Raw genomic sequence first — 72,089 nt, forward strand, 5'->3', positions numbered from 1 at the left:
TAATGAGCACACTCGCACCTTAAAGAGAACAGCCCGGAAAATGGAGCGCAGCTGGAGGAAAACAACACTAGAGGTATTTCATATAGCCTGGCGGGAAAATACCCTATCCTACAGAAAAGCATTAAAAACTGCTAGATCTGATTACTTTTCGTCTCTTCTAGAAGAAAACAAACATAACCCCCGGTATTTATTCATTACAGTCACTAAATCAACGAAAAACAAAGTATCAACAAGTGTTGGCATTCCCCAAGAGCACAGCAGTAATGACTTTATGAACTACTTTACTTCCAAGATTGATTCTATCAGAGATAAAATTGTAACCATGGAGCCAGTCAGCTACAGTATCGCATCAGATAGAGCACTATAGATCCCCTGAGGAACAATTCCACTCATTCTCTACTATAGGAGAGGAAGAATTGTATAAATTTGTTAAATGTTCTAAACCAACAACATGTATGTTAGACCCTATTCCATCTAAACTACTAAAAGAGCTGCTTCCAGAAGTCATAGATCCTCTTTTGGCTATTATTAATTCATCATTGTCATTAGTATATGTCCCCAAAACCTTCAAATTGGCTGTTATTAAGCCTCTCATTAAAAAACCACAACTTGACCCCAAAGATCTAGTTAATTACAGACTGATCTCAAATCTCCCTTTTCTGTCAAAGATACTAGAAAAGGTAGTATCCTCACAATTATATTCCTTCTTAGAGAAAAATAGTATTTGTGAGGAATTCCAGTCAGGATTTAGACCATATCATAGTACTGAGACTGCTCTCATTAGAGTTACAAATGACCTGCTTCTATCATCTGATCGTGGTTGTATCTCTTTATTAGTTCTACTGGATCTTAGCGCTGCGTTCGACACTATCGACCACAACATTCTTTTGAATAGACTAGAACACTTTGTTGGCATTAGTGGAAGTGCCTTAACATGGTTCAAATCATACTTATCTGAACGCCATCAGTTCGTAGCAGTGAATGAAGAGGTATCATATCAGTCACAAGTGCAGTACGGAGTACCTCAAGGCTCAGTACAAGGGCCGTTACTTTTCACGCTTTGCATGTTACCCTTGTGAGATATTATCAGGAGATATGGTGTTAGCTTTCACTGTTATGCTGATGATACTCAGCTCTATATTTCTTCATGGCCCAGTGAAACACACCAAATTGAGAAACTAATGGAATGCATAGTCGATGCATGACGAATAACTTCTTACTGCTAAATTCTGAAAAAACAGAAGTGTTAATTATCAGACCTAAAAACCCCACATGTAATAACCTAGAACACTATCTAACACTTGACGTTTTTCTTCATCAGTTAGGAACCTTGGTGTGCTGTTTGATAGCAATTTTTCATTTAAAAGCCATGTTTCTAGCATCTGTAAAACGTCTTAGGTTACTTATGTAAACCCAGTTCCTCGAGGGAACGAGACGCTGCGTCGACGACGCTTTGGGGAACGCCTACAGCGTAACCGGCTCTGAATACCAATAAAATCTGTCCAGAAAATGGGAGGGACGTCACGGCGAGGTGACATAATGACCAGCTGGTATAAAAGCACGTGCGGTGAAACCGGCATCAGCTTCTAGAATGAAGCAAGCGCTGGCAGGGATGCCGGAAGTGTGGCCCCGTGACGCAGCGTCTCGGTTCCTCGAGGATCTGGGGTTACATAAGTAACCTAAGACGTTCCTCTTCAGGAACTCGAGCTGTGTCGACGACGCTTTGGGGAACGAGATACCCACGGCACCAGATTTCCACACCCCTGCCCTGTGTGTCCAAAAGAGGAGCACAGATAGGGCAAGAGAACGGAAGAGCCTGGAGTGGCTCGCATGTCCAGGCCATAAAACCTGACGAAGGTCAGAGGCGTGGACCAACCTGCAGCGTTGCAGATGTCCTGGATAGGGACACCTGTGAGAAAGGAAACACGGTCTTCAGAGTGAGATGGCGATCTGAGATCTCCTCGATAGGCTCGAAGGGAGGCCTACGGAGAGCGTTCAGCACCACAGCCAAGTCCCAAGGTGGGACCCGGGACCGTACCGGAGGCCTTAGCCTCAGTGCACCACGGAGGAAACGTGTAACTAGGGGTTGTGCGCCCACTGTCAATCCACCAAGAGGGGTGTGATAAGCAGAAATTGCCGCCACATAGACCTTCAAGGTGGAGTGGGCTAACGCTGTGGAGAGTCGAGCCTGCAGGAACTCCAGCACTGTACCTACCTAGAGGGGACATTGCGCTGTCTCCTGAGTAGCGAAGAGGTCTGAGATCTGGCAAACACTCGCCAGATCTGCTCCACCACCTCGGTGTGAAGCATCCATTCCCCGGATAACAGCCCCTGCCTCGACAGGGTGTCTGCTCCCACATTGAGATGCCCAGGGATGTAAACAGCTCTCAATGAGAGGAGTTTGCCCTGGGCCCACACAAGGATCTGGTGTGCCAACCTGTACAGGGGGCGTGACCGCAGACCTCCTTGGTGGTTGATGTAAGAGACCACTGATGTGTTGTCGGTGTGAACTAACACATGGTGACCTTTCAGGTCTGGGAGAAAGTGTTTCAGAGCCTGAAACACGGCCAACATCTCGAGCCTGTTGATGTGCCAGGCGAGATGACGACCTCTCCACCGACCGTGGGCAGGGTGGCCACTCATGACCGCTCCCCAACCAGTGAGGGATGCGTCCGTCGCTAGCGTTACGCGGCGACAAGGAGCTCCCAACACCAGGTCCTGGGACAAGAACCAAGGTTGTCTCCACATGTCCAAGGCACGTAGGCACCGCCGCGTGACCTTGATCATGCGAAGCGGGTTTCCCCTCGGGGAGAACCCCTTGGTCTTGAGCCACCACTGTAGGGGTCTCATGTACAGCAGGCCAATAGGTAAAACGTTGGACGCAGCCGCCATCAGACCCAGCAGTCTCTGAAACTGCTTTACAGTGAATGACTGGCCTTCTCTCACTCTCCCGACTTCTGTGAGGATCGACTCGATCCGAGCAGGAGACATACGTGGCTGCATTGTGGTCGAATCCCACACCACCCCAAGATAAGTGGTTCTCTGTACTGGAGAAAGAACACTTTTCTTGGCGTTTTGTATTAACCCCAACATTTTCATGTGGGCGAGAACAGCATCTCGACGCTGAGCCGCCCTCTGCTCTGACTGAGCGAGAATTAACCAATCGTCGATGTAATTGAGTATGCGGACACCCCGTAGCCTCATTGGAGCTAACGCGGCGTCCACACACTTCGTGAAAGTGCGGGGTGAGAGTGCTAGGCCGAAAGGAAGTACCCGATACTGGTAAGCTTTGCCCCCGAAAGCAAACCTCAAGAACCTCCTGTGAGAGGGAAGAATGGAGACGTGGAAGTATGCGTCCTTCAGATCGATCGCGACAAACCAGTCCTCGGACTTGATTTGAGAGGCGACCTGCCTGAGGGTGAGCATCTTGAACTTCAGTCTGCTGACTGAGCGGTTCAGATGCCTCAGATCTAAAATAGGACGCAACCCTCCATCCTTCTTCAGAACTATGAAGTACCGGCTGTAGAACCCAGACTCTCTCGAGAGATGAGGAACCACCTCGATGGCCTCCTTTCTTAAGAGAGTATGTACCTCCTGTTCCATTACCAGAGCCTGCTCGGGGCTCACTAACGTGGGAATCACCCCGTGAAATTGAGGCGGACGAGAACCAAAATGGATTCTGTAGCCTCTTTCTACAGTGCGCAGGACCCATTGAGACACATTTGGCAGTAGTTTCCACGCTGCTAAATGGTCTACTAAGGGAACCAGTCTCTCTTTTGTTATCAACATTTTTTATTTTTATTTTTCATACATAACACAACATAAAAAAACAATATATATAAAAAATAAAATAATAATATAAAACAACAGACATATACTCAACATCTCAAAGTCCAGTCAAAAGGAGGGAGAAAAGGAAGGACAGAAAAAGAAACCCACAGAAGTCACTCCTCCATACAGTCACGTATTTCAAAGAGAAAGCACTGCCAAGCATCAATGGTAGAAGGCTTGGCTCCATTGATTCGTGCTGTTGTACATTCACAAGACACTATTTGCAGGAGGCTACGGATCCAATATGTTTTCCCACACATATGCGGTGTAAACCAGTTCTGTATTATGGTCTTCTTCGCAGCTGTAAAGCCAGCAAACAACATTCTCTTTTGCATCGAACTTATACAAAGACCAGAATCATCATTAAGAAGACACAAACTTGGGTTAACTGACCAATCAATTTGCAGTAAGGATGATAAAACCAGGTTTACATGTGTCCATAGACTGCTAGTGATAGGACATTCCCAAAACATATGCAGAAAAGTACCTGATGATGTAGTATTACATATATGGCAGTTGAAATTTGATTGTAGTTTCATTTTGAATCTTTTGTAAGGAGTTATGTATGCTCTATGAATGACTTTGAAGTGAATAAGACGATGCGCCAGATTTTTAGATGTTAAACTGAGATTAGACCACACCCTCTCCCAGTCGACAGATAAATTAAGGTCAGATAATTCCCTATTCCAAATAGTTTTAATAGAGAGAGGTTTTATAATGCAATCAAAAATCTTATTATATATTAAGGAAGCAGATGGCCGACCAGCAGATGGTGCAATCCAGTCCCGCATAGAAGACCAAGGAACGCCATACGCTTTGAGAGCGGAACGTAATTGAAGAAAGACAAAATATGGAGATCACGTGACCCACCGATGGCAATGGCAGTGTAGTTCGACAGCTCTCTGACTCGGTACCCTTAATCTGTTTGTTTCTCAGTAAAACTATCAGTATTTGGTTAGCTTTTGAGTGTTTTCTAAAGGAGCTACGAATGAAGATGGCAAAACGTCAATTGACACTAGCTTCGCCAGAAAAAAAGCGAGTTAAAGATCCTAATTATGTTCCTGAAGGGGAACTTCGGGCCATTGTTGCCGACGAGTTAAAGATGCACCTTAGTCTCGTCAGGGAACTGTTTAAGGAAGAATCTTCTCCGGTTAACTATGTGGCCACTAAACCTTATTTAAATACCAAATTTTGAATGTAGGTAGGGCCTGTAGGTGTGAAACAACCGAGGATGCGGCACCTTCAGTAGTCATAAACATTGGATGCTTTGATACATTCAGTGAGATTATTATCCCTTAAACAATGTTATGTTTTTATTGTGAACAACGCATTAAAATTATCTTGCTGGTAAATGCCCAGTGTTTAATAGCATTATTTTAATTTAATAATGTACAAATCAGCCAAGAACTCACATTCACATCTCCTGTAAAATGTTAATGTGTTAATTGTTCTATTATTAATCTTAAATGATTCCGAGTCCTACATGGATATTTCAAGAAATCTTTTTTTCAAAGATCCTTGTGCTGCATTCTATATTCACACACATTACCCAAAAACTTTGTTAAATGCTTAATTTAATTAAACAAACTCACATAAATATTGATGAATATGAAGCCAAGTACACGAAGAGCTCGCTAACGTTACAGCAGTTCTGTTTGCAAAAAAAATCAAACAAAAAAACAAGACAAAACTTTTACAATCACACATAACAATATAATATGAATTGTGATGTTAAAAATGAAAACCGTGGTTCAGAACAACACAAACAAAACATAGAAAGATAAAAACAACAATGTTTATACTGCTACAAGTCTCCAGCTATTTTCTTTGGTCTGGTTCCAGAGTCAGCCTACTACAGTGAAAAAACTTTGTGATTTATCCAGTACATGTCTTCAAGTAATGAGGTGTTAAACATGTGGAACAGTAACAAACAATATTCAACATAAACTAGAACCCAAAACTCTAATGTAACTGTGAGCTTGTTTCACATTCTGTAGATTATCTCAGTAATGAAATCTCAGTTCACTTGCATTTTCAGGCTAACAGCTGAAATGCGGATTTATACTAAACCTAATTTTCAGTCCTTTAGGTTTGGTGAAATATAGGTTATAAAATTCAACAACAGGCATGACAACTTTGTAAACACTTAACAACTAATATTTAAGCTAAATACATGTTTAGATATTTAGAAGAGAAAAAAAAAGATACACTACAATATTTCAAGGGACCGTGCTGTTGAATACAGTAACTTCGTGCCGCATTGTTTTAATAAAAGTGGATCAGTTCTGAAGACAATCATGACAACACACAGCTGCTGTTGTGCGTGTTTCCCCAGGATCAAACCTTTTGGTCAGATGAATACCTAAAACATGTGTCTGTGTGCCAGTGCAGACCAGGGGCGGAGCCAGACGATGTAAACATTTGGGGCTTAGCCCAAACCTAGGGGGATTTTTTCCCATTTACGTCAGCTAAATGCACTATTTTTCAGGCTGTTTGAGATAATAGAATGCCTAAAAATCTATACACTATATGGGAAAATGATGAATGTTACTCAGTAAAATAAAAAATCACCCAGTAGAGCCTATAACCTATTTTGTATTTAATTATTCTCCAGCTGTAGTGAATCCAAAACACCAAAAATGTTAAGGATGACTCATTTTCATCCAAGTATAATTATAAACGCAGGGCTCTATACACTTATATTTTTGAAGGAGCACTTACACAGCACTTACAAATTGCATAAATAATCTTATGAGGCTAATGTATCAAATATAAAATTTGGAATACAGAAATATGAAATGATGAAAAAAATTAGAATGGTACTTTGCCACTAGGTGGCGGCAAGCCACTGCCTTAATGAGTGAGTCAGTCCTTTAATCAATCGATTCGTTCGAAACAGATGATTCATTCAGAAAAAAAGTAAGCAACTGTTTTTATGAATGGGTCAGTGAATCATTTACTCACGCAAATGTATTCAGTAAACACCGCTGTGTGTTGCTGCAGAGCACAACAACATGCTTTGTTTGGAACCATTTCCTTAGCGAAATATGTCTTTTTTTATTATCTTGTTTATTGAATTGTTGCCCTGACACGAAAAGTCTGCCACAGACCATGCTAACCCAACATTATAACCGCTCTGTGTGTGTGTCTGTGTGTGTGTGTGTGTGTGTGTGTCCTAAAGACTGTGCTGCGCAACCGTTAACTGTTAGATGTTCAAAATGCAACGTTAAATCAGACCATTTAAAACCGAATAAGAAATATAATACTATGATTAAAAGTTACAGATACCTGAAGCTGTTGTATCTTGGCGTTCAAGTGTTGGCTGGGGGTGTTTTACTTCCTTTTTTTTGAAGAATTTTGAAATATCCATTTTATTTTTCAAATAAATTGATCTAGTAAAATACTACACGCCAACAAACCGCCTGGCTCCAAAAGATCTAATTTGATTGGCTGGATCGTACAGACGCTCATCGATGGTTGGCCAGTTTACATGTCAGTCAGAAGCACTAGACTCAGTGGGCGGTTTTTGTCGGGTGTGAATGACAACGCGTAAATTCACAGACACTGACGTGAGAGTCGAGAGATATTTATTTGTTTATTTATTTATTTAAATTCCAATATAAATTACTTTATTGGGCATGGAAACTCATTGATGGCATAGTAATAAAAACATTCGGGGCTTTACTGAAAACATTCGGGGCTCCAGCCCCCTTAGCCCACCCCTAACGCCGCCCCTGGTGCAGACCATCTAAAATGGTCAAAAACATGCACCTTTCATTGAATTAACTACATGACATCTGTGATTTATTTATTAAAGTCATGTTTAGAGACATGTGCAAAGAAAATAGTGTTTGGATGGAGGATGCCGCCGGTGCATTGGTGGTTTCTCGCGCCGGGGCAGGATGCTCGGGTGAGCGCTGGCCCACTCTCGGCGGTCGCTTGGCGGGGCCTGGCCCTACTGGCCTTGCTGGGCCCCGGTTGGGGGGTGGGGGGCCCTTGGATCTCCGGGCCCAGGGCTCGGTCTGCCCTGGTGTGGTCGGCTGCCGGCGGAGCCTGCGGGCTTGCCGCCACGGCACCCTGGGGTGTCTACACTGTGGCTGTCGGATGTCCCACCTTCGGGCTCTCCTCTGCCCTTTTCTGGGTGGGGGCCGCAGTTGTCCCTGCGGTGGTTCCCCTGGGGGTCCCGTGCCCTGGGGGGCCTCCGGATGTTTGGGGCCTGGGTCTCTTCCATGCCTGCTTCATGCCTTGCGGGATGGGGCTGTTGTTCCCCACACACACACTATTAAACATTTACATGGAGGAACCTTATGAACACAAGCGCGCTCACACACACAGGTGTACACTCAAGCATTCACATTGGTGTAAAAACGGGTGCTCACAGACACACATTGTTCTGATCTGCTGTTGCTTCAAAACTTATTTTGTAATATTAGTTATGCGTGTTGCTCAATAACATTTAACATTTAGAATTTATTGTGATTCATACAGATGTTGGTTGTTGCTGCAGTTTCTCTGATGTTGTGTCTTCTGTTGTGTCTTCTGTTGTTTTCTCTTTTTGTCAGCAGGTATCGAAGCAAATTGTCTGTTTTTTTTTTTTGTCTTGTTTTTTCCTCTCTCTCTCTATCCCCCATTCTCTTTTTTTTCCTCTCTCTCTCTCCCCCTTCTCTGTTGACTTTATCCACAATTTTTTTTTTTGTTTTTTTTTTTTGTTTTGTTTTCTAATTCCTTTTTTTTTTTTTTTTTTTTTTTTTTTTTTATTATTATTATTTTTATTATTATCATTATAATTATAATTATTATTTTTTTATTATTATTATTATTATTTATTTTTTTTTTATTTTTTTTTTCTCTCTCTTGTTTTCTCTGTCCCCTGGTCTTGTCGGTCATAGTATGGTTAAATAAAAGGGTATATAAAATTTAATTAATTAATTAATAAAAAAAAATACTATAAAAAAAAAAAAAAAAAAAAAAAAAAGGCTGTGAATGATGATAGCATAACTACACATACGTACTGTCATGTGTTATCTGTGTTACTGACAGGCCAAAAAAAAAAAAAAAAAAAAGAAAATAGTGTTTCCACACCATCTTCAACTTGTAATGTGCAACTTCGTGTTGAAATAGATGTGCATGTAACAGAGAAACAGTACGGGGCTTGTGTCTCGTGGCCGCTTTGTAGACAGACCAGAAACAGCTCTACAGTACATCACAATTTCAGTTTAAATAATCTCTTGTAGAAGGACTTTATAATGTTTTCCTGCAAACACTCGCGACATGATTGACCAGATTCTGAGAATAGTCTTCATCTAAAAAAAAAACAATGAAAAAGTATAGAGTGGTATCAGCTAGTGGGGTAGGCCATCAAAATCAACATTAAAACTTAAACAATATATTTAGAAGAGAGGATGTCAGTATTAGGTATTTATTATTATACTGATACACATTTCTGTTGTGCAAACATATTTCCTGTATAAACGACTATGTCTATAATCTTTTCAAAGGGAATGTAGTATAATGTTATGGTTTTCTGTATTCATATGATAATTTTCATAGTGACTTGAACTCTTGAGTTACATAGGGAGCACAAAACATTCCTGGATATTTTGTCTGTAGCCTTTTCAAGACTGTGTACAACCTTAAACTTTACTGAATGTGTAGCTTTGAGCACATTGGTTACATATGTTTCAGCTGTAAGTGTAAAACAGCAAGCCTTAAGTTTCGTAAAAAAGAAATACCGACTTTGTCAAACACTCTCAAGAAATTTTTCTTAATTTTCATTTATTCCTATTACGATGACAGCTCACAAAGAAGTGTCTTCACCTAAAACATATACAGTCCAACAAACAAAATGTGAGCTGCGTCATCCATAATCCTGATGGTCTGATTTAGTAAAATGTCAGTCACAATAGATCAAGAGGATGATTTCTGTATCCTGTATGCATTATAGCAATTTTTCTTAAATGATGTATACACTTTTGCTTTTCGTAATTCAATGATTTTTAGTCTGTTCGTTTTGTGCAAAGATAGTTCCTATGTAAAGATTATGTTTGAATTCTATAACCTTTACAAAAGCGTGGGACATCATAGTTCTCAAAATCTGTTTGCATTACATCAAATAAATATGACAGAAGTGGAGAAACAAGATGTTTAGCCCATGCACACATTGTAGATGCTTATGTACACCAGAGATGTTGCTTTATTTGAGTCAAAGAAGATGGCGATAGTGACTGATGACATTCTTTGATGTTTAATGTCGTTGTGTTGAAAAAGATTCTGTGGACAATCACCTCAAGGGAAATCATTTGAAATGGAGGTTTGGCAAAATAATAAAAAGTTCAGTCAAGTGTTCAATCATTTTCTTAAATGAATAAGTATGTGCTTGTCATGCTCTCTTTCCCATGCAAGGATTAGCATGAACTTGCAGAGGAGTCTTAAAACAAATACGGCCAAACAAAAGAAATGTGAATTGTGTAATCTGCTATCTGAGCAAGACGACCAAATCCTGTGGAGTAATAAAAAATATAGTTTACAAATCCACGTTTAATAAACTTTCACAATTGTTTATGAAAGAGCTTTTCTGAATTCTATCTGCAATATAAACATTTTCTTGTCTTGCTATACTCTCTTTCTTAGTGATTTTGTCTCTTGAATGTACGAAAGGTTATGGATGAAATTTATCAATACTCTTTGCAAGAGTGTGGAAATTTGAACATGCTCAAACTTAAATGAATGTGCAGCTTTCAGTGCAATAGTTTGATTTGTTTCAGTGTAATAGTTTTAAGAGTAAAACAGCAAGACTTAATGTGTTTGCACATCGTGGACAGACACAAAGTTACACTAAAATAAATATCTCAAAGAGAAAAGACTGTTACTTAATTTCTTGCCTAAAAGAAATTGTCTTTGCCTAAAAACATACACAGTCCAACAAACAAATCGTGAACGGCCATATGAAATCTTGATAATATGACTAAAACTGGTGTAACATGGTGTAAGAAAAATGTCATTTACCAAAGATTGTGATTCTTAGATGCGGCACATCCATAACAAAATCTGTTGACATGCAAAATTACTCATAAATGTTTTAGCACAGCTATTTACACACATACTATGAGAACTGTACATTGTATCACTTGCCGTAGAAAATTCATTACCAGTTTATTAGGGTCAAAAAGAAATGACGATAATAGTTGAAACATCCTTGTACATCTCTTTCATGTTGAAAACACAGATGCTGGCACTTTAATCTTTTAGTAAAACATTTCAAATTACATGATACCTACAAAAGAGTCAAATAGTCAAAATGTACAAGTTTTGTGTAAATAATAACTAATTTGAAACGTAGGTCTGTCAAATGAGAAAAGTTCAGTCATACATTTCAAAAACTTTTCTGAAGTAAAAAATGATGTGTTTGTCACAAACACGTCCAAAGAGTTTTCTACCCATGTGAGAAAAGCACTTGGGTGCATTAGCATCAGGCTATTTTAAAGAAATTAAAGAATAAAACAAAAGTTTCATTTAAAGGCAATAGACAGCATGATTTGCTTTAGTGACACCCAATGTGTTTAAAACTGTAGGTGTAATTATTTTACTAGTTTTAAGTGAAATGTATATTTTTCTTTTACAGTACACATATATCTACAGGCTAGATTAAAATGAAAACATTTCTTAAATAACAACAAAAAAGTAAACACAACATATACAATTTTGCTCATATTTAAAATTGAGCTTACTCAGATTTGTGTGTGTGTGTGTGTGTGGCTCAGGTATACCCTACGTTATGGGGGATAAAGATGGCAATATCCAAAATCTTTGTCCTTGTGGGGACATTTTTTATTTTTTCTGTCCTCATGAGGAAACAAGCTTACAAATGATACAGAATGTAGTTTTCTGAAAATCTTAAAACGCACAAAGTTTTCTGTAAGGGGTAGGTTTATGTGTAAGGTCGGTGTAGGGTGATGGAAAATACAGTTTGTACAGTATAAAAACCATTATGTGTGTGTGTGTGTGAGAGAGAGAGCGAGAGAGAGAGAGAGAGAGATTTTGAGAGATTTAATGCGTCTTTATTATAACAAAACTCTTAACACAATTATTCACAATTCATTTAGAAACATTTTTTTCTTCTCACACATGCATGTTTAAAAAGTCAACATCATTTCATTATTCTCATATAGAATTGTGTCACATACCTCGTTAACACCCCAAATATCTACAAACTTTGGTAAACAGTCCACCATCTTATAATAAGCAAACTCTACTTTTAATCTAGCTGCCACAAGTCCCAAAAACATAGGAACCACACTTATTGCCTCCTGCCCTAGAAGTTTATTTTTTCTTGTTTTCCAAATTACTAATTTTGCAGTGCCAGATAAAAAATTAATTAAAACCAAAGTCCTCTTCCTCTGAACTGAATACCTAGGCCCATAAATAAACAATTTAAAAGAAAAACACTCACCCAAAGATAAAAACCAATTGCTTAAAAGGGAAAACAGATCCCCTAAACGTAAGCACTGCACAAATAAATGAAACAAAGATTCTACCTCTGAACAAAAGGGACAACCCACCCCAACACTGGGATTAAGATGCACCACATGTCTGTTCGTAGCTACTGCTCCATGTACAATTCTCCACTGAAGATCACCCGTCCGCTTGTTAACTGGACTTTTGTACAGAGTACGCCAGCAGCCTTTAAGGGAAGAGTCAAGCCCAAAAAAATCCCTCCATTTTGATGAAGAAACACCAGTCAAAAACCTGGCATTCAACACTTTCACACAAGTCAAATACAAGGCCTTCTTCCCAGTTGACTCGAAACATTCCAAAACTGGGGTTTTAAACGTCAACAAATTCTCCACAGCAGCACTGACAATGAGTGATGGAAAATCATAATCAAGTCCTTCTGTCCACTCATGAATCATCTCTGTATTGTGCATAAGATCTCTGTGCTCCTTTCTTAACTCCCCATGCACTTCTGCAACAAACTGCTGTATCATTCTTGCAGATTTCACTTCAGTCCTTTGACTGATGACTTCCACACTGCTGCTCAGTACATGGCCCAACTTTGTATATCCAGCAGCCACCAGCCGTGAACAAAACCACAGAGATGATAAAAATCTTGAAGAAAAGAGAGGGTTAAAAAACAAAGGTTCTTCCAGCAGCCAAGGCCCAGCTGATGAATCAGATGATCTTGACACAGTAAAAACTATCCAAGCCTCAAACATAGATTTATAATAGGGGGTAAGGTCTACTAATTCAGACTCTTGCAAGTTCATAAGAAATAGATGCTTATCCAGTCCCATTCCACCTACCCTCCGCAAAAGGGCTGTCGCTGTGTTCATCCAAGCAAGATTGCTATTGTATAGAAGTCTTTGAGCTGTCTGTAAACGAAAAGTCATTATTCTCGCCTTTATATCCACCAGGCCTTGTCCCCCTTCTTGTATAGGAAGATATAATACAGCAGATCGGACCCAATGGTATCCTGACCAAAAAAAAGTCACCAAGTGCCTTTGAATTGCTTGACTTAGACCTGCTGGTGGTTGCAGCACATTAAATTTATGCCACAGAGTGGATGCCACCAAATTGTTGGACACCAAAACTCTTCCCCTGTAGGACAACTGGGGTAGCAACCATTTCCACCTAGACAATCGGGTGCATACTTTATCCTCTATACCCTCCCAATTTAATTTTTGAAATTCATTGGAACCAAAATACATACCTAATATCTTAATACCTTCAAATCTCCATTTAAAGTTTCCAGGCAATTGTGGAAGATTCTCTGAGAAATCTTGACCTACCCAGAAAGCTTCACTTTTATCCCAGTTCACCTTAGACGATGAAGCCTTCTCATAAACATCAAGTGCATCAGACAAAAATTTAACATCTTGTGTATTATTACACAAGATGTTATCCATTGATCCAAGATGGCGGCGCGAACACATCGCGAGGCTCAGCGTCTTACCAGATTTAGGAAAATAGTGTTAATTTACCTGGTTATTTCACTCGTGTTCGCGCGATTCAGTTATGCGAACTACAGCTATAGTAAACAGTCACTTTTGGACATCAACAAACAGTGTTCCAACATAGTTTTAGATCATCCTTTCGACTTCAGCGAACTCCCGCCGGAGCTACTGAGATCACCGCGGACAAGCGGATCACTCGTACCGACCGGAAGTGCTCGGCGTCGGCGTCGAGACCGTAAACAAAGACGGGGAAAGCGTGGAGGGCTGCGTGCTAAGCTAAGGCTAAACCCACATCGACCAGCTCTGCCCAGCATCTTCCTTGCCAATGTACGGTCTCTGATGAACAAGATGGACGAACTAAAGATCTGGACCCTCACACAGAAATGGCTTATGGACTGTAATGTTATGTTCTTCACTGAAACATGGCTCTGCAACGATGTTCCAAACAGCGTGGTGCATTTGGATGGACGCTCTCTCTTCAGGGCTGACAGAGTAGCAGCAACCTCGGGTAAAAACAAGGGTGGCGGAGTATGCATTTATGTAAATAAATCATGGTGCAAAGACTCTGTCATTGTTGATACCTACTGCTCTGCTGAGCTGGAGTTCCTGATTATCAAGTGCAGGCCTTTCTATCTACCACGTGAGTTCACTTGCATTGTTGCTGCTGCAGTTTATGTACCTCCGGACGCTAATGCTAACGTGGCTATGAAAGAACTTTGTGCTGCTATTAGCAAATTACAAACCCTGCACCCGGATGGAGCCTTTATCGTTGCTGGGGACTTCAATCACTGCACTTTTAGATCTGTTCTCCCTAAATTTCATCAAAATGTCTCCTGCACTACAAGGGGACATAAAACATTGGACCACGTTTACACTAATGTGAGTGATGCCTACAAAGTCACACCCCTCCCCCACCTGGGTCAGTCTGATCACCTCTCTTTGTTCCTGCTCCCCAAGTATACCTCAGTCATCAAACGTGTGAAACCTACAACAAGGACTGTTAAAATCTGGCTGGAAGGTGCTGACTCCACTCTTCAACATAAATTCCAGCACACAGACTGGAGTGAGTTTGCTGTCCAGGCCACCACAAACTCTCAGATTAACATTGACATTTATACCAACTCTGTCATGGAGCACATCAACAGCTGTGTGAGCAGAGTGACCACACACAAAAAAATAAAAATTTTCCCCAATCAGAAGCCCTGGATGAACAGAGAGGTTCGCCTCCTGCTCAAAGCAAGAGATGCAGCCTTCAGGTCTGGAGACCAGGAGGCTTACAGCTCAGCCAGAGCCAACCTGAGGAAGGGTATCCGCCAGGCCAAACTCACACACAAACAGAAGATTGAAGAACACTTCAATTCTTCAGACCCCCGACGTATGTGGCAAGGCATACAATCTATCACAGATTACAAACCACCTAACTCTGTGCCCCCCTCCAGCTCTGCCTCCCTCCCAGACGAGCTCAATCACTTTTATGCTCGTTTTGATCAAAATAATAAGGAGATCTCACTCAAAGCTGAGCATCAACCCAGTGAACTGCCTCTCACTCTCTCCACATCAGATGTTTACTCCACTCTGTGCAAGGTGAATGCACGGAAGGCAGCTGGCCCTGACGGAATACCTGGTCGTGTGCTTAAAGCCTGTGCGGAGCAGCTAGCTGAGGTCTTCACGGACATTTTCAATCTGTCCCTGGCCCAAACAACTGTCCCCACTATCTTCAAAACCTCCACCATCGTACCAGTACCGAAACATTCCACTGCCTCGGTCCCTAACGACTTCCGTCCTGTTGCACTCACCCCCATCATTGCCAAGTGTTTTGAGAAACTGGTTGCATCCCACTTAAAATCCTGTCTCCCTGCTACACTGGACCCATTCCAATTTGCCTATCGCCACAATAGGTCAACAGAGGACGCCATCTCAACAGCGCTTCACTCTGCCCTCACCCACCTGGACAGTCAAAACACACATGTGAGAATGCTGTTCATAGACTTCAGTTCTGCATTTAATACAGTAATCCCCTCCAAGCTGATCTCCAAGCTCAGCCAGCTTGGAATCAGCACACCCATCTGCAATTGGATTCTAGATTTTCTGACTAACAGACCTCAGTCCGTCAAGTTAGATAACCTCTCCTCCTCCATCATCACCCTGAACACCGGCGTGCCACAGGGCTGCGTACTGAGCCCTCTCCTGTACTCCCTCTTCACCCATGACTGTGTTCCTGTTTATGGCTCCAACACCATAATTAAATTTGCAGATGACACCACGGTGGTAGGTCTGATCAAGGATGACGATGAATCAGCCTACAGGGATGAGGTGCAGCACCTGGCTGTGTGGTGTGCCACCAACAATCTACAGCTAAACACCCAGAAGACAAAGGAGATCATTGTGGACTTCAGGCGGACTAGGAGTCATGCACACACACCCATCTACATCAACGGAGCTGAAGTGGAGCGTGTGTCGAGTTTCAAGTTCCTTGGCATCCACATCTCTGATGACCTCACCTGGTCCCATAACACCTCTACTCTGGTCAAAAAGGCACAGCAGCGCCTTTACTTCTTAAGGAGCCTTAAGAAAGTTCACCTGAATCCCAGGATCCTTGTGGAATTCTACCGCTGTACCATTGAGAGCATACTCACGAACTGCATCTCAGTATGGTACAGCAATTGCTCCGCATCTGACCGCAAAGCACTCCAGCGGGTGGTGAAAACTGCTCAACGGATCACCGGCACCCAGTTAACTTCCATTGAGAACATTTATTATAAGCGCTGTCTGGGCAGGGCAAGAAACATCATCAAGGATGCCTCTCACCCTAACCATGGACTTTTCACCCTCCTTCCATCCGGCAGGCGTTACAGGTGCCTACGCTCTCGCACTAGTAGGCTCAGGAAGAGCTTCTTCCCCGAGGCTGTGACACTTCTGAACGCCACACCACCAATCTAACCTGCACCTGCTTATTACTGCACTGGTCACAGTACTTTACACACATGCATTTGCACTACTCTTATTTTGCACAGACTGTACAAGTTATCACACTATAAACTGTATAAAGTTGTTACTACACAAAGCACAGTAAAATATTTCTATAAAATATTGCACTACTGCTATTTTGCATAGAATATATTGTCCTATCAATATTTTGCACACTCATCCAGCTGTATTTATTTATTACCACTGTTCTCACGTTTCTGCTGTTCATAATGTATATAATACTACATTGCTCTGTTCATAATGTACATACAATCCCTACATTGCATTCCTATTTATATTCTGTATATACTCTGCTCAATACTGTACAATACTGTATATAGCAATTCCACTGTACATTCTGTAAATCATATCTTCATTTACTCTGCACTTATATGTATATAAAACACTATATTCTTGCACTTCTGGTTAGATGCTAACTGCATTTCATTAGCTCTGTGCTTGTACTCTGCATAAATGACAATAAAGTTGAATCTAATCTAATCTAATCTAATTATTAACAAATACCGTAATATCATCTGCATAAGCACTTAAAACTGTTTTTGAATTAACACCAGATGTAATAAAACCAGACAATTTTTCACGTAATTTACAAAATAAAGGTTCTATTGCTATACTATATAGTTGCCCTGATAAAGGACACCCCTGTCTTATACCCCTTGTCACAGGAATAGGACGGCTTAAACCCCCTCCCACCTTGACAATACAAGAGGCTCCTGCATACAACAATTTGACCCAATTTAAAAAAACTGCCCTAAACCAAAAATTCCCAACACATCAAAAAGATATTTGTGATCAACACGATCAGACGCCTTTTCTTGATCTAGGGAGATCAGGCCATTTTTTTTTTTTAAACTTTGCAAATATCTAAAACATCTCGTATCAAAAATAAATTGTCCGATATTGTCCTCTCTGGAACACAATATGTTTGATCCCTGTGTACTATTAAATGAAGATACTTTTACTTTTTTTTAATCTATTAGCAAGGCATTTGGATAAAATTTTATATTCAGTAGTCAATAGAGCTACTGGTCTCCAATTTTTCAAAAGAGACAAATCCCCCTTTTTTGGCAACAATGATAAAACAGCACGTTGACAGGACACAGGCAATATATAATAAAGATATATATATCTTTGTTACATACACAAAACACTTCACAAAGATCCTTTCCAATACAATGCCAAAACTGTTTATAAAATTCAGGTTGCAACCCATCAATGCCTGGAGATTTTCCTGAATTGAGTTGACCCAAGGCAGCAGTTAGTTCTTGATAGGATATATCTGTATCCAAAGCAGTCTTTGAGTCCAAATCTATTTGTGCAGAACAATTCTCATCACAATGCTCAGCAGTATAAAGATTTGAATAATAATCCACTGCATGACAACGCATCTCTCTAATATCATGTGTCATCTTCCCATCAGGAAGACGTAAGCAGACCATCTGTTGGTGCTTCGCCACCTTACGCTCCAAAATAAAGAAAAAGGCACTTGGAGAATCCATATCTGCAACAGAAATAAAACGAGACCTTACCAAGGCCCCCTTTACTCTCTCATTTAAATAGGATCCCAACACCATTTGTTTTCTCTGTAGCTTACTACTCAACATATAGGATCATATCTTCTAATTAATTCTGCCTCTATAGATGATATCTCATTCTCAACAGACTCGATTATTTCCCTTAACATTTTTGTAGATTTGGCAGTGTACTGCAGGCAAAATGTTTTTTATGTTCACTTTTCCTATATCCCACCACTGTCTTAAGTTTTCAAAACTACTTTTTTTAGTTCTCCACTGCTGCCAGAAAATTTCAAAGTACCTACAAAATTCTTTATCTTGAAGCAGTCTAATATTAAAAGGCCAAAAAGAGGACTTGTTTGAACTCTGAGACTTACTTATCACAACAGACACCAAATTACGGTCTGTAAAACCCATTGGAATAATAGAACAATCAATAATCTGATTACTCAACTCTTTAGACACATACATTCTATCCAAACGAGCAGCAGTAACCCTATTATTATTCACCTTAACCCATGTATATTGCCTCACATTAGGGTATTTAACCCTCCATATATCCAAAAGATCAGTTACCCTTATTAACCTTGATAAACAAGATGATGACTGAATATGGGGTTCTTCAGTATTTCGATCGACTGTAAAATTTTCTGTACAGTTCCAATCCCCCCCAACTATGACATTCCCATCATTAAAACATTTTTTGAACACATTACTTAACACACCAAAAAATATTAGTCTTTCAAACCCTACATTTGGTGCATACACATTGATAAAATAATACATTTCCCCATCAATATCAGCTTTAACTACCAGGAGACGACCATTTATTGGATCTTCTGTACTCAAAGACAGTAACCCTTAAATCAGGTGAAAAAAGAATTGCCACTCCTGCACTCAAATTTGTTTTATGGCTTAACTTATACTGCACTTTCCACCACATTGCCCACTCAACTTCATTACCTACATCGCTATGTGTTTCTTGAAGATATATAACATGCAATTTTTTCTGCTCTATTATTTCAGATACTAATGCACGCTTGTGCATATCCCTCCCCCCATTTATATTAAGAGAACCTACTCTTAAAACTTCCATATGTAATTTAAAGAGGGAAAAGAGAAAAACATCACTTAAGACCTCAAAACCCACATTCTTTTGATATGCTGAAACAGACTTCTCAAACTTCTCAATATCAGGAAAGAAATCTATCACATTAACTTGCTTCCCAAAACTATCATCCAGGAAAGCATTAATCTCCTCTAAAGTATACAATGAGGAATCATCTTGTGAGAACTCCTGCGAGTTCACCTCAACACTAGGGGAAGTCGTGGCCTAATGGTTAGAGAGTCGGACATGTAATCCAAAGGTTGTGGGTTCGAGTCCCCGACCGGCAGGAATTGTAGGTGGGGGAAGTGAATGTCCAGCGCTCTCTCCACCCTCAATACCACGACTGAGGTGCCCTTGAGCAAGGCACCGAACCCCCAACTGCTCCCCGGGCGCTGCAGCATAAAAATGGCTGCCCACTGCTCCGGGTGTATGTTCACGGTGTGTGTGTGTTCACTGCTGTGTGTGTGCACGTTGGATGGGTTAAATGCAGAGCACGAATTCCGAGTATGGGTCACCATACTTGGCTGAATGTCACTTCACTTCACTTCACTTCACTTCACTACACAGAGAATCTCCTTGTGAACATATCTCAAGATCATGCATAGATGAAGTCTCCTCTGACAGGGTTTCATCCATGTCTCCCTCATTATATTCTTTATTACATTTTAACTCCATCTGTTGCTCTTTCTCCACCACGCATTCTACACTACAAAATCTAGACTTAATACCGCTAGTGCCCGGTGCAGAAATCAACCCATAGACATCAACGTTTTCAACATCCGGAGAATCAACAATTTCTCTGTTCATATCATTAACCGCAACATTTCTGAAATCAGAAACTGTCACTGTTGTTGTTTTCACTTCATTATTTATTTGAATATTTTCGAGAACAGATACACTGACTTCCGCCGCTCTTACCTCAGGAGGACCCTCAAACTCATCCCGAACTCCCTGGGTAGGCCCGAGAACAGGAATAATATCATTCTCTGCTCTCGGAATACTGCCTTCAGTTCCACGTTCTTTATGCGGGCAAGCATACCGTTTATGCCCAAGATCACCGCATTCAAAGCACTTCATACTACCGGTTGTTGCATAAATCATATATGTTTTCCCTTCATAAATGACACGAAAGGATATATCCAGCGTTCGCTCCGGAGAATCCAAAATCATGTTTACTTGCCTCCTAAAAGACATCACATGTTTTAGAGCTGGATGTTTGCATCCCAAAGAGATCATTTTAAACGGACTAACGATTTTTCCGAAATGAACCAATTCACGCTCCAACGCTTCATTAGTTATGAATGGCGGCACATTTGAAATCATGATTTTAGAAGAAGCCGTATAAAGTGGAGTAACTTGCACTAAATCGTCATTTACAATGAGGCCACTTTCAATTATTTGATTAACAAGATGCTGCGCTTTCAAAAAGACCACAACAGCCTTGTTCATACGGGAGGCAGAGGAAATATTTTCGTGACCTACCGCCTCTCCTGTTGCCACAAGCACATCCTCTACCATTACCCCATCAGCAGGTACACACCTGAAACCATTGCATAAGGACAGCGCCTCAACCTGAGACGCCATCCCTCCGCGTGAAAAACTCGCTTTAACAACAACAATTAGAAAAGAATAAACACTTACCAAACCATGCAGAATCAAGATGAAATAGAAAAAGCACAAAGAGAAGAAATAAGCAAAAAAAAAGAAAAGGATAGGTGCAAATCCACCATTCAAACTTCACCCCCCTCACCACTCTCGCACGTGCTAACACCCAGAATGCCCAGAGAGAGAGAGAGAGAGAGAGAGACCAAATAATCAGCCACAGTGTTGATTATTTGTCTAAAGCAGGGCTTATTTAAAATGCTTATTTGTTTGTCTTGTCATATCCTATAATGTACTTTGATTTCTTTTAAACTATATTATTCAGCACTATGGTCAACCATTGTTGTTATATTGTGCTTAATAAATAAATTGAACTGAACAGAACAAAAGCATGATTGTGTGCACATCTATATGAGGTGGATGTTGTAAAGCCATTAACACAAGCACATAAAGGATATCCGCTGTCAGTTAGACACCTTCACTGTTAGAAGGAAATTAATAGGGTGGGTGGCCTGAGAAGTTGGTGGTTTGAATAATTTTTAACTTAAGACTGCTTCTCATAAGTTTATCTATTCAACCTACAGATTAGGTTGTTCTGATCCTACAGAGGTGTTAGCATACACACATAGAGATGATAAAGAAAAACATGCCCGGACATAGCACCTTTTTTCAGAGGTGGATGTAGACGGGCCGGTAGGAACAAATTGGTGACTAGGCATTAACATATACCAATCAGATCAAAAACAACATTGATCCAGTTAAGGTGTCAATATGCACCCTTTGCTCCCCCCCCCCCACTATTTTTCCACAATCAGGAAGAACCCGACACCTCCAGACTGGAAGCTAGCTAAAGCTCAGGAAGGAACACCATAAAACCCCCATGGCACAGGTGAGAGATAAAAACATCATAAATCCACTCATAAATCCATCAAAAGTCAAATCTAACATCTGTTTTGATCTTTGATTTACACACCTTACTACCATGTCAGTCAGGGGTGACAGGACCCTGTGACGTGACAGTCAGGGTGACAGAGAGGGTCACATAGCTATAAATCAGGGGCCTAAAATCCACCCAGGTACACATCTGACATATGATAACCTGTCGATCAACGCTGACAGGGATCATAAATTTGATCATAATGACACAAAATGTAGGTTAGAACTACTACTATTATTGCTAGAAATTGCAACAATATAACAATAGAAATATAATACATTCATAATTTTAATTAAATTAATAATTAAACAATAAATAAACAATAATATCATGGCCAGAGGAGAACTGGCCCCCTGACTGAGTCTGGTTTCTCCCAAGGTTTTTTCTCCATTCTGTCACAGAGGGAGTTTTGGTTCCTTGCCGCTGTCACCTCTGGCTTGCTCAGTTAATTTCTAGCGATTATTGTCAATTTGATTTCACAGATACTATTTAAACTAAACTGATCTAGACAATGACATCACTGAATTCAATAATGAAATGCCTTTAACTGAAAATTGAGTGTTTAATATTATTATTATACATTACTGACACTCTATCCTCCAATCTGATACTGTTAAGTGCTTTGACAATCTGTATTGTTAAAAGCACTATATAAATAAAGCTGACTTGACTTGACTAGTTATTCACGTAGAAGTGTTTCATTAGCACTTTCTCTTGTGTTTGTGTGTTGCCATGGAGCAGATTTCAACACTGCAGCCACCAGCAACCACTTCCTGTTTTTTTTTTTCCAGATCAGTGTGATTTTGAAAAAAAAACCCCAATTCTTTCAAATCCTTTGTAAGATTCTAATAATAATTCTCGTCTTTTCAGCAGAATTCCAGCAGTTACAATACTCTACATAATACGGTATAGCTTCAGCTCTTAGAAGGCAGACTCAGGTCACAGCTGATCTACAGCCGTCTGCCAGCTTTCACATTTCAAAATCAACAGAACAAATGAGCAGATGAAAATAAGTTGTACCTATGAATTTCTTGACAAAACTGTTGACTTTACTTCATATGATTTCATACACACTTTTACATTTAGCTGACGCTTTTATCCAAAGCGACTTACAATTGCTATATATGTCAGAGGTCGCACGCCTCTGGAGCAACTAGGGGTTAAGTGTCTTGCTCAGGGACACATTGGTCTCTCACAGTGGATTCAAACCCGGGTCTCTCACACCAAAGGCTTGTGTCTTATCCACGCGCCATCACCACCCCCACTTTTTATCATGTTTTGCACCTTGTTTGTCTTAATTGTAAATTTAAATGATAGTTTTGTGTGACAGACTGTTATAAGGCATTATAAAGAGTTACAGTGAAATTATGTTTGACCAGACCGGTCTTTACTGAATCAGTTTGTGTGTACATTTGTTTGTGTGTATCACCATAGCAAAGACGGAATCATAGCAGTATTAAAAGCAGCAGCTCTACACAGGAAGTGAGAGGAGTCTTGAAGATCTCCATTTCCAGGAGATGGCTTGTTTACGCTGTTCATAACAACGTTAATGACGTTAATGATGACAACACAACATGACCAACAGTGAACACAACAGCAGTGACATAATTAAAGCATTTTTCCTGTGTTCAAAAAGCAGTTTCTATATAATGTTTGTCAGTTCTTGTTGCTTTACAAAGAAACTTTCTGTCGTGAATCTTGATCTGAAAAGTCATTTGGCTAAATTGTTTCATGAAGTCACTGATGTGGATAATGCATGCTGGTGCGGTAGATGTGAAATAAATAAAACAAATCACTGAATTATAGTATTTTTTCACCATTATCATTTAAGAATTTGTGTAAAGCAGTCATAAGAATTTGTGGGGAAATGTGTTGAAAATAGTGTCACACTGAAACAAATCTTGATCAAGCGTAAATAGGCTTTATGTATTTTCTTGATTTATGCCTGGATATTTTGTGTGATTCACTGGGTGCAGGGGATCTTTGTGCGCTGGCAGTAGCTGTCACATGTAGTTCTCGGAAACTTTGATAATCAACTTGCCAAAATTATTTTATCATCTTTGCATCTACTCACACAAAATGACCAACAAATATTTAAAAAAACAAAACAAAAAAACAATCATTTGACTGCCAATATACATGTTAACGGTGATGAGAAGCAGTAGCAGGGTGATTTGGAGATGAGGGATGATTCAGGAATAATGTCAAGCTCTTACCAAACAAACACACTCACAGTGTCAGACACACGGAGACCTGAGAGAGAGAGGGGAGATGTAGAAGGGTGTGGTTATACATGCACTTCTCTTTCCTCTGATCTTTATTAGGTCTGACGCTCAAATCTCACTTCCAATACTCCAAACTTACAGCAGACTCTAAACTCTACTGTGCTCTGTCTGGATTCACATACAGATTCCTCACCAGCCATCGGGATGTGGATTATTCTGTTGGGTCTCGCCTCTGCATTACTGGCCTCCTCGAGATCAGAAGATACCATGGGTAAGAGGAACATTATACAGCTGTCTCTGTATTCTGACTATGACTTTTACAGAGTATGAATGGAGCAGTGTGTGTCTAAGTACGGGTCAGCTGCTCACTTGTTTATTACAGAGGAAAGGGAGATTGGGCAACTGCTGGGTGTACATTTCAGCATTACAAAAACAAAGCAGTAAAGAGCCAGAGGAGTTTAAACTGTTTGAAAAGCGAGTGAAAGAAAGATTCTGGTTCCAGATTTTTCTGAATATTCAGCTTGTGTTGTAGCATCTCTGAGCTTTCATAAGCAGTTACTGTGGTAACATTTTGTTCTGAAGTTTGTCACATGTAGTTCTTGGAAACTTTGAAGGTTGACTTGCTAAAACTGAGCTGGGTGGATAAATCTGATAAATCTTGCTGCTGTGGTGAATTATGTTATATCATTGATCTCTTTTTCCCATCTTAAATCCCGGTTCTTTGTGTCTGAACTATTGATGAAAGCAATACCATTGAATCCCTAAATGGAGAACAAAATAAAACTCACTCAGTCCCACTGTTACCACCCGCTTACACACCTCTGTTTTACTTTGACATTACCCCTTTCACATTGTGTGCTACTCGACATGCTACTGGGCAGCTGTAAATTTCAGTATTTCAAAAGAAAACCAGTGAGAGTTTAAATTATATCAAAACTCAGGGAGTCGAATTCAAAAATATCATATTAAACAAACCATTTACTAGGGGTTCCAAATAAAGATGATAAATTAATAACAACAAACAAACAAATAATGAACAAAAATGAAAATAAAATAAAAGTAATGGTAAAGGTAAAGGTCCAGTTGTCCAGCAGAGCACAACTTTAGGATAATCTAACAAAGGAACCGGGCTCCTCCCCAAACCAGCACAGATCAAAACCACAGCAAAACAAAATAACCAGACCCGTAACATGAGTGAAACAGACTTGTCAAAAAGAAAGAAAGAAAATACAGGACAGAGTGCAACATTTTACAGTCACTGGAAGGTGGGAATTATGATCACATAGAGAAAAACGCATAGATAGAATAGAAAAGACATAGAGAAAGCTAGTGTTAGAGGCCTTTAAAAAAAAAGAAAACAAGCAGTTAGAAAATGAAGAGATTGCAATAGATCAAGAGAGAGTCAAGTGTTGTTGTTTTTTGTTTTTTTTCAATAAAAAAGAAAACAAATAGATAATATAGAATTAGAATAGAGAGTAGTCAAATAAAGATGGAAGAGATGTGCCTTTATTTAAGTCAGGGTTGAGCTGTTCCCCCCCAGTGTACAGGGGATTTTAAGTAGGGCGTACTGTAAGTTCCCTTCAGCCTCCTTGGGGTTGTAATATGGTGGATGTGAGTTACTGGCAAATGGCAGCCTGCCTTTCTCTCGTTTGCCTCCCTGTCTAGGAGGTTTAGGCTCTGGTTTCACAGGGATTTAATAGGTTTTTGTTTTAGAATTAGAACTAAACCTTGTCACACCTTGTCACCTTGCTCCCTCTAGGAGAACAGAGAAAGGTAGGGCAGTATATGTTCCCTCCACTTTGATTACCACTGGTGGGTCCTGAAGTAGGGATATCGCTCCATTTTGGATGATTAGAGCAACTTTACTTATGGTACAGCATGAGCTGCTCTCCCTCAGATACTTTGGAGTCTTGAAGTGATCCCCTTGGAGGAGTAGCAAGAATAAAGGGTGTAGTTTGTAGTGCTAATTACTGAGGTTTCTACCACTTTTCGTGCTTCCTTTGGTAGTCTGCTCAAGTACCACATTAGGGTAGAGCAGGGTGAATGGAATTATGATGGGCCACTCACGAGAGTCCCTCTGTTTCATTTACCACCTTCTCTAACTGTTGTTGGCTCTTGTACTAGGGATGTATGCTCCGCTTTGATAATACACTCCTTTTGGTAAGCTATGGGCTTTGTCAAGGTGAAGCATTTTCCTTTAGGGTTCTGCTCTTGGGGGCTTATTAGACTTACACCTACCCTGAAATGAAGGAAGGAAGGTTGTAAAAGCCAAAACTTCCCTTGCTATTGAGTGTAGAAGCTTAGGTATCTTTCCTTTACTATTGGAACATACTGGCTTAGGGAGTGGTTCTGCTAAATAGTCTATGACGCATATTGGGGGGTTGACGCGTCTTGACTATTCTTTGCCCACTATGGTATCTACAGTTTAGTGAGGAAGCGCTCCCTCAGTGTGGTGAGTGGGAATTGCTTCCCCATAGTGTCATAGACGCCGCGTCAAAGTTCCGCTTTGAAAAGGAACCTCTAAGTTATGAATGCAACCATGGATCCCTAAAAAAAGTGAACAAGAAGCAGCATGCCATTGCCAAGCTTTGGGTTTCCCTGCACATCTCCTTCAGACACATTTTGCTGACGTGTTTTGCAGACACACTTTTATACTCTAAAGGGGGCTTTTGGGGCTGTAACCTATACAGCTGTAACCAGGGGCACCAGAGCATATCAGGCACTGCACAAAGAGCGGTTAAAAATTGAATAGAAAGAATTATTTCACAATTAGTAATTTCAATGAACACATTATACCAGAAATAATACTTTAACGGGATAGTTCAGCAAATGAAAATTCTGTCCTTAATGTCTTAATGTCCTTAATTCTGTCCTTGTTCCAAACTCGTAAGACCTTTTGTTCATCTTCGGAACACAAATTAAGATATTTTTGATGGAATTCAAGAGGTTTATGACCCTCAATAGTAGTGATGCACGGATGGCAGTTATATCCGCGGGTCAGGTAATAAAAAATGCATTCTGATTATTTGCTGGTGGATAAGATAAATTATTAAAATGAAAAAATGAAAATATTACCTACATTTTCTAAAATATGAATGTGTTTTAAATAGGCTACAGTAATTGAACAAACTGTAAATTAACATATTAAAGTTATTCAACAAAACATTATTTAGTCAAGAGCAGTAAGGTAGTTTCTGTCTTTAGTTGTTTGATTAATGACAGAAGGCACAGCTTTATTAGGCTGCTGTCACAAGACCTATTTCACGGATCCAATACTGATACACATGTGGTTTCTTTTGCAACTGTTTACATTAACTTAAGACAATATATATATATATATATATATATATATATATATATATATTATACTATTTATTATTTTAAAATGAATTTATTCATTTTTCATATTTGTATATTATTGTTTTAATTAAAATTTTAAATGTTTAAATGTATTATATTTCTATCTTTATATTTTTGCAATTTTTAACAATAATAGTATTATGTAGTTAGGTATTTTATTATATTTTTTGTTATTTTATTTTTAGTTTTATTGTATTTTTAGTCGAGGTCTTCACTGGGGGATCTGTTTCTGGGGCTCATCTAGGTGTCCCGGTCTCCGCTGACGATCAGGGCTGTAGATATCATCTCTTGGTGCTGATCCACCATCTGATCTGCATGCAGACTGAGAAACAGAATAAGAAAGAAACAGACGAATATTAGCGTAGATGCCATTCTTCTTACGATGTAACAAGTACACCGTGTGTTATGAGGAGTGTTCCCGGTTCCGGTTGATCTAATTAATTTAGCCTAACAATCCTTTAACGGATTTGAATAATAGAAGCGTGGTAGTGTGTAATGTGTAAGCCAGGTTAAAGAAATGTGTCTTTAATCTAGATTTAAACTGACAGAGTGTGTCTGCCTCCCGAACAGTGTTAGGTAGATTGTTCCGGAGTTTGGGTGCTAAATGGGAAAAGGATCTGCCACCCACAGTTGATTTTGATATTCTAGGTATTATCAAGAGTTTTGAGAACGCAGTGGATGTGGAGGACTATAATGTGATAAGAGCTCGCTCAAGTACAGAGAAGCTAAACCATTCAGGGCTTTATAAGTAATTAACAAGATTTTAAAATCTATCCGATGTTTGATAGGGAGCCAGTGCAGTGTTAACAGAACCGGGCTAATATGGTCATATTTCCTGATTCAAGTTTTGGACTAACTGTAGTTTGTTGATCAAGCGTGCAGAACAACCACCCAGTAAAGTATTACAATAGTCTAACCTTGAGGTCATAAACGCATGAATTAGTATTTCTGCATTTTACGTTGAGAGCATAGGTCGCAATTTAGATATGTTTTTGAGATGGAAAAACGCAGTTTTACAGATACCAGAAACATGGCTTTCAAATGAAAGATTGCTATCAAACAGCACACCTAGGTTCCTAACTAGTGAAGAAGAATTGACAGAGCAGCCATCAAGTATTAGATAGTGTTCTAAATTATTACATGTGGGATGTTTAGGTCCGATAATTAACACCTCTGTTTTTTCAAAATTTTGCAGTAAGAAATTACTCGTCATCCAGTTTTTTATATCGACTATGCATTCCTTACGTTCTCAATTTGGTGTGTTTCAAGAAATATAGAGCGGAGTATCATCAGCATAACAGTGAAAGTTAACACTAGGGGCCTCGTTTATAAAATGTTGCGCAGAAACCATCCTAAATTTGATCTTACGATCATATCTCGAATATGCGTACGTTTGATTCATAGAGTGAACGTACGAGCAGAAAACGCACGTACACGTCTCTTTCAGCTGTGAAATCTATGAATCGCAAATGATCTTCAACTTTCACGCAATTGAATGGTTTCAGCTCTCTCCTTGTAAACGACTCCTAATTAATGTCATTAACATATAAAATATCACCATTCATCATAATTTAGAACAGCGAGCTGCAAGAAGAGTTTATATTGAAAAAAAACATCTCAGGTTACGTATGTAACCATGGTTCCCTGAAGGGAACGAGAGCTGCGTCCAAAGACGCTATCAGCGTGACCATGCTCTGAATATCAGGTGTAATCAGTCCAATAGAAGGCGAGGCATCACGGGCGGGGTGACGTCACGACCAGGAGGCATATAACACGTGCGGCGGACCCGGCATCAGCTTCAAGTCATGAAGCAAGCGCTGGCAGGGATGCCGGAAGTGTTGCCACGAGAAGCAGCTCTCGTTCCCTTCAGGGAACCATGGTTACATACGTAACCTGAGACGTTCCCTTCCAGGAACTTCGAGCTGCGTCCGAAGACGCTATGGGAACGATATACCAACGCCGCCAGACTGACAAGTCCCTGCCTGGTGTCAGGACGAAAGGACGGATGAGCCTGGAGAGGCTCGGATGTCAAGGTTATAGAACCTGGCGAATGTCAGGGGCTTGGACCACCCAGCAGCGTTGCAGATGTCCTGAACCGGGACACCTGCCAAGAAGGCCTTGGAGGCCGCCACACCTCGGGTCGAGTGTGCTCTGATTCCCGACAGCGGGGGAAGCTCAGAGGCCTCGTATGCCAGATGCATGGCATCCACTATCCACCTACTAGGAGTGGGCTTCGTAGCAGGAAGACCCCTCTTAGGCGGGCCAAGGCACTCGAGCAGTTGGTCCGACTTTCTCCACAGGGATGTCCTGTGGATGCACATGCCCAGTGCTCGCACTGGACAGACACAGTTGTGCTTCTCCTGGTCTGGCTCCCCGAAGGGAGGAGGACAGAAGGCCTGGAGTACGACTGGCTGTGGTACGACCGATGGGACTTTAGGTACATACCCCAAGCTGGGGTAGAGAAATACTTTCGCCATGCCGGGCGCAAAGTCAATAGAGGCCGTAGACAGGGCCTGAAGGTCACTCACCCTCCTCAGAGAGGTGATAGCCAGCAGAGCGTACCGGTGGCCTCAGCCTCAACGCACCGTGGAGGAAACGTGTAACTAGGGGGTGTCTACCCACTGACTGGCCACCAATAAGGGCGTGGTATGACGAAATAGCTGCCAAGTAGACCTTAACAGTGGAGTGGGTTAACCCTGCGGGGAAACGGGCCTGCAGGAACTCCAGAACTGCACGAATCGGGCAGTTGACTGGGTCGAGCTGGCAGTCTCCGCACCAAGAAGTGAAGAGCCTCCACTTCAAGGTGTACAGTTTCCTCGTGGAGGGAGCTTTGGATTGGAGGATGGTCTCGACAACCTCGGTTGACAGACCGGAAGCTATGAGTTGTGCCCCCTCAGAGGCCACACCCACAGCTTCCACAATTCCAGGCGAGGGTGCACAATGGTGCCCCTGGCCTGTGAGAAGAGATCCCTCCTGACGGGCATTTCCACGGAGTGCCGTCGAGGAGAGAAATCAGGTCCGAGAACCATACTCGGCCCGGCCCGGCCAGAACGGCGCTACCAACGGTAGACTGACCTCGTCCCGGCGCACTCTCGCCAGAACTCCCGGGAGCAGAGCGATCGTGGGGGAGAGACGTACAGACGAGGCCTCAGCCAGGTCTGTACCATAGCATCCAGTCCCGGAGGAGCTGGAGGGGCTACAAGAATCAGAGGGGACATTGTGCTGAATCTCGAGTCGCAAAGCGGTCTGTGCCTGGCCTCCAAATTTGCTTCACCACCTCGGGGGTGAAGTATCCATTCCCCGGGCCTCGGCCCCTGTCTCGACAGGACGTCTGCTCCCACATTGAGATACCCAGGAATATGCACAGCTCTCAGTGATAGGAGCTGAATCGCCAACCGCTCTGATTGAGCAAGGATCAACCAATCGTCGATATAATTGAGTGTGCGGATGCCCTGCAGTCGCAACGGGACCAGTGCCGCATCCACACACTTGGTGAAAGTGCGGGGTGAGAGTGCTAGGCCGAAGGGAAGAACCCGATACTGGTATGCTTTGCCCCCGAAAGCGAACCTCAGGAACTTCCTGTGAGAAGGAAGGATGGAGACATGGAAATACGTCCTTGAGGTCTATTGTGACAAACCAGTCCTCGGACCTGATTTGTGACACGACCTGCTTGACAGTGAGCATTTGAACTTCAGCTTTCTGGCTGAGTGGTTCAACAGACGCAAGTCCAGTATGGGTCTCAGCCCCCCCATCCTTCTTTGGAACAATGAAGTACCGGCTGTAGAAGCCGGTGTGAACTTCATGAGGAGGAACCAACTCGATGGCTTCCTTCCTCAGCAAAGTATCGACTTCCTGTTCCAGTACCAGAGCCTGCTCGGGGCGGACCGCAGTCACAACAACCCCGTTGAACGGCGGGGATGACCCGCCGAACTGAATGCGATATCCATTCGCTATGGTTTGCAGGACCCAAGGAGACACATTCGGCAGTCGCTGCCAGGCTGCCAAACGATCTACTAAGGGAATCAGTCTCTCGAGACTGACCTCTGGTGTCAGTGAAACGGCCAGACCGCTGCCTCGATGCGGCGCACCGGAAGGAGATGCGCGATTGGCAGCTGAGGCGAGTCTCTCAGGCCCGCTGTATTCACAGGGGGAGAAACCTGAGGAAGATACTCGCTGGGACCCGCTGCGCCCTGGAACAACGGCAGGGTTGGTAGACAGGTCCCAGGAGGGCACCGAGGGGAGCCGGTCACCGAGTACCACGGTGTAAGCCGCTCCACCCCAGCAGGGGTCGCCCTCCACGGTCCTGGGGCTCGCCCGTCAGGACCTTTTGCGCGAGGAGCTGGTATGCGGAGGAGGCTGCGCCCGCCCAGCAGCCACCTGAGTTAGAGAGCGCGCATACCCTCTGCCCATCAAAGATGTTGTAAGCAGAGCAGGAGCCTTCAAAGACGATGCCGTAGAGGGAGACAGCTCGCAAGCGTCTTCATAACCCACGGCACCGCCCCGTACCCGCGCTCATTCAGTTCCCACGGGAATGAATGGCCGGGACGAAAAGGTTTCACTCACGATCTCGACACCTCGGTGAGGAGATCAGGGAAAAATGGAAGGCTCCTGTGTAGAAGTGGCTCCTCAAACTGGGGCGAAAAAGGTGGCGAAACCTCGCCAACGCTCGTCATATCAACCTCCCCGGAGGAAGAGAAATTAAGTGTTGAGCCCTCGTCTCGGAGGGAAGAGTACCACTTCCAAACTGAGAGACGCGTCAGATCTGGCGGACACGGGAGGAGATAGGGACATGCCCGTCTGAATCTCGCCAGCCAGATCAGCCTTTTTTCCCTTTTCTGCGAGCCCCGTGAGCGCAGCCGCCGCTCTGCCTTTTTTTCTCTTTTTTTTTTACGGCAGAAGCGGGACCGGCTTTACTTTCTCTTTATGCTTGTGCAAACACTGCAGCTTGCATAGCTCATGACGTCCCTCACATCCACCTCCTCGGAGGAAGACAAGCGGGGCGTCGAGCCCTCTCTCTGGGGGAAGAAACGCGGCTTCCGAACACAGAGAGCGGGCGCTGGATCTGATTATCCATGTGCGAGCCCCACGAGTGCAGCCGCCGCTCTGCCTCGGCAAAAGCGGGACCAGCACCGCGTGGGGGCTCACAAAGGCTCCCTCCTCAAAGAAAGCCTTCCGGGTGCGGAGTGTGCGGCACCCAGGCAGACCACGCACAGATTGTGTGTGTGTCCCCACTCGTGATGTAGCGAGGGCAGGGACTAACACACAACCTGAAACGCGATCTGGGATCTTGACCTTGGATTTAGGCATCTTTTAGGACAGACAACACTAAATAAGACTCACAAGACAAAAATCGGACTGACAACACACAGAGCGCTTGCTGAATGACAAAAGGCTGACGCCGGCTCCGCCGCACGTGCTTATATGCCTCCTGGTCGTGACGTCACCCCTCCCGTGACGCCTCGTCTTCTATTGGACTGATTAAACCTGATATTCAGAGCATGGTCACGCTGATGGCGTTCCCGTAGCGTCTTCGGACGCAGCTCGAAGTTCCTGGAAGGGAACCTGCAATACTGAGACAATAAAAAGTGCGTACGTCTGCTCAGACCCTGATGTGACACTAAGCACTTTTCAACATCAAAGACCATCTTTATAAATATGAGCGCTGGCGTGGATTTAAGCGTACGCACACTCTACTATCAAACCTGAGCGTACACACACTTTATAAATGAGGTCCCATGTCTGTTGATAATATCTCCCAAGGGTAACATATAAATCGTGAAAAGTAACGGCCCTAGTACTGATCTCCATACTGCACTTGTGGCTGATATGATACCTCTTCATTCACTCCTACGAACTGATGGCGGTCAGATAAGTACGATTTGAACCATGCTAAGGCACTTCCACTAATGCCAAAAAAGTGTTCTAGTCTATTCAAGAGAATGTTGTGGTCGATAGTGTCAAACGCAGCACTAAGATCCAGTAGAACTAATAAAGAGATACAACCACGATCAGATGATAGAAGCAGGTCATTTGTAACTCTAATGAGAGCAGTCTCAGTACTATGATATGGTCTAAATCCTGACTGGAAATCCTCACAGATACCATTTTTCTCTAAGAAGGAATATAATTACGAGGATACTACCTTTTCTAGTATCTTTGACAGATAACGGAGATTTGAGATCGGTCTGTATTTAATTAGATCTTTGGAGTCAAGTTGTGTTTTTTTAATGAGAGGCTTAATAACAGCCAATTTGAAGGTTTTGTTTACATATCCTAATGACAGTGATGAATTAATAATAGCCAAAAGAGGATCTATTACTTCTGGAAGCAGCTCTTTTAGTAGTTTAGATGGAATAGTGTCTAACATACATGTTGTTGGTTTAGATGATTTAACAACTTTATACAATTCTTCCTCTCCTATAGTAGAGAATGAGTGGAATCTGATGCAATACTGTAGCTGACTGCTGCATGATTACCATTTTATCTTTGATAGTATCGATCTTTGAAGTAAAGTATTTCATAAAGTCATTACTGCTGTGCTCTTGGGAAATGCCAACACCTGTTGATGCTTTATTTTTCATTAATTTAGTCACTGTATTGAATAAATACCGGGGGTTATGTTTGTTTTCTTCTAGAAGAGACTAAAAGTAATCAGATCTAGCAGTTTTTAATGCTTTTCTGTAGGATAGGGTACTTTCCCGCCAAGCAATACGAAATACCTCTAGTTTTGTTTTCCTCCATCTGCGCTCCATTTTCCAGGCTGTTCTCTTTAGGGTGCGAGTGTACTCATTATACCACGGAGTCAGACTGTTTTCTTTGATCTTCCTTAAGCGTAAAGTTGCAACTGTATCTAAAGTGCTAGAAAAGAGAGAGTCCATAGTTTCTGTTACATCATCAAGTTTTTCTGCGCTGTTGGATATGCTGAGGAATTGAGATAAATCAGGAAGTTTACTTACAAAGCAGTCTTTTGTGGTAGAAGTGATGGTTCTACCATACTTGTAACAAGGAGTAGGTAGAATTTACAGTTTTAGTTATATGGAGTTTATACAAGACAAGACAAATGATCTGAGATATCATCGCTTTGCTGCAGAATTTCAACACCACTAATATCAATTCCATGTATGATTTCGACAATGAGTAGGTCCGGAAACGTGTTATCTAACCCCAATAGAGTTCAGAATGTCTATGTCACGGCGTGCGTGAGGAAGGACTCAGGTGCAGAGTGGAGCTGGTGAAAACTTTTATTTAGCCACCAAAACACAAAATAACATAAACAATATATAAGCGGCTCAAGGAAGCGAAGATTCCAGAGCTGGCCGGCAGCATCTGCGGACCACACAAGCTGCTGGATCTCCATGCTACGAGACCTGTAGCACAATGGAAATAAAAGTACAGAACAACGAGAAGTGAGATTCTTGAAACACACGTAACACGAGCACAGACAAAATAATCTACTCACAACGAGAAATGGAAAAACAGGGACATATATGGGAGTTGGGGAATGAGCGACAGGTGGGGGAGAGTCAGCTCGTGATCCGTGCCCTCCCGCTGCACGATCAGCGCTGATTGCCCAGACCACGAGCTGCCGCACATGACAGGACAACACAGACAGCACGAGGAGCCGAGAAGGCACCCTGAACCGTGACAGTCTATGAATGCTGATCCTAATGCATCTTTTTCATTATCGACATGGATATTAAAATTGCCAACAATTAGGACTTTATCTGCAGCCAGTACTAACTCAGAGAGAAAATCATCAGATTTTTTAATAAAGTCTGTGTGGTGCCCTGGTGGCCTGTATACAGTAGTCAGTACAAACATCAGAGGGGATTTATCACTAACACGTGTTTCTCTGGATAATGTTATACGCGGCACCATAATTTCAAATGAGTTATACTTAAAGCCTGCCCTCTGAGAAATACTGAGAATATTGCTATAAATTGTAACAACACCTCCCCATTTACCTTTTGAACGTGGATCATTTTTATAGCAGTAATCTTGGGGGCTGGACTCATTTAAAGTAATCTATTCATCTGGTTTTAGCCATGTTTCTGTCAAACAGAGCAAATCTAGATTATTATCATTGATCAAATCATTTACAAAAAGTGCTTTTGTAGAAAGGGACCTGATATTCAGTAAACCAAGTTTTATCAATTGTTTCTCTGTATTGTAAGCATTTTTTCTTTGTTGAACATCAATTAAATTGTTACTCTTAATTTGGTTTGTACGTTTTCTGTATTTTCTAGTTCGGGGAAAGTATCTCTATAGTGTGATATCTAGCTAAAGGAGACTCTATGTGCTGAGAGTTAACTGACTTCTGTGACATGAGGTGGCTAGCAGATGGTCGGTTTAGCCAGTCTGTCTGCTTCCTGACCTGGGCCCCAGTTAGTCAAGTACGGACTCTAAGACTATGTGCCATATTTCTAGAGAGAAGAGCGGCACCACCCCAGGAGGGATGAAGACCATCTCTTTTCAACAGGTCAGGTCTGCCCCAAAAACTTGTCCAATTGTCTATAAAGTCTATGTTATTCTGGGACCGCTTAGACATCCAGCCATTGAGTGACGACAGTCTGCTATGTATCTCATCACCCCGGTAAGCAGGGAGGGGACCAGAGCATATTACAGTGTCTGACATCATACTTGCAAGTTCACACACCTCTTTAACATTATTTTTAGTGATCTCCGACTGGCGAAGTTGATCATCATTAGCGCCGACGTGAATAACAATGTAGCGCCTCTCTATATTGTTTCACTATAATGAGAGGTGGCTATCCTGAGTTCTTTAAATTTCTTTTTCAATCAAATATGAGTTTCACTAATAATAAATGTATCAGTATTAAACTTGTGTGTGTGTGATTATTATCACAGTGTATGAAATACTCTTTTCCCTCTAAATCACTATTTAAGCAGTACTATTTACACTTCAAACAGAAATGCAATGTCTTTCAAGTACTTTTATCTTATAAATACTTTCACATTTAACTCAAAAATGACCCTTTTCCCCTGATCAACTGAAAATATCAGTCAGTAACCACAACTGTTTTATAAAAATATGACAGATTTAGTTAGAAAAAGTGTATCAGAAAGTAAAAAGGTATTAATAAACTCACTTGTCAAATCACAAAGGCATTTAACTTCACATTCAAACAATAGGGCCCAAGAAAATAAAATAGCCGGCAAAATTCTATTTTAAATTGAAAATACCCTTCAAATGTTCAAATGATGCAGGCCTGAATGTAAGCTTGAGTGCGTTGTAGCCTTAAAAAATGGCTGCTTTACCACACAGGCCAAACAAAAAATGGTACCTTATATACTTAAGGCCGATGTCAGCTCACACGGACAGGATCAAAGGCGTCAGTAACAGGAACCAGGATGAAGAGAGTTGAAGAGAAGAAGATTGACGAGGAAAGTCACATGGTCGACGATACAGCAAAGTCCACACTCGGTAACATTATCCGGCTCCGTCGGGGTCTTTGATTAACGTCACTCTCACAGTTCCACACAGGCTTAACTACTCGAGATCGCTGGCCGCTAGCTTGATAGCAAAATTCATGCAAAACACTAAGCACTAATTTCAGTCTTCGCGTGCGGAGTATGCCACTCACAATGACAGAAATATCACTATTAAAGTGAATAAAAGAGTCCTTGTTGAACACTTTCACTAAAACAGGTGCATTAGCTACATTAACATTAACCACATTTTTCTTCTCTCCGTACACACACACTCACGTCTCTCTCGCGTCTCTCCCTTCTCCTCCCTTGTACTTTGACCTCAACCGTGATAGGCTCATTACAAAACTTTCAGAAATACAATAAATTCGCAAAACATTTCTGTAACCCTTTCTTTCTATTCTTACCGGCATCATTAAAGCATCTTATATCATCACAAATATTATTAACCAAAAAATATTTAACCTTTTAAATGTAAAACATGAACATAACACAATATGCATTTTTCTTATTACTTATACTGGTCAAGGATTCTTAACTTTTTTTAACCTCAAATTCCATTTATCAAACTAGGAAATGATTAATCCCAATTTATATAACTTTTACTAATGATAATGATTTCAACAGGGTTACACCAATCTTACTGAATTTACGTTTAGCATTAGCCACCACTTAAATTTCCCATGATGTCAGGCGCTCTGGCTCCCGGTAAACATTGGACTATGGTGGCTGGTGTCTCTATTTTCCCATTCCGTACAATAGAATCGCCAATTACTAGAGCACTTTCATCAGGTTTCTCAGTTGCTGCCTCACTGAGTGGGGAGAACCTGTTTGAAGTTTTGATCGGAATGGAAGAGTGGTGTTTTGACCCACGACTAGGCCGCTTCACTTCAGTTGCCCTGCTGCATGGGCTCTAATGCCGGAACCAAACAATGTACAGGACTCCCTGAACTAGTCACATCCAAGGCCATATCTACAGCCCTCACATTCTTACTATCCTCAACTAAAGTGTATTAATGTTGGGACAATGCTTTATAAAGGATGAACTGACTATTTACTAATGCTAACCTAATGATTCATAGCGTGCAGTTATTATAAAGTGTTACCAAAAGTTCTTATTGAGATTAGCAGAGGTTTAGATGTTGATGGTTTATTGAAAATAATAGTTTGGTTTGAAGTCACCATTGTTGTGATCAGTAGTTGGGCAGTTGGACTCAAACTTTTCAGTGTCAATTCATATTTGTTTGTTGGAACTATGTTTGTCATGGTAAAAACCGAGAGAGGAGATCAGATAGTGTTGGCTACTTGTTTATGTTAAATATATTATAATTTAGTGATCTGAGTAACTGACCTAATCTAGTCTAATCTATGCTGCTAATTTCATTTCTATGCTTGCCTGACGGGCGGAGAGAGGCCGCCGCAGCGTCGCTCCTATGAGCGGCCGCACCGGCGAGGGGCGCGTCCCCTCGCGGAGCGAGACCCGTGTGTAGGACCCAAGCGGCGCTGCGGTCGTCCCCTCCCTCCCCCGTCACGGAGGGCCTCTACAGGGGAAGTCGTGGCCTAATGGTTAGAGAGTCGGACTCGTAATCGAAAGGTTGCGGGTTCGAGTCCCCGGCCGGCAGGGATTGTAGGTGGGGGGAGTGAATGTCCAGCGCTCTCTCCACCCTCAATACCACGACTGAGGTGCCCTTGAGCAAGGCACCGAACCCCCAATTGCCCCCCGGGCGCCGCAGCATAAATGGCTGCCCACTGCTCCGGGTGTGTGTTCACGGTGTGTGTGTGTGTGTGTGTGCGTGTGTGTGCATTTGTTCACTACTCACTGCTGTGTGTGTGCACTTGGATGGGTTAAACGCAGAGCACCAATTTCGAGTATGGGTCACCATACTTGACAATACGTCACGACTGACTATATTAGTGAGTTCAAGTTCAAGTTTATTTGTATAGCGCTATTTACGATACAAATCGTTGCAAAGCAGCTCTACAGGAAATTAAGTTTCCACAATATATTTATATATTGCAGAACTTTATTATATTTAACTTATGGCAAAATTTGGTAATTCTGTATGTTGTCAGACAAAAATTGGAGCAGTCAGGTTAATTTAAAAAAAGAGTCAGAGGCGTGCGATCAACTCAGCGTGAGTGTGTGCGGGAACTGGCTCCACTTCGCTCACTATGGCTCAGACTTGGGTCCCAAGTTCACTACTGTGCAGACTCGGGTCCCAAATAAGCACAATATGGCTGCACCCTATTGGGACGATGATCGGGTTCACTTTTCTTCAATGGAAGTGAGTGAAGGTGCATCGTCCATTTTTTTTTTACAGTCTATGGTTTCAACAGTGTAAGATCCAACAGTGTTTTAATCAGATAATCTGTATTTCTAGCTGTAATTTTTAAACCACATTGTTCATTGGATGCGACTGAGATCAAGCAGAATTTTTAATCAGATCATTTCATGAATTTAAAAGAAAAAAAAAAATTATTTGTCACACAAACATGAAGAATCCGTGAATGAATCTCAAAAATAGTGACATGCTTCATGCTGCAATGCATTCTGGGAGCCAATGATGAGTTTTGTATGATGTTTTTCTTTTAAATTCTTGAAATTATCTGATTAAAATTCTGCTTGATCTCAGTCTGTAGAATCATTGAGTTGTTATAATAAATAATGTGCAACTAATACCGTAGATTAGACTAAATGAACTCAGATAATCAGACCGCTATGTGATATATCTTAATCATCAGCAAGCAACCAGCATCATCTAATCGCATTTATTTGCAGCAACAACAGCTCAAGAAAAACATTAAAAAGCATTGAAGAATTAAAAATTTCTCAACTAAAGCAAACACTGATCACAACAATGGTGACATTAAACCAAACTATTACTTTCAAACAGACATCAACATCTAAACCTCTGTTAATCTAAATAAGACCTTTTGTAAATGTATGGCAGAAATAAAGTCAATCTGGTTTATGATAAGTGAAGCTGGACATACTGTTTTTGGGGTTATTTAATGAAGTTGGAGCTTCATCAAACAATGGCAGAGTTTTTACATTCAACCAAAATTTGATACCTGAGCAACATTTGAGTCCATATTCAGTGTCCAATGGAAGCTTCCCGCTTAAATCATTATTAGAAAGTCAGAGGATGATGTTCTAAGAATGTTATCAATAAACATTTGTAGAATGTTTTTAGAGAATGTTGTCCTACCTTTTAAGAGATTATTCTGGGAACTAAAATAAAACTTGCCGCTTAAAACGTTACCAGAACATATATAATGTTCTCGGAGCATTCTTAAAACAATAACATTCCTAGCTGGGATGCCTCACCTACTCCATCCACCCCTACATCGTAACATCTGCCAGATGTGGTGTTATTAATTACTCTTGATCTTTATGTCATCAGCTTCTTTCCGTCTTTATGATTAAAGCTCAAATCTGCACTAAACCTATTACTGTTTCCTCTCTCACACTTCTTCTGCTGTGTTTTTAGAAAATCTTGCTTCTAGAGTGGCACTGTATGAATAATATTGACTCATTACTATCATTAATGCCCTGTTTCTCCTGTAGTACTGCGCTCACGGAGCTGCAGCTATGCTGGAGTGTTTCACGTGGAGGGGAAACAACGCTATAGTCTGAAGTTTGATGCAGCTGAGAGGTTGTGTGAGCATTTAGCTTCTTCATTAGCCAGTCTGGAGCAGGTGGAAAAAGCCTATGCAAAAGGACTACAGACGTGCAGGTTCTTACATTCATCTGAACATAAACAAACGACAATTAGCCGAAACATACAGGATCATTATTACCATGAACTCCATCTAAACATAAGCATACATTTTGTCTGCAGGTATGGATGGATAAACAGCTCAGAGTTGGTGATACTCCGTCAGAGGCCAAATAAAATCTGTGCTGGCAACCAAACCGGCATCATCAGGAAAACTGAGGAAAAGAAAAAAAAATATGACGCCTTCTGTTTTGATGCTGAAGGTTTGATTTGTACAATATGCTGAAAGTTTTACTCAACACACTATCAGTCATCTTTTTAACTAAACATTGCATTTAATCAGATCCGTCAGATAGGAACTGCGCCGCTTTGATTGACCCTGACAGTTTCAACAAAACAGATGGCGAATCAGCATTTACAGGTATGACAATTACCAAGGAATAACATTTTGAATGTATGCAATTTCGGAAGGCATGTTTAAATTTAATGTACACTTTTATATTTAATGTTTGTTTGTTTTTTAAGCACACATTATTTTTAAACTGGTCAACAGCCAAAATGCTTCTGAAATAAATGTGGTCAAACTTTACAAATTCTTTCATGGTTGATTAGCTCTTTTTGTAGATATGCTACAATGCCTTTTGCATTGGCACGGCAAATTTATTCTACATTCCCCCGCGGGAGCAGTGAGTGATGAGCACAATGAATGATTTCACATTGAAACAATGGAGAAATACCATCAGTGCTTGCAGACTATTGCTGAACAGTGATGAATGCAATATGTGCAGAGAAAACACTAAATAGCACTAAACCATATACATAATAGGCTTTTGCATTTTATTATAATTATTATACATTTTATTAATATATAACCCTTTTTGCTAATTTTTAAAGCGTTAAGGCTGGAATACACTACATGACTTTTAAAATCTGAGCAGATTTTAATACACTGGGCTTCATACACTTACCGACTTTATAAATTGTCACAGAAGAAAATCTGACCATCACACACTAAACAGCTGAGGATCACACACTACTCACGCAGAAACATGTGCCTTGTTACTAGGAGATGCGTGACAAATGAAAACAATATATCGGCTCAAAATATAAAACATGTTTGATCTCCTCTGACTAGATGGAATTGGAGTCTGTGTTCTTCTTACACTACAGGATTTTCATTTAAACCTGTCAACTAAAATCTGCAGACTGGCTCTGATTTTCAGCATCTAGCATCAACTTCTCAAGACTGTAAATCAGCAGAAAATCATGGCACAAATCGTGTAGTGTATTCCAGACTTTACATAAACAGGAGAGGTGACAGGTACAGTAGATGTAAAGTATAAAAACTGAAATATCTTGGAAACAGCAGCCAATCAACTGTCATACTTGAATTCAGTACATCAAAATACATAATAAATATCACATTTTATCTCTGAAGCAGACGAGTTCTGTAGACCAGTGTTATCTTTGAGTTAATGTGTACATGCATCAGTTTTACTTGTTCTAAATTATCAGGAAAAACCCTGTCAAACTTTCCATCCCTGCACAGACTGAATTTATTTTTATTTTTTTAAATGGCCACATAAATGCTAAGCTGTTTTGATGTGTTAGTTTTTCCAGTAATGCTGGTTGTCTAATAAATTCATGTAAATATCTATAAGACAGCAAGTTGAAGTTCTGCATAACTCATTTGACAGAGGTCACAACACTCCAAACAAATGCTGGAGGAGAAGAGTCTGAAAACTCAACATCTGAAGACACATTTGTGTCTGAGTCCTCTACTCCAGTTCACTGGATGCATACCAGACCCACACAGATCCCCGTGGAACAGAACCACACCGATCAGACAGACGATCAGACAAACCGTAATACACATGATATGGAGTTCACAACTTCCTCAGGGCTGAGTGAGACAGCGTCTACCAGTGAAACAACAGGTGACATATTCTGTTTAAAGTCATCATGGGAATTTTAGCCATATCTATTTTATCATCAATTCATTCTTTACAAATTATAATACACTGTTCTGTATATTAATTGCAAGTAATTGTTACTGAAAATGACTTCTGCCCTCTTCTTTAATCTGTTCTGTTACAGTTCTCTTTGTTACTTCAGAACATGGCATCCCAAACAACAGCTCTATAGGTATGGCCAGATTAATATAAACCCTTTATTAAAAGGATTCAGTTGCATTTATTCAGAGACTGCTATTTGCTTTAACAAGCCTAAATTTACAACATGTCACCAGATTATAAGGCAGTCTTCCCTGTTGAAAACAAAAATGCATATGCTTGGTATGTTTTGAAGCATGACTGCTGGTCATGTGCTGGTCCTAAACTGGTCCTGAGCAAGAGCTAGTTGCTTAGGACCAGCTCAAACCAGCACCTATGCTTCAAAACATACACTCTAAAAATGCTGGGGATATATATAACCCAGCGGTTGGGTTGTTTTTACCCTGCATTTGGAAGAGGTGTAAAGTCCAGGGGTCAGAACATAAAAGTCCTGCCATATGTTTATTCCATCCATGAACTCAGCAGCTGATTTCACCAGAGGAGCAACCAAGTCATTCCTTTCAAGACACAAGCAAGTCTCAAGTCAAATCCCAAATCATCAAAGAGTTAAAGTTAATGAGATAATTAAGTGACTAATTAAATGACGATTGAGCATTAGAGATGAACACCTGCTGTTATTGAGAATTACAGAGGATCAGATGTTGATGTTTTATAGGTTAAAATGATGCCACCATCATGGAGATCAGTGTTTGCTTTAGTTGGGCTCTTGACCCTTTTATTAACATTTGTGCGTTGTTGAATCAAAAGCTTGAAGTAGCAGATTAGCTTACACTCTCTGCTTATAAGTCATTTGAATAAACACCATGAAGTGGTCTCTCTTTGGTTTGTTGACTGACACTAAGCTATTACAGAACTGTGAAAAAAGCAATCTTAAATGCCACTGAAATGCTTAAATATTGGAAAAAATAATTAACTGGGCTTGGGCTTTTAGACATGAACACTTATCATATGATCCTCAACACTGGTGACAATAATTATTCATGCTGCAGTGCATGATGGGAGCTTTTACTGTGGTGTTACCCAGAATGCATTGTAGCATGAAGAATTTTGTTGATTGTCACCACTGTTGAGATTCATATAGGCAAGGCAAGGCAATTTATATGGTACATTTCGTACGAAATGGTAATTCAAAGTGCTTTCCATGAAAGAAAATAGAATAGTCATAAAATAATAATAATAATGTTGATCACAGCAATACAAAAACGGAGTTAATTTTTGTTGTAATAATAATAAAAACAATAAATTTAAAAACAAATATTCTCAAGCTTTGTTCAAACTATTCCGCACAAAGTGAACGGAAGAAAATAAAAAAAACCTTCCAAAACACCTCAATATTCCACTACTTCACCCCCTACTTACTTTGACCATCCCATCTGACCTATTTCGCTGAAACTCGGGGCGTGCCCCTGTCTGTAATGGTAGGAGTTTAGAGTTGGTAGGGCGATTCACGACTAGATATGCTGGTTCTCAGATGTTTGTGTGTGTCTAAATCATACTGGTGCTCAAATTTTTATTTGAATTCTAATTAGCTTTAGATTTAATTTATTATACCGATTAGAGCAACACTTTCCTTGCCAGCTGTAGTTTCACAGGGTTGACTATTCAAAATATATATAAAAAAAAAAAAAGTTAACTTGGATGTAATCCCGCTGATGATTATCTCACCATATAAAAACAGCTAATAGCTACTTGCTATAGAGCAATGACCTCTCCGCTTTACAACACCACATGCATTGCTATAGAGAAAGATCTAACACAAGTGTCAAGGGTCAAGAGCCCAACTAAAGCAAACACTGATCTACATGATGGTGACATCATTTTAACCAATAAAACATCAACATCCGATCCTCTGTAATTCTCAATAACAGCAGGTATTCATTACTAATGCACAATCATCATTTAATTAGTCATGTAATTATCTCATTAACTTGAACTCTTTGATGATTTGGGATTTGACTTGAGAATTGCTTGTGACTTGAAAGGAATGACTTGGTTCCTCCTCTGGTGAAATCAGCTGCTGAGTTCATGGGTGGAATAAACATATGGCAGGACTGTTACGTTCTGACCCCTGGACTTTACACCTCTTCCAAATGCAGGGTCAAAACAACTCAACCGCTGGGTTCATCCCTTTTTAACCCAGCGCTGGGTTATATTTAACCCAGCATTTTTTAGAGTGTACCTAACGAGCATATGCTGTTTTTTTTCAACAGGGTTAGGTCAGGGATGTTCAACAACTCCAGTCCTGGAGGGCCAGTGTCCTGCAGACTTCACTACCAATCCCAGTTTAACCCATCTGTCTAATTCACAAGCAATTCTGAACACCTTCAGGCAGGTTTGGTTAAGGCAGTTTTCCAGTCCTGCTCCTGTAGAGTTCAGCTCCAACCCCACTGAAACACACTTGAACCAAAGCAATTAACTCTTACTAGGCATGAAACGTACAGGCAGGTGTGCTGAGGCAAGTTGGAGCTAAACTCTGCAGGACAGTGGCTGTCCGGGACCGAGGGTAAGTGTTAAACTCAGCAGGACACTGACCCTTCAGGACTGGAGTTAAAAAGCCTTGTTTTTGGAGATCTGATCACCATCCTCGATGGATGCGGAAAATGAAGGACTGTGGCATTTTCTTAGTACATGTACAGCTGTAATGCTATTCATTAAGTACAGCTTTGTCTGAATTAAACTTGTAATATAATTGGTAATACTTTATTGTGATAGTCCACTTTAGTCATTCTACTAACAGTAGGTAACTTTGCAACTACATGTCAACTAGCAGTCATTAGAGTATTAGTAGACTGTCTGCTTAATATCTTCTAAAACTTTATTTTGATGGGTACACAACATACAACATACTGAGTATAAGAAACTTTGCAAGTATATGTCAACTTACTCTACTAACCCTAAACCTACCCTTCTGAGAGTTAGTAGACATGTAGTTGCAAATTAATGAGAATTAGTTGACATGTTGTTGACATATAGTTACAAAGTTACTTATAGTTAGTAGAATGTCTAAAGTGGACTATCGAAATAAAGTGTAACCATATAATTTGACCACCCCAAAACACAATCTGTTATCGACATGAGCATGTTTAGCAACCTCATGCAAAACCAAAGGCACTGACAGAAAACAGTACAATGGGCAAAGTCTCATAGTTGTGGAAGTAGAATTTTAATCCCATGAATACATCTGCAGTACAAATACAAATGCAAATCAAAGATGACCCTGAGTGTTGTTGAACTGAATATATGAAATAAATCTGTTAAAGTAGCCTTTATTTAAAGTAGCATATTTTTAAGTTAAACCACAAATTTGTCAGACGCTTGTGCCTAACAGCTTGTAGGATGTCTAAAAATTGCAAATATTATATTATATGCTGACAGCAGACAAACCAGCAGATGTCCTGACATACTGGGAGAACATGAAAAGGGAAAAGCATGAAAATATATATTTTGTTTATTAAAGAACACACACCAAAAAAAACTATTTTGTAATTTGCACTCTGACTTGCACAACTGCATTGCTTTTTCTTTATTACTTGGTTTGAAATAACATGTATTTTTTTTCTAATTCTATTACAGACTGGCTGATCATTTTACTCACCATTTTGGCAGTTCTTCTCATTCTGCTTGTCTGTATTATTATAGCAAACAGAAAAAGGTATGTTGTAAGTAGAAAAATACCACCGCCTGTCACAATACCCACACTTGTCAATTTGTACTTGTCTACTTGTGTTATGTACTGTGTGCATAGTGTGATCTTGAGTGTAAAAGAACATTTGATTGACACGGCTATCACAAAATCTAATTTGCTTAAACAGTTGCTATTAAGTCTTGCCAACTGGTTTTAGAAACCGATATCATAGCTGTCATATAGGTGAACATATGCTTCTTTTCTCAGGAAGGAAGGCTTGTGGTTTCTTAAATGTAGCGCTTCAAAGGTGCTAGGGTTAGGCTGTGTTAGTGTTACCATTTTTTTTAGATCTGGCAACATCTTGCTGGTACTTCCTCTCTATGCATGCACCCAGAAGTGTGGGTATTGAACAGGCCCTAAATGTCTTTAAATCAAGTGCACTCAAACATCTGTGCTCCAGAAGAATAAAGACAATAGTAGACAGTAGTGTCAACAGCTAGATAAAAAATATTTGTATGTATAACCCTATAGGTAACATTTACTAATATGATACAATTAACCCTACACCAAACCCTAATCCTAAACCTAATCATATAGTAAGCACATGTAGTTAATTAATATGACTCAGTACTTACATGTATAATTACACTATAACAAGGACACCTTAAAATAAAGTGTAACCTAACAATAACAAAATACAGAACTAAAGAATAGGTTTGGTTTAAACTTTCTAACTTTACAACTATTGGATTTATAAAATAGCTTCCAGTAATTTATTATTTAAGTTAACAGTGTTATTGGGTTTTAGTGAATGTGCACATTTTATTTTTCGACAGATGGTGTGGCAAGAAACAAACTCTGATCATTACAAAAGAGAGCAGAAGTGAAGAAAATTGTGCAGCAGCTTCATTCGCTAAGGAGCAGGAGATGGTCAAACTCGTGAACACTGAAAAGATCTCAGGGAACAACAACTCAGAGTTTATCGACATCAGTCCGGATAAGTGAACGGGGAAAGCCCAGAAGAATGAAAACACCAGCAGTTTTACGCTATCGTGTTACAATATGGATGCACTAATATGCCTTCATCCATGCTGAACTAATGCACAGATAGTCTTGAGATAACGTATGATTTATAAAGAACTAAGCCACTCATTAACAATTACATCAATAGATTAAGGCTGGTTTCACAGACAGGCTTTAGACTAATCCAGGATTAGGCCATAGTTCAATTAATTATTAGGACATTAATAATTAAGTAATTTTTATTAACATGCCTTAGAAAAAACATTACCGGTGTGCATCCCGAGACAAAGCAAAGGCACTGATATGTTTTAAGATCAGCCAGTGCAAGTTTCTTCCAGTTGAAACAGCTCAAAATTACATATTAGTCTGGGACTAGGCTTAAACCTTGTCTGTGAAACCAGGGTTAACCAAAGCTGAAAAGTCCAGGGGGCAAAGAGTAAAAGTCCTGCCATATGTTTATTCCACCCATGAACTCAGCAGCTGATTACACCAGAGGAGCAACCAAGTCATTCCTTTCAAGTCAAATCAAGTCTTCAAGTCATATCCCAAGTCCTCAGAGAGTTCAAGTTAATGAGATAATTAAGTGACTAATTAAATGATGATTGTGGTCAGTGTTTACTTGAGTTGGGCTCTTGAGCCTTTTAATAATTCAAAGAAATTTGCTTCTAAGCAATTGCAATATTGTTTCACAGCAAATATTTGTGCAGTACTGCATCAAACCTTGAAGTAGCAGATTAGCTTATGCTTTTGGTGAATGAATGTTGTCTCTGGTTTAAGTTTTTCTCTCTTTCTTCAATATTGAGAAACAAAAAATCCTGTTTAGAATTAGGCTTTAAGACAAACATTTATAAACAAAACTAAGAAACAAAAGTTATTTTGGATATAATCAAACCAGCTCATGGTGATTATCTGATCACTGTAGAGCACTGATCTCTCTGCTTTACAACACCACATGCAGTGCTACAGAGAGAGATCTAAAACAGGGTTTTAACCAATAAAACATCAACATCTGATCCTCTGTAATTCTCAATATCAGCAGGTGTTCATCACTAATGCACAATCATCATATAATTAGTCACTTAATTATCTCATTAACTTGAACTCTTTGATGATTTGGGATATGACTTGAGACTTGCTTGTGTCTTGAAAGGAATAACTTGGTTGCTCCTCTGGTGAAATCAGCTGCTGAGTTCATGGGTGGAATAAACATATGGCAGGACTTTTACTCTGGACACTGGACTTTCCACCTCTGGGTAAGACATATATGAATTGATAAGAATGAAATGTGTCATCATGGATTAATTCTCTATCAACATCTAGCTTTAACTAATAGTGTAAATAAATGTGTTCACTACTTCCAGCTGTCTGGTTTAAAAAAATCATTAGCTAGGAATTTGCAAAGATAACATTGTTATGACTTGTTCAGGCACCTGACTATTAACATATTATATTATATTAATTATAAAATAATCAAATGTAAAATAAAACTGCATATTCTTAACTGAATAAATTAAATATAGATTAAGTCTCGTGAAAGCTACAAAAGTCAAGGGCAATGAGTGATTGTCTCTTATTGTTTGATTAATGTTAATGACTGTTTTAGTATGTTTTAGTATGGTTTCTGTTTTGGTTTTCAAAACTAATGTGAGACCAGTGAGGTGCTAATTCGGCGAGAGAAGGTGCCAGTAAAAGGTCCGTACACCATACTAATCAAGCAATTACAACTGTTTATTGTTGATACACACACAGCTGATATCAATAATACTGATACTGATTATAAGAAAATGCATAAAATGATGATAATCAAATCATAACACATTCAAGAAAGATAATCATAAAACCACAACCAGTGCATAATATATGAATGATCATGAGTAAATGGGTAAAAGATAATATTCGTGAATGAATAATACACTAACTTGAGCATACACTAAACCTAAAATCCCAAGCAAAGTATTATAACCAATATACAATCTCAGAACTGTGCCATCATCTTCACTCTTCAAAAGACTGAGGAGCCCGTTTCAGTCACAGTAGAAGACCAACACCTGTCCGAGAAATGCCGGGCGACGTGCACTTATCCCACGGCTGAGCTTCCACTGAAACTGAAAGAAACCCCATGTTTTATACTTCAAAATTAGGTGCGGGTTAAGAACAACCCTCCAAGTGAGAGGGAAAGCAAGTTGATCAGGCTCGATCCCCCTCCCAGTTGGGTGCACTTTGCATCAATTACAAAAGATGAACCATTACTCAGCAATATTTCTGAGGTTTCACAATAAGTATATTGTGACAGAATTCTGCACCCAGTACATATCAACGTTGAAATGTAACCAAGTCCTAAACGCGTTGTTCTTTCTCAAGGAGATAATGATGTTGTTTTGCATCAGTTGCATCCTTGAATATGATTTGCACCAGTCTGCAACCTTGAATGTATCCCCCAATAGACTTTCAGTCTCTAAATGTTGATCCGTTGAGCGGACCACAAAAAAAACAACCCATCTCTTACAATGACAGACAGCATTAACTGTATTAGGCTGTCTGTCCCGTCACCCAATCACAACGCTCACCGTCACCAGCACCTGTCATCAATCATCTTATCATCACACAGATAGAAAGCACACATCTCAGAGACCCACTTTGTTTGGTCTCGTTTGAGAAAGAGCTCCTTACCTGTTCTCTCACATGTCTTCTGAATATCTTTGTGAGCAGCACATTCATCACCATCTAGATGAGGTGTGTGCTCCGTCACCTTCCACAGTCTCCAACATCACCTGAAACATAGTAACAAACTATACTATCATCCAAATGTTCATTCCAACTTGCTGCGTCTCTTTTTACTTCCCTGTGTTTCATATTCCACTTTGCAATAAACCTGTGTTGTTTCCAATGTCTGGTGATTTCATAACACTGTCACTTTAAGCCCTCGTGCACAGATTCGATATGATGAAAACATCTGATTTCTCTCACCCTTTATGTTCACATGCTCAGTAAGTAAAATCATAACAATATTATCTTTGCCAATTATGATGTAATGATTTATTAATTCAGACAGCTGGAAGTTGAAATACATGGCTTTGAAACATTTGGTAATTCATTTACACTGTTAGTAGCTACTAGTGTCAGGGTTTTGGACTTGTTTTTCCATGTTTTACCCCTGTCCTTGTTCCTGAGTTTCCTTATTTGGTTATTTTCTTGTTCTTGTTAAGTTGATTGATTATTCCACGCACCTGTTTTGTTAATCAGTCTGTTTATATTAGTTCCTGTTTGTGCCTTGGTTCTCTGTCCTGTCTCACGTCATTTTAAGTGCATTCATTGATTTTCCCATGTGGATTTATTAAAGACTTTATTTTGTTTGAGATCTGCCTCCTTCACACTCCTTTGAGCTCCCTGCTCCAGCAACCCGTGACAACTTGATGCTGATAGGGAATTAATCCATGATGACACATTTAGTTAACAACACATCATATATGAATTAATTTATTAATCAGATAAACTCTTTATTTCATTGCTGACTGGGCAATAGTTGATGAATGGCTTAGTTAGTTGTGCATTAGTTCATCATGAATTAATGCATATAAGTGCACAGACTGTAAAGTGTTGCCAGTTTTACATAATAAAACATGACCAGAGAAAGTGATCTAATTACAAAAACAGAAGAAAGGAGAACCCTAGAGATGGAGATGGACATAGATCTGAAACAAAATGAAAGGAGGAAATGGATGTAAAGGTATATTTTGAATTCTTAATAGCAACGCACTCTGTGTGTGTATGTGTGTGGCATAAAGAGAGCAAACACACATCTATGTTGTACTGTATGCTGTTTCATCTCTTTCTCTAGGTTTGATTATTTCTTAATATTAATTTTATATTAAAATATAATATGACTAGTTGCTTTAAATTTTATACTAGTGTAAAAGCAGTGCCTTTGCTTGGTATAACACCAGTTAAAGCAGTGCTGGTCAGATAAGTCAACTGATCACTGAACAAGAAGCAAATTAGATTATTCAATAAAGTTTTTTCTATTACTTGGTCTCCTGCTGTCTGCTCCTCCTTTCAGTTCTCTTCCATTCTGCAAGAGTAAAGTTAAGATGATAAGGTAACACTTTATTTCAATGGTCCACTTTAGACATTCAACGGGTTTTTTTTTACATTTTATATGCATTTAGCAGATGCTTTTATCCAAAGCAACTTACATTGCATTCAAATTACAGTTTTTACATTTTATCAGCTCTTGCTTTCCCTGGGAATCGAACCCATGACCTTGGTGTTCCTAGCGCCATGCTCTACCATTTGAGCTACAGGAAAGCCGATTCTACTATTCTTCTACGATTCTACCAATTCTACTAATAGTAAGTAACTCTGTAACTCCATGTCAACTAGCAGTCATTAGAGTATTAGTAGACTGTCTGCTTAATAACTTCTAACACTTTATTTTGATGGATCCACAACATACAACATACTGAGTATTAGAAACTTTGCAAGTATATGTCAGCTTATTCTACTAACCCTAAACCTACCCTACTGAGAGTTAGTAGACATGTAGTTGCAAATGAATGAGAATTAGTTGACATGTAGTTATAAATGTTACTTATAGTTAGTAGAATGTCTAAAGTGGACTATCGAAATAAAGTGTACCCGATGATAATGTGCTCACTGCTTTTGAATGCCAGATCAGAACTGAAAATTTGTTCTCAGGTAAAAGTAGTTACATTGCTGAAATGATACTCAATTACAAGTAAAAATACTGTTAAAACGTACTTAGGTAAAGTACAAATTACTCTTCACAAAAAACAAACAAACAGAGTACTAGTTACATTTCAGCTGGTAATATTCAATGAATTATCATCAGTAACTACTGAATTAGACAAGATCCAGACAACAAAACACATTTAAAGAATACTAAAAATAATTTTGAAACTTTGTAAACACTATGAACTTTACCCAGTGCCCTGAAAACAAACAGCTGAGCAAATGCCTTACTTGGACATACTAACACATCTCAAACAGTTCACACTCTGATCCTTTTGCTCAGTTTCAGCAGAAGTTGGTTTTCAAAGTTCACAGAGTCTATCTGGCTTCATTTGTTTGTGATTAATAATAGATCAGCACCCTTAAAAAGCCATTTGCATGCAGCCTAGGCAGTTTAACTTGGCAGACAGATTCTTGATGGCTGGGAAGGAGAGAAGCAGCTCCATGCTGTCCGAGGAACATGCAAGGTAACCATCAGTCTCAACTGGACTTTGTGGAGAGAAGAAAGGTCTGGAGAAGAAATCATTGTCATCAAATAACTATCTATCACTCAAGTAAAAGTACCATTACCTTCCAAAAAATGTAGTTTGAGTAGAGTAAAAGTACTTGTCCAAAAAAACTACTTGAGTAAGAGTAAAAGAGTAGCCTATTTAAAAGTACTCATGAGTATTGAGTACTGAGTACTGAGCTGTGGATTCTACCCCGTCATAATAACTGCTCTACACTGCAATTTACATGTGTGACCCTGGACCACAAAAGCAGTCTTAAGTCGCTGAGGTATATTAGCAATAGCCAAAAATACATTGTATGGGTCAAAATTTTTGATTCTTCTTTTATGCCAAAAATCATTAGGCCATTAAGTAAAGATCATGTTCCATGAAGATATTTTGTAAATTTTCTACTGTAAATATATCAAAACTTCATTTTTGATTAGTAATATGCATTGCTAAGAACTTCATTTGAACAACTTTAAAGGAGATTTTCTCAATATTTAGATTTTTTTGCTCCCTCAGATTCCAGATTTTCAAATAGTTGTATCTCAGACAAATATTGTCCGATCATAACAAACCATACATCATTGGAAAGCTTATTTACTCAGCTTTGTATAGATGATGTATAGATCTCAGTTTTGAAAAATTAACACTTATGGTTTTGTGGTCCAGGGTCACCTTTAAAAAACGTTGTACATTCTGGAATTCACATTATCTTGTTTGTCATAAAGAATGAAGAATATCTATAATCCAGCAGTTTTGATTGATTTTGACTGCCAACTCTTTAAAACATATCAAAACAGCACGGAAACAGTATTCAGTTGAAGAAAAGATGAAAGTTATTCTCAGTACAATTATCCCCATTTAAATCATAAAGTTTGAAAAATAGATTTAAAATCATGTGTAAAGCCACTGAGAGCATGCTGTTGTTGCACATAAAATATTAATGTTTAGAATAGTGCAAATACAAACAACATTAGAAACTCATAGTTCAGCATCACACACCATGATATGGGTTAAAATGAGAGCCCATTTCTCTCCAAAACGGTGCCAGTTTTAGCGTTTTGCAATAAAGAAACAAGAAAAACTAAACTTGATAATTTATGTTACAATTTTAACAAATGCACATTGTTCTAGAAGGATGGCATCATGTACATTACATGTACATATACATTACTCGAATTGTTATGTCGATAAAACAATTTGTAAGGAAAATTGCATTAAATGTAGTATTTCTGGGGAAACTTTTTCAAAAGAAAACACAAACGCAGATCTCTTGCTGAGCCGCGGCGGTCTCGGTGAATCAGCAGCATCCACAACTGAATGCGAGTGCACATGCTAAATGAAGGCGGATTGAATAAAATGGATAAAAAAAAGACATTAAAAAAGTTTATTAATGAGCTGCAGTTTTATTACATCACGCGCTGACAGATGCAGTATTAAAGCCACAGGTCATCAATAAGGTGCATATTGGTCCTCAATTTGAGAACAATATTGCAAATCGTTTTACAGTGTTTCCAACACTTTTTCACAGCGCATCACACGCTCAAACTCATCAAAAGTCAACAAGTTCAACAAGCAAAAACTTATCCAAGTGACTGCAGCTGAACGCGCGTGAGAGACGAAGCAGCGCAAATCGTGCGGCTCTTAAGTGAGTGGGAATTTACTGAATGTGGCACTTGCGGGAGTTAACACTGTACGCAATACCCGCGACCTCACACCAAATTTCAGGTCGTGTAGTTAGGCAAGCATATATACAAATAATTTAGTAAGCAGAAATCCCAAATTTACCTTAACATATTAGAGGGAGATGTGACTGCATTGATGCTTGAGGAACGCACTTCCAGCAGCCATGATAGACCGCAGTTGGCTGTTAAAGTTTTCTATGCACAATTTGATTTGACGAAAGTCACGAGACACTATTTCCCTATCCAATCATATTAATGGATAAAAATAAAATTAAAATAACATGTAACGATCACAAACGGAGGAAAATAGAGGAGTAAAAGTACCGATACATCACTTAAAATGTACTCAAGTAAAAGTAAAAGTCCACAATTTTTAAACTACTCAAAAAAGTACAATTACTGATAAAAACTACTTAATTACTGTAACGTGAGTATTTGTAATTCATTACTTCACACCACTGATCATGAGTTATAAGCAGAAAGTGTAAGTTAATCTGCTAAGGTTTGATCCAGCATTGCACAAACGATTGCTGTGAAACAACATTGCAACTACTTGGAAACAAATTGCTTTGAATTAGTAAAAGGGTCAAGAGACCAACTAAAGCAAACCTAGACCACAATTATGGTGGCATCGTTGGTCCGTGTACCTACGTATAATTGGTTTTCTCGTTTTTGTTTTCAAAACAAACAAACGAAGAAATGATTGGTTTATGCAATATTTACATTTTCTCGGGAACCACAAAAACGAATTTCATTCATATTTTCAATTTTGTTTTCATTACACGTCGTTCAAATGCAGATATTAAAAAGTCAACAAAACAAAATCGAAAAATTAAAGTTTTTTTTTTTAACAAAGCGCGTTTTAGTTACACCGGAATCTCTCAGCTGCAGCACATGCGGACGATTTGTGATGATTGAATCCACCTGATCACAATGGACTCCTACGTGCTTTTTATTGGCAATAAAAGAGTTACTGTCAAGGATGATGACATGCGGGTCGACAGGATTTTGCGAATATTTCAGGTAAGTTAAGGTTGCGAAACTTTCAAGTTTGTTAAATTAGCCTGTTAATGAACTTGGCCGTGAGATAGCAGGTTGTTTCTTATGAGTAAGACCAGACGTCTGAAATCTTTGAGATGACACCCGATGACACTTTAATCGAGTTAACTGTTAGTGTTGTATGTATAAAACTGTTTGAAGAAAAAATGAAAACTTTGTGAAACAGCCATTTAAACGCTGTAACGTTAGCACCTTCTATATAAGAATTATGGAGGCTGTAATGTAATATGTTAACGTTAACGTTGAGGAAACGCAGCCCAGTTCATTCATTTAGTTGAGTGAAAACTTGGGTGTTTATTATTATTATTATTATTATTATTATTATTATTATTCCAAAACCAAACAGGCTAACTTAAGAGTTTAAAGTTACATATTTATTAGTCTAATAATTATTATTCTTTTTTTGTTGTAGGTCACCAGTGACAGTCTCTATTTGACTGATGATTCAAATGTTGCAGTATTCCCCAATGCTGAAGGGTCTTTCAGCTCATTGGAATTGACATTTAGGGCTCATTATGAAGTCCATGGTGACCCAGTTCAGACCGCATCAAACACCCCAACAACCTCTGCATTTTCCTCAACGTCAGTTCAGCGACAGTTTTCTTTCACAAGGCCAGCATCATCTGGAACTTTCCTTGGAACTACACCGCGTACAAGCCGAACTTGGACAAGGTATGAAATTATTTATTATTATTATTATTTTATTTTATTATTTTTTTATTTGTTTGTTTTAAAGAATATAATATTGATGTTGAATCCAACTGTTTATTATTAACAAGTTGAATGCATAAATACAATTCTGACTATTTGAGAATTAATCAAATTGTTGAACCTGTTTTCTAATTTTAGAGCAATAAACATTGCAGAAGTGCAGGATGGAAAACCAGTTCCAAAAAGTGTGGTGGTAGTGAGGTTTTCTGAAACTGAGGCCAATGTCCCGGGCATTGTTCAAAAGCTTCAAGTTGACTTGAGGGCTACAGAATGTCCTATCTTGCTTGACTCGAACTGGAATGAAATAATGGATTCGGAAGGAACACGGGGTAGCCAATACAACTACAGTTCCCAAGAAAAGGGACTTTTTGATTTAGATGGCTGTAACAACCTCCCAAAAACTTGGAATACAAGTATAATAGGAGTTTATAGAGCATCCAAATTAAACTGTTTTGAAACTGTAACCAGGTGACACATTAGGGTTTTGTGTTTGGATATAAAATGAGCATTCAAGATTCAAGAGTTCAAGAGTTTTTATTTGTCACATACACACTTATACAGGGTATAACCAGCAGTGAAATGTAGGTCAGGTCCGCTCCAAGGAGAGTGCAATTATATAGAATACAAATATTAAGAAGAAGTACAAAATATAAAATAAAAGGATAAGATAAGATAAAAAATATAAATATAAATGTGCAGGTCAGTATGTTGTTGACTTAAATGGTAATAAGAGGAATGTGCAAAAATAATGTGCAAAAAGTTGTACAGGGTATTTGAATAGCAGCAATATGAGGTAGAGAAAAATTATGAATAGCTTATTGATATATGATATTTACATGGAGAAAAATTATGAATAGCTTATTGATATGGTGATATTTACATGGATAAAAATTATGAATAGCTTATTGATATGGTGATATTTACATGGAGTCAAGTGATGTTATGACACAGAGTTAGAGTTTAGGAGCCTGATGGCCTGGGGGAAGAAGCTCCTCCTAAGTCTCTCAGTTTTTGCCATCAGGCTACGGAAGCGCTTACCAGATGGAAGCAAAGTGAATAGACGGTTAGCAGGGTGATTTGGGTCCTTGAAGATTTTAACAGCTCTGTTTTTGCAGCGTTTGAGGTAGATGTCCTGCAGAGAGGGGAGCGCAGACCCTGAGATGCGCTCAGCTAAGCGCACAACTCTCTGTAGTGCTTTGCAGTCCTGATTGGAGCTGTTTCCATACCACACTGAGATGCACTGAGTCAATACACTTTCTATGGTCCCTGAATAGAAAGTTTTCAGGATTGCTGGTGAGACCCTGAATTTCCTCAGCTGTCGCAGATGGTACAGTCTTTGCCTGGCTTTCTTAACCTGTGATTTGGATGTGTGTAGTCCAAGTCAGGTTCTTGGAGATGTTTACACCGAGGTACTTGAAGCTACTCACCCTCTCCACAGGGGTCCCACTGATCCTGAGAGGAGAGTAGGGCTGCTGCTGTCTCTTCCTAAAGTCCATGATCAGCTCTTTAGTTTTGCTCACATTCAGAGAGAGACAGTTGTCCTGGCACCATGATGTGAGTCTCTCTACCTCATCCAAGTATGCGGTCTCATCGTTGTTGGAGATGAGGCCCAGAACCACAGTATCATCAGCGAATTTGACAATAGATGTGGAGCTGTGAGAGGACACGCAGTCGTGCGTGTAGAGAGAGTAGAGCAGGGGACTCAGGACACAGCCCTGTGGGGCTCCTATGTTCAGAGTGATGGAGTTTGAGGTGAACTGGCCAACTTTCACCACTTGAGGTCTGCCGGTGAGGAAGTCTTGAATCCAGTCACAGAGTGAGGAGTTTAGGCCGAGGTCTGTGAGTTTAGATGCCAGCTTGATGGGGAATATAGTGTTGAAAGCTGAGCTATAGTCAATGAATAGCAGCCTTACATAATTCCCATTGTTGCTGTCCAAGTCACGTGTGTGAGGGAAGAGTGGAGAACGTGAGAAATGGCATCGTTCGTGGATCTATTTGGGCGATAGGCAAACTGAAGAGGGTCCAAAGTATCAGGGATGGAGGAGCAGATGTGGCTCTTTACAAGTCTCTCAAAAACCTTCATGACTATAGATGTGAGGGCAACTGGGCGATAGTCATTCAGGCAAGAGGGTTTATTTTTCTTTGGCACAGGGATAATAATGGATTTTTTGAATGAAGTGGGAACCACAGAGGTAGCAAGGGACTCATTAAAAATGGAAGTGAACAAACCAGCGAGCTGATCAGCGCAGGACCTCAGAACACGGCCGGTTATCCCATCAGGTCCGGCTGCTTTCCTGACGTTCACTCTCTTTAGCGCCCTCCGAACCTCATCCTCCGACGCGGCGATTACAGGATCGTCCGAACCTCATCCTCCGACACGGTGATTACAGGATCGTCGCTGGATCGATTACAGGAGCATCTCAGTTTTGTCAAGTAAAGCTGGATCATGGCTTATTTTATGCCGAGCAGTTTTAAATCCCAAATTACATTTCTCAAAGCAAAATTTCTAAGAACGTAATCTTTAATCAAAAATCAGATAAAATATTGTGACAAGATTAAGGGATTTCAGAGAAGTCTAAGTTTGAGCAGAAGACGTGTTCTTTATATTGCATTTTACAAAAGTGTTGGGGTTGTAAATTCCCAATTTGTCTCATAAGTAATTTGATAAGAGAAGCAAGTATGTACAAATAATGTTGTTGTTTTTTTGTTTTTTTGTTGTTTTTTCCAAGGTTCCCAGTATTGGAGTCAAAACTCTAGAAAAATTAATGCCATGCTGACTAGCGACTTTACCAGGATTCAACACAGAAGGAAAAGGATAAGGTGATTTGATAGATCTATAAATGGGATGCTTTTAGATGAACATGTCTTTGTGTAATGTGTGTAATTAGTGATTTAGTTACAAAAGGGTAATTTGTCTTTTTCTTTATGCAGGGAAGAAGATTCTGGACTGCAGGCGATTTTAGAAAAGGTTGAGGAGGTGTTGGAGGCATCGCAAGGCCTGGAGAGTGTTTCTGTCAGAGAGCTCACTGCACTGGCCGCTTTAGAAAGAAGCCAACTCAACACACAGCAGGCATCACAGCTCAAGGAGGCCTTCACCTGCCTTGTCTGTAGAGGTATAGAACACCAGGAGTATGATGTATTAAAGTTACAATTCTCTGTAACACTTTACTTTAGTTTGTTCCTGATGCATGTCATAAATACGATTAAGATTTTTATGCATGCATATTAAGTGTCAATAATTCAGTTGTCATTTTAAATGCAAAGATGACTGCGTTTGACATGTCTTTATGACATCTTGACAACCAAATGGATCATAACCCGTCTTTGTAATGAAAACTTGACATTACCAAGGTAACGTAACTTGCCATAAATTAGTCATATCACCAGGCCATTATTTTATCATGAATTTTATAACACCTCCATTAATATTTTTCTTTACCTCAACTAAAGTATTCCAATCCAAGTGGCATTCTGCTTGTTCTACTGAAAGTAATCAGAAAAATATTCATACCAATTAAAATGGCTTCATGATAATCAGGTTTATGGCAGATTTATAAGTCATGTTGTCATGGTAATGACAAGTTGTCAATCATGCATAACATCTTATTCACGACGTGTAAAGATTTCATGACACGAAGGTTTCAGGACGATGTTATAAACACCCCTTTAAGTAAAGTGTTACCCAATTTGCTACACACTTTAGTGTTTATGAAAAACTTGTAAATGTGTATGTAATTGCAGTGTCCAGACTGTGTCTTCAAATTGGCAACCTGAAATGACCTAGTAATGAACATCTTAAACATGAAGAATGATGTACATGCTGTAAAATTCTCAGATAATGAAATTGTTTTATTTGTTCCAAATATTTATGGTGCACTATTTTCTGGTAACACTAATACATTTCCAATCATTAATTTTACTGTGTTTTTTTGATCAATACATTTTCTTAAAATATTAATATTAGCTCAGGCCCACTTATTCGATCATCAATGGACCAGGCAATAAATATGTACAACGTTCCTAAAAAGTCTGGTATTTTAATACATATCCTTTGTTTTTACAGACATCATCAATGAGCCAATGCTGTCAGAATGTTGCCGGAGCATCATTGGTTGCAGAGCTTGTATTGAGGAGTGGGCACTGAACTCTAATCAGTGCTTAAAGTGTCGGTCTGAGTGTTCAATGCTAAACATTGTTAGGATCGCTGGTCTGTCAACCGTTGTAGATATTATCAGAGAGTTGTAATTTCAAAACACCCATAAATGTTTCAATACATCTAGTATAACAGTGCTGCAGCTTATGCAGACCACAAAATGTTCTGTACAACTGTTCAAGAAAGTAGTTTAAAAGAAGTTATAAGTTGTAAAAACACAAACCCAAAAATCTTTTTCTTCAGTAACTTGGTAAAATGGTTCGGTAGTTTTTGAAATGTTACACACAGCCAAAAAAAGGAACGTTACAATTGGAGTGTGACATTGTTTAATGACTCTGATTTAATAAATGTTATAAGCAAGTACGGTACATGCTGGTTTATCCCCCCCCCCAAAACTACCTGCTGGTTGTAAGCATCTGAATTATCAAGAACTTGAAACATTATATTAAGACCATTTAAATAACTTTTTAGTCTATAACATTAGACTTACAATGGGAAGAATTAAATCAACTGTTACAAAGAGTACAAGAAACACAAACCTCAACTCTTTAAGCATTGGAATATCTGCGAGTTACATCAATGAGGCACATAACTGCCTCCTGAAAGTTTCTGTAGTTGTTGTGAGCTACACTGTTGTACAGAATGGGCAGATCAGGAAATTGTTCAATGAAGGATTGCTCAGCATGTGCACAGTCCTCTTCTGTTGAGAAAGGGTAGATGCCAAATGTTGTTGGCGTGGTCAGTGAGGATCCCATCTCTTCAAAGTACAAGTTAGCAGCGGCTGTGGAATTGGGTAGCAGGTCTTCACTCATCTTTTTAAAACAACCACCTTCCCCTAGGGCATTTGGAATACCTCTACCTAAGTAGTTAAATATAATTAATATGTGAAAAAAATATATTTAAAATATTATATAAGGTATACACACACACATATATATAATAAAATAAAATACCTGGAATTCTATGGGCATTCCAAGAGTTCACTACTCTTTCAACACCAATGCGTCCCATCTGGCAGACAAGCTCAGACACACAGTAGTGTAAGGTCTGTTTTGGGTTTTGTTTCTTCATGTTTTCATTCTCTTTTATTTTGAAGTTTGGTCATGGTTCCTGTTTGTGTCATGCTTCCCTTACCCTCATGTATTCCTGCTATTGGTTCTCTTAGTCATTGTCATGTTCTGATTGGTTCTCTTGTTCATTGTGTCATGTCTTCATTGGTTGTTCTTGTCATGTGACCTGCTTAGTTTCGTATAAGTTTGCTCGTTAGTGCATTTGGTTTTTGTCGTGCATTATCGTTGTAACCTGCTGTTGGTGAGTTGTTTGTTGATGCCATATCTGTCTCATGCCATGTCAAGCCTGTTTTCAAGTCAAGTCTGTTTCAAGTTAAGTCTGCATCTGTTTGGATCATGTTTGAATTTTGGATTTCACTGTTGTAAATAAACTGCACATGGGTTCATACTACACTCGCCTTCAGTGGACTCCCTCGTTACAGAATACACGACCACTAAAATGAACCCAACAGTTACACGTCTCCTCTGCCTGTGTCAGGAGGGCCGGGCTATAGAGGAGTATGTGGCCGATTTTTGTGAACTTTCTCACTTGGTGAATTTTAATGACGTGACCCTAAAGGACATTTTTCGTTCGGGTGTCGATGAACCACTTCGTTCCAGTCTGCCAGGGGGAACTATTTGTTGGTCACTGGAACGATACATTGACTTTGTTCTTGTGTTGGCCAGGTCACCACTGACTGTGGGTATTATGGATAGGGAGCCTACTAACGTCACATCTGCTATGCCAAAGCCTGTTAACGTCATGCCTGCTGCTCCAAGACATGCTCAAATCTTGCCAGGGCCTGATCACGTCATGCTGGCTAATCAAGAGATTCTGCATAACATGGCTGCCATTCAAGAGCTGCATCGCAAGATGGCCGCTACTCAAGAATCTCTTCGGCAAATGGCCGCAGTTCTAGAGTCTGCTCACGTCACGCCTGCCCGGCCAGAGTCTGCTCACGTCACGCCTGCCCAGTCAGAGTCTACGGGGCCTGCTCACGCCACGCCTGAGTCCCTGGCCAAGATGGCCGCCAGGCCTGAGTCCCCGGCCAAGATGGCCGCCAGGCCTGAGTCCCCGGCCAAGATGGCCGCCAGGCCTGAGTCCCCGGCCAAGATGGCCGCCAGGCCTGAGTCCCCGGACAAGATGGCCGCCAGGCCTGAGTCCCCGGACAAGATGGCCACCAAAATTTCCCCAAGGAATTTTTCTTTGGGGGGCTATAGTACCCTAGCTCCTGCTAATGCGGAGCTTGGGTCTGGAGCTAATGGACGCATGGCTGGCGTCTCTGACCTCCCATTGAATACCGCACTGCCTGTGATGGCGGTTGCCATAGGATGCGTGTGGGCTGCACACTGTGCTCCTGAATCCTCGTCCTGCCCTGTCACGGCTATGGAGGTCGTGTGTGAATCCTTGTCCTGCCCAGTCACGGCTATGGAAGCCGTGTGTGAATCCTTGTCCTGCCCAGTCACGGCTATGGAAGCCGTCAGCGAATCCTCGTCCTACCCAGTCACGGCTATGGAGGCCATTTGTGAATCCTCGTCCTGTCCTGTCACGGCTATGGAGGCCGTCTGTGAATCCTTGTCCTGCCCAGTCACGACTATGGAGGCCATCTGCAAATCCTCCTCCTGCCCTGCCACGGCCATAGAGACCATCCATGAACTCTCGACCTGCCCTGTCACGGCCCCTGGGACCATGGGGACTCTCTCTGTGTTGTCGGTCTCTGCTCTCTCTGTGTGGTCTGTCTCTGCTCTCTCTGTGTTGTTTGTCCTTGTTCTCCTCAGATCCCAGATACTGACATGGTTTCCTGCCCAGTCGGCTTCCCTGCGGTGGTCTTCCGCTCAGGTCTGGTGGTTTTCTGCTCCGCCCTGGTGGACCCTGATCCTGCCTGCTCCGCCATGGCCCCCTGCCTTGCCTGCTCCGCCATGGCCCCCTGCCTTGCCTGCTCCGCCATGGCTCCCTGCTCTCCCAGGCCCGCCATTGCCCCATGCTCCTAGTCCTGTTGCCCTTCACGGGCCTGGCCCACCATCCCTCCCCCCATTCTGCCTCTGCTTCACCACCCCCCTGGACTTTTTTGGGGTTGTTTTGGGTTTTTGTTTGGGCGTCGGGAGCCGCCCTTAGAGGGGGGAAAATGTAAGGTCTGTTTTGGGTTTTGTTTCTTCATGTTTTCATTCTCTTTTATTTTTAAGTTTGGTCATGGTTCCTGTTTGTGTCATGCTTCCCTTACCCTCATGTATTCCTGCTATTGGTTCTCTTAGTCATTGTCATGTTCTGATTGGTTCTCTTGTTCATTGTGTCATGTCTTCATTGGTTGTTCTTGTCATGTGACCTGCTTAGTTTCGTATAAGTTTGCTCGTTAGTGCATTTGGTTTTTGTCGTGTATTATCGTTGTAACCTGCTGTTGGTGAGTTGTTTGGTGATGCCATATCTGTCTCATGCCATGTCAAGTCTGTTTCAAGTTAAGTCTGCACCTGTTTGGATTTTGGATTTCACTGTTGTAAATAAACTGCACATGGGTTCATACTACACTCGCCTTCAGTGGACTCCCTCGTTACAAGTAGCGACTAATGGGGTCCTCCATGTCTAGCACTTCTTGGTCTGTTAGCTGAATTAATGCCTCCTTCAGAGGGTAGTTGACCCGGTTGTTTATCTCAGGCCATAGTCGTTCAATCCTGTGGTTCTGTGTTAAATTAAGTGATGATCTTAGTCCAACAATTTTATTCATATTAAATAGCTGCATCAAAAACACATATTTACTTATCTGGGACCAACGAGAGGATTGTAAAAATAATAAGGTAAGTTATAAAAATAACTACTTGCCTTTGTTGAAGGTGTCTGCTTATAAGGCTCCCTGTCTGTATTATATCTGTATGCTGACAGGATCTCCTGCATAAACAGACATAAATAAAATTCTTTCCCAAAGTCAACACGTACTTGGTCCCACATTCCATTGGATAGAACTGCTGGTCTGAAAAACAGTATGAAAATCATTGCGTAAAATTGTTAAAATTCTAAAAGCTTAAACGCAATTATTATAATACAAATGCACACTGAGTTTAATGACTATCAAATATACAGATTTAATAAGTAGTATTTCAATGTCTTGGTGACTAATAACAGAAGTCTTTTTTGTTTGTTTATTTGTTTTTGTCCATTCCAACTAACCTGTATACCTCCTCATAGATGATAAGGTTGTTCTTGATAGGCATTGTTGCATGCCGAACGACTTTGAAGCTGTATCCATCAACTGCGATCACATGTGTAACTCCAAACATTACGAGTTTCTCGTTTTGGTCAATGTGCATTTTGTGACCAAAATATTCAGCATGGTATGAAACCGGGTTCAAGTTCCGTGCTCCCTGGGAGAGTAAATGGCAATCTTTGTAGTGGGTTTCATGGTTGATTAAGGTTTAAAAAAATATATAAAAATACAACATACGTACACATAGTACAGTAGAAATAAAACATTATAAAGCATTATCTCTCTTCACTAAAAACACCTGTAAACGAGCTTGGTGAGCAGGTTGATTGACAGTGCTGCTCCCACGCGCCGTTCGGCATTTTGGGAGACATAACAATTGAATAGGAAAATAAATTATATATATAAATTTTCTTATGAAATATTATATATTGTTATGAACATCTGGCCAATTATTACTCTCATTATGACAATTCTTTTTTCAACATGCTGTCCCAACAGCAACACATTAATATGCAAATTAGATACAGTATAGATACACTGTGTTAAATGGGAAAACCAGTTTATGGAAATTTTTACAGACATATTGCATAAAACAAAATGGTATATCAAATCATTTTGTTATATATTTTATAACATAGTTGAGAATCATCCTTAAACAAAGTTTAGAAGAAAAAAATCCTGAAACCTAAAAATGTATTGGTGATTTAAAAAAAAAAATCCCATTGTTTTTGCCTTTTTGATGTCTATTCATGCCATTTTATTTTTAGGAAAAAAATATGAATAAAATATATCACTGATTCTTGAAATAAGGGACAAAACATGTCCCCCATCAAAATGTTACAATTTGCCTTAAAAAACAATAAATTGTTTAATTTAAAAAGGCTTTAAAAGTTGGATATGAAAGACTTGTGTATGTTTAAACCCTTAGTTTTGTATATATTTATATTATTTCATAGTAATTTTATAAAATACCGGCACTGTACTATGAAAGCCCATGCAAATGAACTTGTCCTCTGTAGAGGTCACAGTATCAAACTGCAATTCCTCTCATTACTATTTGTCAACAACATACTGACCTGCACATTTATATTTATATTTTTTTATCCTATCTTATCTTATTTTATCTTATCTTTTATTTTATGTTTGTACTTCTTCTTAATATTTGTATTCTTATAATTGCACTGTCCTTGGAGCGGACCTGACCTACATTTCACTGCTGGTTATACTCTGTATAATTGTGTATGTGACAAATAAAACTCTTGAATCTTGAATCTTGAATCTTGCAAAAAAAAAGGGTTTTAAAATGCCCAAAAATGAATATGAGGTTAATTGGATGGCTTAATAAAATATCACAAAATACTTAAAGTGAACACTGCATTATTTTATACATTAACAACAGCCTTTCAAAATATGTCATCAATTCATGTCAACTCCGTCAGATATTTTTCAAATTTGAAATAAATCAGGCATATTTTGGTCAGCTTTAACCCTGAGGACCCCCTTTGACTTCTTTCTGTTGATGGATGCCGCAGTCCAACACATGGTCTCGTATGTTTTAAAATTTTTTAAATATTCAGCAAACAAGTTGAAATCCCTGTGGTCACAGCTTTTATGTGTCAACACTGTCTTCAAAGTAGGGATGATTTTAATCAAGAATTTTGAAATAAAAGTTGGTATTTTGGTTTAGTTTAGTGGCAGCTGGCAACTGAGGAAAATCAAAATGGCTACCATCTATTAGACATGATTAAGTTGAAAAAACATGTTGTTTTGTCAACTCCGTCAGACGTCAACTCCGTCAGATATTTTGTCTGAAGGTGTTGACATGTAAGCTGACGGAGTGGAAAAGTGCTCCAAAATACTCATTAAGTAATGTATAACAACTACATAACATGATAATATGATCTAAGTATACATGTTGATTGACTTAAAATATCTTAATATATTTAAAATATATTAAGATATTTAAAATATCTTAATATATTTTATCTGTACTGTAGGCAGTCATGGCTAGACCAAAACTGTCAGTGGTGGAGCAAAGAAAAAGAAACAGAGAGTACCAGAGAAAAATTAGAGAAAGAATTAACAGTGACCCAGAAAGCAGAAGAGACCAGTTAGAAAAGGAGAGACAGAGATGGAAGGACAGGGTCCAAAACAAAACAGTAAAACAAATAGAAGAATTAGGACCAAGAGCAAAGAGGCACCGCAGAAAGTATTGGAGGAAAGCAAAGAAAAGGTCCAGAGCTATGCAGAATAGACGGCTAAATGAAATAGACAACCCAACAGAAAGTCCTCTGGACCAATCACATAAAAACTCCTTTTTTCCTCTTCACTGAAGCCTTTTCAATCACGTCCATTGGTTCGTGCAGTGCGATAAAAACGAACCAGTGGCACGGTGGCGGCGATGAGCAAGCCTATGGCTATGCAGCCCGCCAAAATGGGGGGGCTTCTGGCTATATAAGCGGCCGCTTTGCCGCCGCAACTCAGATTTCTTCGAAAGAAGCGACTGAGGCGTGCAGCTCATAGCACGGCCAGGAACGCAGTACTCGTTCCCATATCTCAGGGAACCGAGGTTACATTAGTAACCGAGTACGTTCCCTGTCGATATTTCACTCGTACTGCGTCATAAGACGCTGTATGGGAACCAATACAATCCCGCCGTGCTATGATGGGGAACGACTCAAACATGACTCCCATGGGAGGGCCCAGGGGAGTTAAAATTACACCAAGCACAGGCTGAGCCACCGGGTCAACCATGGCCTGGGTGTCGTCCCGAAGTAGACACTTAGTGCCCATAATATGGACCTTCCAAGAGAAGGAGGGCCTTGAGCAGAGATGGTCAAGGAATCCCAGAGATAGCTTATCTAGCCGGAACGGGGAATTTTAAGCGGAAAGGACCCTGGCCTGCAAGGCGGGGGACGTCCAGGTTGTAAAACCTCATAAATGTGGACGGCGAAGACCAGCCGGCCGCCTCACAAATTTCTGAAATGGACACCCCGCTGGACCATGCCCAGGAAGAGGCGATACCTCTGGTGGAATGGGCTCTGACTCCAATGGGGCACTGCAAGCCCATGGAGGAGTATGCTAGGGTGACAGCATCCACTATCCACCTGGAGATACTTTGCTTCGTAACAGGGTGACATTTAGCGCGGTTACTGAAGCTGACAAAAAGCTGTTCTGATCTCCTGAACGAGGCAGAACGCTCGACGTATACCCTTAGGGCCTTGACGGGGCAGAGCAGGAACAATTCCTGGTCGTCCGTCGAGGGGGGGGGGGAGCGCGGAAAGCGCTATGACCTGGGCTCTGAACGGAGTGGAGAGTGTGGTGGTTTCCCTTCTTTCTGAAGAATCACGCTCAGAGCCTTGTGGGGTTTTGATGCCAGAAAATAGACTTTATTATAACAAGACAATAAAGCCGAGGAATTCTTCTGCAGAACAACCCTCTCGATGTTTTCTGAGTTTCTCTTTATATAGTCTAGTTTCTAGGCGTGTTCAGAACATTTCATACATGTGCATATTTCCTTTTTTGGCAATATTTATACATATGTTCTTTCCCTAGAGAGAAGGGGCTCCTAGACGTGTTTAAGGAAAGAAGCCTTCTTTATATTTCCACATATGTTTTCCATCATAAGGGTCAGAACATGCCCTCCATGCGAGCCCTTACATCATAAGGGTCAGAACATGCCCTCCATGCGAGCCCTTAACACACAGGCATATGCTTATATTGGAAATATAACTTAATACACAAGTGGTTAGATTCACATTAATTATACTTGATTAATTCATATTTTGACTAATAAAAATCTTCTACATATTCCCCCTTTGAGACTTATTAAGTCTCACATTAGCTTATGTTCACCCAGAATGCTACATCATAATTCAGCCTCATCAGTTATATTTCCTAGCAACTAAATAAGTCACCCAGTCTTATCAATGACTAGATTATGCAGCAGCATTCTGGCGGAGCAACAGGACCAAACCTCTCCTCCCACACTTGACTAGGAAGGAGTAAAAGATCCCATCTCCGTAACCCCTTATCTAATATAAAACAATGTTAAAAGCATGAGCATGTAATTGGTTCAGCACTAGATGGTTGTCATAGTTATGTATAAAAGACAATAGAATTAAACATCAAAACATAAAAGTTGTAACATCACAATAACATAGTTGATCTTCAGCTCAGTAGAGGGCCACCCTTGGGCAGAAGTTAGGCTAGTTCTTACACCCAGGGTATGGTTCATCTTTACACCTCTCCTGTGTCCTCATTGGAGGAACTGGAACTATCATCCAAATTTTTCTCTTATAAGTTTAGCTTGTTTAGCCATCCGTCATAATATTCATCCAGGTTCTTTTCTGTAATCATTTGACTATATTTGGGACTTTTATCACTTCCATTTGCTTAACAGTAGGATTAACGTTCTTAATATGGGTAATACACAACAAAATAATAATCCTCCTATGTATATGGCAACTTCTAAAAACATTCCCAGTTTAGCAAATCATGCTCCCATCAATCTTCCATCTTCACCAGGGTTACTCTTTACGAGTCGTTGCATTGTTCTTTCCCTCGTTGGCAAGGGAGGGTCGTTACTAGCACGCCCTTCATCCCTCACTTCTTGCTGTGTGAGATTGTTGAAGCTGGTCGTCGTATTTTAAAGGTGAGAGATGTGGACCCAGGTATCACTTTCCAACCATGTTGCTGATCAATGCAAGATTCTCCCTCCAGACCATTACTGTACTCACTGGTTCTTAATGGTGGAGCAAACCATTCCCTGGTCTTGGTAAAACTGCTGTAACCTGTAAATAGAAACCTTCACACTTTTTGTTAGTGATTTAATATTCAGAAAGACAATATTTTACCCTTTTGAGACAGAATCAGCTCCATCATGATATGCTGAAAAGTGAAAGTGGAAAGAAAGTTATTTGTGGGGTGGACAGAGCAAGCCTGCTTGCTTTGCCTTCCCATGTTATGCGCTGCGCAAGTGTGGCACTGTTTTTCTTTCTGCCACAACAATAACCTAGGTATTGAACAGGAAACTTAGCCATATTCATCCATGGTCATTATTTTACTGGGCATTTTTTGCCCTGTGGGCCCACATATTAGAATTTGCATACAGCTGTTTTGGCAAAATAATTGATTTGCCTCAGTGTCTCGTCAGACACCTTCTTTCACTCCATAACACCATCATTCATACGTTTTCACACTCTTTCACACTCTCCTTTTGGTCAAAACCATATTTTTCTTGAGAGTTCAGTTGATTGTGAAATGAATGGTTTTAGATTGCCACAGATTTTGAATATGATAACATGACTTTTCTTGTTAGACTTTACTGAGCGTAGACCTGGCAGCATCCTACATACTGTCTAAATGTTATATGCAACTGGACAACGTCCGTCACCATAAAGATTAATTTAATAAATTTTTTTAAATCTTTTTGTTTGTCCTCTAACAAAATCTAATAGATTAATTGGTTTAGTATAATTGTTTTAGGCATTGTGCAATTGATAGAATCAATTGTAATTTTTAAAATGTCTCTTGTTTGTGTAAGTTAAATTTTAATCATATATTTTTATTATTGGTCATGAGCTACTTTGAGAAAAGGATTGGATATCTCTGCATAATTTAGGATCCATTGTCAATTTTCTATCTTGTCACTCTCAGCAATGACAGCATTTTTGATTTCATGATTTAGGATCATTGGAGTTAAATTTATTTACTATTATTATTATTATATTCAAACTAACCCTTGTCAATTTTTATTACACAAACTGGAGTGACCAATATTTTTTATTTTATCTGCCATATATTTTCAATTAGACATCTTGTTTTCTCTTTTTATGTTTTATTTTTTTTCATTCTTTCCCCCAAAGAGTTCAGCATTGTTGTCAATAATTCAGTTGTGCATTTTCCCCTAGTTGGTTAATAAAATTAACCCACACTATGCCAAATCCAGCTTCATTTTTATCTGATTGGTGAGTCAAGCACCGACGTCTGTCTGTCTATCATAAGACCTTTTAATTTTGCCTTTTAAAATTCGATTGAATAAATGTGTCGGATGTTTAAACCCTTATGGGATTTTGGTATAATGTTTATCAGCATATGTAAATGCAAATAAATATCTACTCTCTTCTGCTTGTGGAACACTGAAGTTTTGTATCAGGAGGGACATTCGTCAGTAGCGTGTGCAGGTTTGGTACCTCTGCGGGCATATCTTCTATTTCATTGATTGTTCGTACGTCATGCATAAGACGCCACCTGTTGTTCTCTGTTTTAATCACGGACATAATTGGAGTGTTACAATGACTAGTTATTTCTATTAATACTTCTGCCTTCACTAACCCTTCAATAGTGTTTTTTATACCTGCTTCAGCATCAGGGCGCAAAGGGTATTGCGATTTTCTGGGCAGACGTGCATCTGGCTTAAGTTGTACTCTCACTGGGTTTGCTGATTTTATTAATCCTATATCTGAGTCGTGTTGAGACCATAGTTCAGTTGGTACCTGTTGTTCTACTTCTTTAAATAATTCAGTGTTAGGAGTGTCTATCAATTCAGATGTTGCAGACATCTGCGTCAGCTTCTTGTGACTAATAACTACTTCCTGACGAATTCCCAACAAACTAGTTGCACACAAAATTTTGATGTGATTTTTGTCAGCTGAGTGAGATATCAACGGCTGTTCTGTCGGTTCCCATGTGCTTTGTTCTGCTTCTTTCATCATTGGTCCTAACTCTTTTGCTTCCCAATTATTTCCTACATATACTGCAATATGTGGGACAGAATCAGTTACATTGAACCAATTTTTTCACAAATTCACAATCTGGCATATTTAAAGCTGCTCCCTGTTTACCTATTATTATGTACTGTGAGACTATTTCAATTTGTTGTCCTTTTGTTTCTTCCTGCCATTTTTGTTCTAATTTTTCATCTCTTTCGGGATCAAACATCATTGTGCAATGAAATTCTGATTTTGGTATCTGTGCTTCTGGTAACTGAGCTTCAATAAATTTTCCCATTTATTGACTGTTTGTCTCACATCTAGTTCTATTTGTCCTATCCAATAAACATTTGCTTTTGGTTCTACAACCATCATCTGAGTTTCTACTCCAATTGTGTCTATATAGACTCCTTCTGGAGAACACCAAATATGTAGCCCCAATTTACATAATGCATCTCTCCCTAACAAATTAACAGGAGTCTGATTTGACACAAGAATGGGCATTGTTATGCTTTTATTTTTGGTTTGTAGACACACTGGAGCTGTCATTGGAATTAGCTGTGTTTGTCCCGAGAATCCTATTGTCTTTGCGAATTTTCCAGACAAGGGGAGATGCGAGGCATAATTTGTATTTACACAAGTAAAAACAGCACCTGTGTCCAACATAACAGGTGTGTCTTTTCCCTCTATCTTAATTTGCAGAATAGGCTCTTGATCAGCTTTAGTTGTTAAAATTGGAAGCTGACTTTCCCCTGTAGGATTCTCTGGGCACCCCTAATAGCCTTGGTTGGGACCTCCCCAAGGGTTTACTGGGCCCTGTAATGGACCACGGGTGGGCTGTTGCCAACTCCCCCCCTTCCACCCCGAGGTGGCTG

At 40.0% G+C, this 72,089-nt stretch overlaps 1 protein-coding gene across 1 annotated transcript; it reads left to right on the forward strand.

Moving 5' to 3' along the window:
* The first annotated feature begins 24,166 nt into the window (after nt 1-24,166).
* LOC306867970 (CD44 antigen-like) lies at nt 24,167-48,763 on the forward strand. Its single transcript, XM_079413940.1, has 8 exons — nt 24,167-24,426; nt 40,534-40,702; nt 40,808-40,947; nt 41,028-41,105; nt 42,382-42,621; nt 42,782-42,829; nt 46,330-46,408; nt 47,218-48,763. Exons 1-8 carry the CDS (start codon nt 24,360-24,362, stop codon nt 47,384-47,386), a joined length of 990 nt encoding a protein of 329 aa, XP_079270066.1. The 5' UTR covers nt 24,167-24,359; the 3' UTR covers nt 47,387-48,763.
* The last annotated feature ends 23,326 nt before the right edge of the window (nt 48,764-72,089 follow it).

The sequence above is a fragment of the Barbus barbus genome (genome assembly GCF_936440315.1).
Source record: "Barbus barbus genome assembly, chromosome: 50".
NCBI classification, from domain to species: Eukaryota; Metazoa; Chordata; class Actinopteri; order Cypriniformes; family Cyprinidae; genus Barbus; species Barbus barbus.

What these genes read in the sequence shown, in the direction of transcription:
- LOC306867970 (XM_079413940.1), top strand. Translation starts at nt 24,360, where the DNA reads ATGTGGATTATTCTGTTGGGTCTCGCCTCTGCATTACTGGCCTCCTCG. An exon ending in CTTCTGTTTTGATGCTGAAG is followed by an intron (nt 40,948 to 41,027) that starts GTTTGATTTGTA and finishes GCATTTAATCAG; the next exon opens with ATCCGTCAGATAGGAACTGC. An exon ending in GTCTACCAGTGAAACAACAG is followed by an intron (nt 42,622 to 42,781) that starts GTGACATATTCT and finishes GTTCTGTTACAG; the next exon opens with TTCTCTTTGTTACTTCAGAA.